A 72,089-nucleotide genomic window follows, 5' to 3' on the forward strand; every position below is an offset into this window, starting at 1 on the left:
TTGTCTCCATGTACTCAACTCTAGATGTTTATGATGATGTCTGTTTACTCATTGGGATTTTATAATCTCACCACCCTCATTTCCACCCATTTCAGGTTTAGTATATACTGTAGATAGCTGATCTCATCGAGGACTACAGTGGGATCTGCATTTTCCAAACGGTAGGTTCACAGTCCTCTTTACTTTTGTTTATTCGGGGGCACTCTTGTTATTGTAAATTAAATTAAATATTTTGGCTTACTGTATTTAAGTATGTATAAATTTATTTAGCTTTTACGCTATAAAAATTATTCACGTATAACTCTATAAATATTGTTTTATAAGAAAATAGAATATTTTTCTTAATATTTCTTTTATTTTCTTATTATATTCAAATAACCATAATTTCATTTTAAATGAAGATTTTAGACTTTTAAACTCATTTTGAATATGAATTGTGTGTTTTGTACTTGTATATTACGTTTTAGCCAATTTCAAAAATTTGGGAAAAATGACCAAATTACCCCTGTGAGACGAAAAATTAATATTTTATTTGTTTAAAGTTGAAAACAGCTTAAAATCTTTTAGAACACGATATTTGACAATGGTTGCTCACAAGGGAACTGAGAAACTGATAGTAAAGCCTTACGGGGTTTCGGGTTGACATTTCGGGCAATAAGTGTCTACCGGGACACCGCGACGGTTGTCACGGGCTCGAAGGGAGTACCGAGTCGTGACATTGGATAAGTCTGAGAATTTTATCTAAGCTATGTATATGTGGGACAAGTGTATGGTGAAAATTTAGAAATAAATGGATGGCTAGAATTTAAGGAATTAATAAAACAAAAAAATAAATAAAATAGTATTATATTATTTTAGCCTTTAAAAATGTCAAAATTCCAGAATTCTCATCTTCTTCAGCTGTCCAAACCAAGAGAGAAAAAGGGGGAAAAGAAATAAGAACCCTAGCTGAAAAAATTTGGGGAAAATCAAGAGAAATCAAGAAATCAAGCATTAAAAAGGTAAATTTCATTGATTTTCCTTGTGATTTTCACTACCCATGCATTTTTTTTCTCATTTCCATGCAAAATTAGAAAGTGGGCATGGACACCCATGCTGGCCAAACCTCCATGGATGAGTTTTGAACTTGAGTTTTGGTTGATTTTAATTGAATTAAGTGATTTTAGTTAGGTTATATTGAAATATAGTAAAAATAAGCTAGAGAAATAATTTTCTCCCATTGAAACCCATTATGCCGAATTTTCTAGGGGAATATTGGCTGCTGATCTTGATGTTTATTTGAGGAATTATGATGAATAATGATGAATTATGAGCCTAGAAAAATAATTGGAATTTTCAGAGCAAAAATACGAATTTTTACCCACTAGTGGTATTTTCGTAATTTGCTATCGTGATTGATAATTTGCACCACACTGAGGAACATTAAGTCAATTTGGGTGCAATTGAGGTATAGAAATTAAAAAAATTAATTTGGAGTTTAAACGGACGCGTATATCGATTTATCGGGTAAAAGACCGAAATAGGCTAACATCTCGTTTAGGCAAAATTTAGACATTTTGCACTTCATATCATGCATTAGTAGTATAAATTAGTTTATTTTGGTTTAGTACCAAAGTAGTAAACCTCTTAATTGTACAATTTGTCAAGATGGCGAATCCTTTGGCAAGGGAAAAGAAATCGCACTCGAGGAGTAATAGTTGGAGTACCCGAATTTAGTTTTCAGAAACTGTGAGTAAACTTATTATCGTCTTAATTATCTAGAGTAGTTTTATACAATTGTGTGATTTTATGGAAAATGGGTTTAAATGGTAAATTGCTATGTTTTAAGAGAAATTGTGATTTTATAAAATGATTTTATAAATTTTCTGAAAAATTGAATACTGGTTTTGAAAATAGAGTAATTGGAGACTGCCTGCTTGTGTTGTAAATTTATGATTTTAAATTGAATGACGTATGACAATAAATTAGCATGAATGGCTAAACTGATTTGGTGTTAGAATTATTTGTACTGTGTATTTAGCCTTGAGAGGCTAGGTTGCGATAAATTGTCATGTCATGCAGAAAAAGATTTTATAAATGAGGTGGTAGATAAAAGATTAGCTACTACAGTGGTGGGGGGTTCTGTGGGCCAGCCTATTAGAAGGGCACGATAAACTCCTTTATATTCTCACCTCGGTCGTAGAGGCGCGTAGGGTATCTCCCGAGGTGGGCTTTTTGAGTGCACTTCACGTGGATCACCGCGTGAGAGTGAGACTTAGCCAACTCCAAGGAACGGCTATGTTTCAAAATAAAAATATGATTTATGCGAAATATGAATTTTTAACAACCTTGGTGGACTCGGTTGGATACCCCTAGTCCAAGTGTCATCGAGTACAAAATTTGGCATGAGCCAAGTTTTGAGTAATTCCTGAGCCATATTGATTATTTGGTTCAAATGAATATTCGTGATGTAAAAAATTTGCTGAAGTTAATTATTTTTAATTGTCTCCATTTACTCGCCTTTAGATAGTTTAGATGGTGTCTGTTTACTCACTGGAATTTTATAATCTCACCACCCTCAATTCCCCACATTTCAGGTTCGGGATAGCCGGTAGATAGCCGATTGCATCAAGGACTTCAGTTAGCCTTGCATTGTCAAAATTATAGGTTCACAGACTCGCATCTTATTGGTTAGTTTGGGGCCCACATGTCATTGTAAAAGTAATTTTATACTTTAGTTATCTGATTTAAAATTTGTATGAACATATTAAGCTTTTACACCATGTTTTTGGCGAGTTTCGGTATTATCGAAGAAAAATGATGAAAATGCCCCTATGATCCAAAAAATAATATTTTATTGTTTTTGATTTGGAAACGACTTATGATTTTTTGAAATGAAAGATTTAATAACTATCGCTCACCGGGGAGATGCGGAAGCTGATGCTAAGCCTTGCGAGGTTACGATCGACATTCAGGGTAATGAGTGCCTATCGAGACGTCGCGACGGTTGTCACGGGCCCGATGGGAGTTTCGGGTCGTGACATTTAGAGTTCACTTCATGCTAAACCACCACGTGAGGGGGAACTCGGTCAACGCCAAGGAACAGCTAGGTTTTCAAAATAAAAATATGACTTTCTCATAGCCTTGGCGGACTCAGTTGGGATAGCCCTCGACCAAGGTATCCCAAATAATTGAGTATGATAATAATTTTTGGCATGAGCTAAACTGTTAAGAAATTCAGAAGCCATACTGATTTCTTGATTTAAATAAATTGATTTTATTTGGTTGAAATAAGTTGAAAGATGATAAATTACAGTTTGATGAAATGTTTTAAAAGTCTCATTTTACTCGCCTTTAGATATTTTAAATGATATTTGTTTACTCACTGGGATTTTATAATCTCACCACCTTTCTTTCCACCCATTTCAGGCTCAGAATAGATTATAGATAATTGATATCGGCAAGTACTACAGTTGGACTTGCCACATCCAAAAATTGTACGTTCATTTTTTTTGATACTTTTAGTCATTCGTGGGCCCACGTGTCACTGTAAATTAAATTTTATACTTTGGTTATCTGTATTACAACCTGCATGAATTTATTTTGCTTTTACGCTATAAAAATTATTTACACAGTGTTCTAAAAATATTATTTTATTAGAAAATTGAATATTTTACTCTATATTTTTATTTTATTTAAATAATCATAATTTTATTTTAAATCAATGCTTTAGACATCCAAAATTATTTTTGATTATGAAATATGTGTTTTCCACTAATATACTGCATTTTTAACTGATTTTGAGATTTTTGGGAAAAATGACCAAATTACCTCTGTGAGACGAAAATTATTATTTTATTTGTTTTAAGTTGGAAACAGCTTAAAATCTTTTAGAACACGATATTCAACAACGGTTACTCACAAAGGAAATGAGAAGTTGATATTAAAGCCTTGCGAGGTTTCGGTTGACATTCTGGGTAATGAGTGTTGATCGGGACGTCGCGACGGTTGTCACCGGCTCGAGGGGAGTACCGGGTCCCGACAATTAGAGTGGTATTAGAGCTTTTGGTTTTAAAGATCAAAGCCTTTAGTTTTAAAGATCAGAGTACAAAGCTTTTTGTTTTAAAGTTGTTTTAAAAACTACAGTGTCAGTGTGGCCCAAGTTAAGTCAGGTTAGGTAGAATAGAATACGTGCATTTGCATATAGAATTTGGAGTTGTTTAGACTCGTTTTGTTTCTTCTTGTAGTTCTTATGGGAGTTATAGGAACTTTTGTTCCCAATAATCCAATTCCTTGTTAATGTCATGCAAAGGTCATAAGTAGGGTCGTTGTCCGAGTTTAAGATGCCACCCGTGACACGAGCTAGTGTTGGAGAGATCTTAAAACGAATGCTCCTAATGAAAGATTAATGAAATGATTTATCCCTCCGATTAAGGATGGAGAAATTTGGAGTTGGACTAATAGGCCGTGATAATTTATTCATTTGGTGGAGTTATAATTGAACTCATGGTGGTTAATTGGAAAAAGATTTGGGGACTATGGATTGTATTGAGGTTGATATAAAAGAGCACGTGTGATAATGGTAATAAGGGGCGTACTTTGATTAGAATGAATAGTGATGGTTGTAATTCACTTGGAGTGTATAAATTAAGCATTTATGTAAAGCCCGACCTTATAAAATACTATTCATGACATACATGTGATGATAGCATGATTGCATGCTAGGAGAGTCCCGAAAAATTTACAAAAGTCGGTATTGTACCAAGAGGTACAACAAAATTTATTTAATCCTCGAACTAGATCAAATAGGAATTTTAAGGTGAGATTAAGAGTTTAACAGTTCATGGATGACTTAAAATGGTAATTTGGAGTTTGAGGATCAATTTGGAGTCAAATCGGAATTTTCACTAACTAGGGGCAAAATGGTCATTTACCACTTGGGGACAAAATGGGAATTTTAGAAAAGAATTTTTTGGCCCTATTTGACTTATTGGAGTATAATTTGACTTATTGGAGTATGATTTGAGGTTTAGAAGTGAAAAATTTTAATTTCGATATAATTTAGAGTATAGGGGTAAAATGGTAATTTTGCCACCTCAGGGGCAAAATTGTAATTTTCCAGCACATGGTCCTCCTTTGTCTTCATCTTTGACCCTTGACTAAACATGTGGTGGAGATAAAATGTTTAAATTTTTAAAATTTTAAAAACGGGCCAATGACATGATGCCATGTGTCATGCCTTTATTAATTTATTATTTTCCTTTTTAAAAGGCACAAAATCAGCCCATCTTCCACCCCATGGCCGGCCAAACCAGCAAGAAGAGAGAGAAAATAAAAACAAAACCCTAGAGAGAGAAAATCAAAGAAAAAGTGTGAATTTTCAAGGAAATTAAGTGAAAAAGGTGAGATTTTTTCTATTAAGCTTGAGTTTTCTTATTCCCAAGCATTTCTCTTTATTTTCCATGATTAAATTACATGTTTTCATGATGAATTCAATTCTGAAAAAATGGGTTAGGAGAGAGAAAGTTGTTGGATTTATTTGATTTGATTTTAATTTATGTTAGTGCTTTTAGTTAGTTTAGCATATTTAGAAACAAAACAACAAGAAAAGAATTTATTTTCTCCCCCAACCATTAATGGCTGAATTTACCATGTAGTGAGTGAGGATGAGTTTGATTTTATTCTAGGAGAATTGGTTAAGGAATAATGAATTATGAGCCTAGAAAAATAATGGGAATTTTCGGAGCAAAAATACGAATTTTTACCCATTAGGGGTATTTTCGTAATTTGCTATTGAGACTGATAATTTGCACCACACTGAGGGTCATTAAGTTAATTTGGGTGCAATTGAGGTATAGAAACTGAAAAGAATTAAATTGGAGTTTAAACGGACTCGTTAGGAATTTAATCGGGTGATAAGACGAATTAGGCCAATACCGGGTTTAGATAGGTACCAGTGCATTTTTGCATTCCATATCATGCATTGGTAGTCTAAATTAGTTTAATATTTGATTTAGTACCAACTTGGTGAAACTCTCGATTTTGTACTGTGTCAAGGTGGTGAGTCCTCCGATAAAGGCAAGGAAATTGCATCCGAGGACCAGTAGACAGAGTGCTTCGAAAGTCTGCATTCTAGACATTGTGAGTAAACTTACTGTCATTTTAATTATCTAGGGTGATTTTTAGATGCTTTCATGAATTCTATGGAAAAAGGAATTTAAAAAGATAAATTTTCATGTTTTATGAATAAATGAGTTTCAATGAAATTAAATTATAAATTGTTTTGAAATTAATAGTGATTTTGAAAAATAAAGTACACGGAGACTGTTAATTGTGGTAATTTGATTGTTTAAATTAACTGGCTGATGATAAATCGAGCATGATTGGCTAGTTGGCAATTGTATTGAAATGCGAATTATTTGGTTACCTTGAAAAACTACGAATTACAAAATTGCCAAATCATGTTATTGAGTTTTATTATATGGTGGATTATATATTAATTAATCACTGCAGTAGGGGGTTTCTGTGGACCAGCCTTTTAGAGGGGCACGGTAAACCCCATTATATTCTTACCTCGAACCGAGAGGCGCGTAGGGTATCTCCTGGGGTAAAGTTTAGGGTTCACTTCACGCTAAATCACCACGTGAGGGGGAACTCAGCCAACGCCAAGAAACGGTTATGTTTTCAAAATAAAAACATGATTTATGTGAAATGTGAATTTTAATAGCCTTGGCGGTCTCGGTAGGATGCCTCGGCCAAGGTGTCCCCGAGAATGGATTTATGGCACAAGTCTAGATTTTTATGAGATTCATAAGCCTTTTTACGTATTTTGAACGAGATGTGTTCTAATTGTATAACCCAGTTTATGATGATTTACTTTATTGTCTCCATGTACTCAACTCTAGATGTTTATGATGATGTCTGTTTACTCATTGGGATTGCAAAATCTCACCCAACTCCTTTCCACCCATTTCAGGTTCAGTATAGACTGTAGATAGCTGATGTCATCGAGGACTACCATTAGATCTGCATTTTCCAAACCGTAGGTTCACAGTCCTCTTTACTTTTGTTTATTCGGGGGCCCTCTTGTTATTGTAAATTAAATTAAATATTTTGGCTTACTGTATTTCAGTATGTATAAATTTGTTTAGCTTTTACGCTATAAAAAATTATTCACGTATAACTCTATAAATATTGTTTTATAAGAAAATAGAATATTTTCCTTAATATTTCTTTTATTTTCTTATTATATTCAAATAACCGTAATTTCATTTTAAATGAAGATTTTAGACTTTTAAACTCATTTTGAATATGAATTATGTGTTTTGTACTTGTATATTACGTTTTAGCCAGTTTCAAAATTTTTGAGAAAAAAATGAGCAAAATACCTCTGTGTGGCGAAAATTTTATTTTGATTGTTTTTGATCTAAAATAGTATATATTCTCTAAAAGCTCGATATTTAACAATGATTGCTCACAGGAAAGGAAAGAAACTGATATGTAAGCCTTGCGGGGTTCCGGTTGGCATTCCGGATAATGAGTGTCAATCGGGACGTCGCGGCAATTGTCATGGGCCTGAGGGAGGTTCCGGGTCGTGACAATTTAGGTAAGAGTAAACCCATACTTATGTGCATGAAGATAAGAACACTATGTTAATTGAGCTTGTTATGCCCATATAAAAGTGGTGTTGAGATTTTGAAATATTTTATATGTGAATATGTATTGAATAGGTATTGCAGCTTAAAGGGAACTAGTGTTGATTTCAATTAAGCGATTGTGAGATTTCAAGAATTGATTGGACCTATTATAGTTCATGGATATAAGCACGTGAATTAACTTGAGAGTGAGTATTAATGATTTCTATAATTGATGTGTGGTCATGAAGTAAGAAGTTAGTAAACAAATTTGCTCTAAGGATGAGCTTGAACTTTGCTATGCATAGCAAAAGGGGAGCCAAGGGATTAAAAGACTAGATGTGGAATTGGCAGCTTGAGGTTAAATGACTTAGAAATGTCGAATCTAGTCTAAGTGCCGTATGAAGTTCTATAATTGAGACTGATATACGAATTACTTGAAAGATCAATTTAAAAGTTGATTCGGTTCAAAATGTGGTCTATGATACGAATGATCAGTCTTGAAGGTGATCTCCCCAGAGTAAGGAATTTAGAAAATGTTAATGTTTGGATATACTTTAAGAAAGAGAACTTCTGTATCCTAAGTTTAGGACAACTTTGATCTTATGATCACAAAGGCAAGGTGTGATAACTAAGTAAATTATTCACTTAATAAATGTGATTGGTTTTTGATGAATAAAGTCAAGATCTTAATATTTAATGGTGTACAATTTGATAATTATGTATTTAAGAGTTATTTAGAGACAATTCCTTCATCAAATTTGCACTAAATGCTATGATAAAGGCATATCAATGTTAATATGGAAAAGATGAAATTTGAAATTTTAGTTGCAGCTACAAAATTTGAAAGGAGATAAGTGACGCTTATAATGGATTTTTGATTCTATGAGGATTGTGAATATAAGTGTAAAAAAAGATGAAGGTATGAGATATCGATGAGGAATATCAATGTTAAGTGATGAAGTATGAATAACGGATTACAAGTGTTATAGGATGAGATGAATTTGAAAATATTGACTTTATCTATTATATGTGATGAGCACAAGAAGATATTTATGGTCATGGAAATTGTGACGTAAGCTTGGAGGGAAACCAAACGGTTGAGAATGATTAGTGTAGTAACCTTAAATATAGATGAATAACATTGATTAAGTAAACTCCAACAGCCACTGTGTTGTGGTGCTAAGAACACTTCATGTCTAAGATGCATGAATAAAATGAGACAGATGTGAAGTTGAACTTATGAGTTGACCTAAAGTCATTGAACTTGATTCTAAGTTTTGTTAACTGGAGTTTTAAGGTTTTGGAAGATATCGATATGAATGAGTTAAAGCTGAAATAGTTAAAGGCGTTCCCTTCGGGGGAGAGAAAAAGGTCTGGGGTTCGAAACTTGGTGAGAAGGTCTTGCAGGGCCTGTCGTGTCGCCCGTAGGCGCGACGAAAACGAGTAAGTCAAGTGATGGGGACCCAGACATAACAATACCTTGGAGTGGGCCCGAAGAGGATGTCACATAAATGGCTAAGTTACGGGTTAAGTGATCACATGTTGTGAGACATAAGTTTAAGATAGATATCCCCAAGGAAATACCCAAAAAAAGTTCTGCCATGGATCTAGTAAAAGCAAGCACTAAGTTTTGTGATTATAAAAAGTAAGCTATAAGCTGAGAGTAATATTAGTATTAATATTGAAAAGTACTTGAGGAGAATCTAGTTTTAAGTCTTGCAATTTCAAATACAATTTGTAAATTGGTTAAGAAAGAATGATGTTATAATTGTATGAAAGAGTGAAACTTTATTAAAGGAAGCGTATGGAAAAGCATAAGAGAATATATTAGTTTGACTTACTATAAGAGGTCAAAAGTTAGATGGCCATGAGTGGCTTGTAAGTAAACCAAGTATGTATAGGTAAGTGTGTAAGGGAGCTATGATCGATAGATAAGGGTAGAACTTTAATGATGAGATAGTGTTCGCTACGTTAGACCTTGAACTATAAAATATGGATATGTATCCACCTTATGAATACTCTGATGTGATAAATTTGAAAGACTTTTCGCAATGAGATAACATTAAAGCTTAAGGAGCAAATGGCTATACAGTCAAGTTAGACTCATGACTGACATGTCATATAAGTATGAGGAGGGGATACAAGCATAAGTATACTTGGAAATACTGGTTTGAAGCAATGATTATCCTACTGTTTTATGGAACCGATGAGGTTTTGGTCTCGACATAATTGTAGACGCAAAACATAAATTGTGAAATGTACTTCTCCACAAGTCTCAATTTATTTTTAAGTAATTATCAAGTCAAAGTATTTGATAATGGTAGGCAAAGGTTGAATTGTGTTTCAAATGTTTAGAAAATGAGGATGATACGGTTTGATTAAATGACGCTATTATGTATAAGGGAATAAAAATATGAAAATTCAAGTACTCGAGCTTGAGCTTGAACTTAAAGATCCGTTTGGTAATCATAAAATAAATTATTCAGGGAAAATATTTTCTATGTAAAATATTTTATAGGAAAATTTAATATTTTCTATTGTTTAGATAAATTGTCGAAAACATTTTCCATTGTTTGTATAATTTTTTGAACAATATTTACCCCAAACGTGTAAGTGTTTTATTATTTTGAAAGGAATAAAAGGATGTCATTATAAAACCTTATTATTTTGAAGAAAATAAAATGTGGATATTCAAACCATATTTGAGGCTAGGGATGACAGTGCTAAGGACTTAAGGCTTTAAGGCATAAGTCTTTTTTTTAGCGTGGTGGAAATTGTCTTACACCCCTCAAAGGCGTAAGACAATTTCTAAAGTCAACGAGTCTTTTACCCATTGATCCGTAAAACTTTTTCCCTTAGAACTTCATTGTCAGTCATCTAAACACCATTATATCCTGAAAATGTTTTCTAAAAAAGCTTTTACTTCAAAATAAATGCCCCTAAAATTTTCAAAATATCATCTGAGCTTGGACCCATGAACATTTTTACTCCTAACTTCAAGCCGACCTTAAGCTAAGGCAAGTAAATAAGCTTGGCTAAGATAGTGGGTTAGATTACTTGGATGATGGCCTAAATAAAGTGAGCTCTTTTCCTAGGCCTATTATTTATCTTTTACAAGGTAAAAGCTTCTTCGTAGTAGAAATTTTTTTTAATATTTTTACGAGAACAAAAAATAAGGCTACTTGCTCAACCAAATCGTACCATAACGAATATAATGATTGGCGGATCCAAAATTTTGTATGAAGGGTGGTTAACGAGTAATCACATAAGGTCATAGATCAGGTCAATGATTCAATTTAGAGGAAAAAAATTAATCACTTTTGAAATAAAATTAAATTATAATATAAAATTCATTAACAATTTAAATATAAGTTTTCAAATTCACCAACATAAATAGACATAATGTCACGACCCGGTACTCCTCTCGAGCCCGTGACAACCGCCGCGGTGTCCCGATAGACACTTTTTGCCCGAAATGTCAACTCGAAACCCCACAAGGCTTTACTATCAGTTTCTCATTTCCTTTGTGAGCAACCATTGTCAAATATCATGTTCTAAAAGATTTAAACTGTTTCCAACTAAAACTAAATAAAATATTAATTTTTGTCTCACAGGGGTATTTTGGTCATTTTTCTCAAAATTTTTGAAACTGGCTAAAACGTAATATACAAGTACAAAACACATAATTCATATTCAAAATGAGTTTAAAAGTCTAAAATCTTCATTTAAAACAAAATTACGGTTATTTGAATATAATAAGAAAATAAAAGAAATATTAAGTAAAATATTCTATTTTCTTATAAAACAATATTTATAGAGTTATACGTGAATAATTTTTATAGCGTAAAAGCTAAATAAATTTATACATACTGAAATACAATAAGCCAAAATATTTAATTTAATTTACAATAACAAGAGGGCCCCCGAATAAACAAAAGTAAAGAGGACTGTGAACCTACGGTTTGGAAAATGCAGATCCAACGGTAGTCCTCGATGAGATCAGCTATCTACAGTCTATACTGAACCTAAAATAGGTGGAAAAGAGGGTGATGAGATTATAAAATCCCAATGAGTAAACAGACATCATCATAAATATCTAGAGTTGAGTACATGGAGACAATAAAGTAAATCATCGTAAACTGAGTCTCAGCATTAGAATACATTTCATTTAAAATACGTAAAGAGGCTTATGAATCTCATAAAAATTAGGCTTGGGCCATAAATCCATTCTCAGGGACACCTTGGTCGAGGCATCCTACCGAGACCGCCAAGGCTATTAAAATTCACATTTCACATAAATCATGTTTTTGTTTTGAAAACATAGCCATTCCTTGGCGTTGGCTGAGTTCCCCCTCACGTGGTGGTTTGGCATAAAGTGATCCCTAAGCTTTACCTCAAGAAATACCCTACGCGCCTCTCCATTCGATGTAAGAATATAATGGGGTTTACCATGCCCCTCTAAAAGGCTGGTCCACAGAAACCCTCTACTGTAGTGATTAATTAATATATATAATCCACCATACAATAAAACTAAATAGCATGATATGGTAATTTTGTAATTCACAGTCTTTCAAGGTAACCAACAATTCACATTTCAATACAATTACCAACTAGCCAATCATGCCCAATTTATCATAAGCCAATCAATTTAAACAGTCAAATTGCCACAATTAACAGTCTCTGTGTACTCTATTTTTCAAAATCACTATTAATTTCAAAACAATTTATAATTTAATTTCATTAAAACACATTTATTCATAAAACATGAAAATTTACCTTTTTAAATTCCTTTTCCATAAAATTCATGAAATCATCTAAAAACCACCCTAGATAATTAAAATGATAGTAAGTTTACTCACAATGTCTAGAATGCAGACTTTCGAAGCACTCTGTCTACTAGTCCTCGAATGCAATTTCCTTGCCTTTATTAGAGGACTCACCACCTTAACACAGTACAAAATCGAGAAATTCACTAAATTGGTACTAAATTGAAATTAAACTAATTTAGACTATTAATGCATAATATGGAATGCAAAAATGCACTGGTAACTATCTAAGCTCGGTATTGGCTTAATTCGTCTTATCACCCGATTAAATTACTAACGCGTCCAATTTAATCCCAAATTAATTTTTTTCAGTTTCTATACCTCAATTGCACCCAAATTGACTTAATGTCCCTTAGTGTGGTGAAAATTATCAGTCTCGATAGCAAATTACGAAAATATCCCTAGTGGGTAAAAATTCGTATTTTTGCTCTGAAAATTCTCATTATTTTTCTAGGCTCATAATTCATCATTTCTTAACCAATTCTCTTAGAATGAAAATCAAATTCATCCTCACTCAACACATGGTAAATTCGCCCATTAATGGTTGTGGGAGAAAATAAATTCTTTTCTTGTTGTTTTGTTTCTAAATATGTTAAACTAACTAAAAACACTAACATAACTTAAAATCAAATAAATCCAACAACTTTCTCTCTCCTAACCCATTTTGATCAGCCATCAATTAATCATGAAAACATGTAATTTAAGCATGAAAAATATGGAGAAATGCTCAAGGGAAATAGATTTCAAGCTTAAGTTGAAAAATCTTACCTTTTTCACTTGTTTTCCTTGATTTTTCGCACTTTTTCTCTTGAAATTCCTCACCTAGGGTTTGTTCTTCCTCTCTTTCTCTCTCTTCCTTGCTTGGCCGAATATTTGGAGAGTAATGGGCTGATTTATGCTGTCACGACCCGGAACCTTTTTCAGGCCCATGACAATCGCCGCGACGTCCCGATTGACACTCATTATCCGGAATGCCAACCGGAACCCCGCAAGGCTTACATATCAGTTTCTTTCCTTTCCTGTGAGCAATCATTATTAAATATCGAGTTTTTAGAGAATATTTACCATTTTAGATCAAAAACAATCAAAATAAAATTTTCGCCACACAAGGGTATTTTGGTCATTTTTTTCTCAAAAATTTCAAAACTGGCTAAAACGTAATATACAAGTACAAAATACATAATTCATATTCAAAATGAGTTTAAAAGTCAAAAATCTTCATTTAAAACGAAATTACGGTTATTTGAATATTATAAGAAAATAAAAGAAATATTAAGGGAAATATTCTATTTTCTTATAAAACAATATTTATAGAGTTATACGTGAATAATTTTTATAGCGTAAAAGCTAAATAAATTTATACATACTGAAATACAATAAGCCAAAATATTTAATTTAATTTACAATAACAAGAAGGCCCCCGAATAAACAAAAGTAAAGAGGACTGTGAACCTACGGTTTGGAAAATGCAGATCCAATGGTAGTCCTCGATGAGATCAGCTATCTACAGTCTATACTGAACCTGAAATGGGTGGAAAGGAGTTGGGTGAGATTTTGCAATCCCAATGAGTAAACAGACATTATCATAAATATCTAAAGGCGAGTAAAATGGAGGCAAGTTTAAACAACAAATTTCAACCCATTTCATAATGTTTTCAATTTGTTTCTTAAACCATAAAATATTTGTAATTTACCAAAACAGTTGTTAAGGCTTATGTCTTTTATTAAAACAAGGCTCAAGCCAAAACTAATCCTCGAGGATACCTTGGCTGAGGCATCTAACCGAGTCCGCCAAGGGTGTTAAAATATTCACACGTGAAACACATTTTTATTTTTAAAAACCAGCCGTTCCTTGGCGTTGGCCGAGTTACACATTCACGTGGGGGTTCGACGTGAAGTGAGCTCTAATACTACCCCAGGAGTTACCCTCCTCGCCTCTACAACCGGAGTAACTATATAACTGGGTTTACCGTGCCCCTCTAATAGGCAGTCCACGGAAACCCGTCACTGCAGTGACTAACCCACCAATTTTAATAAAATTTTGACAGTATAACGTGGCTTTTATTTATTTATCCAGCCTGCATAGTAAAACAACTTACATAAATTTCCCAATGCATTCACAAAATATAGCCACATATACTCATTTCTCATAAGCCATTCCTAGGAAAATATATATTTTTCAAGTCAATTTGTAGCCTCCAATTACTCAATTTCATAATCAATACAATATTTTTTTTATTTGTCACATTTATTCCTAAAACATCAAAAATCCCGTTTTAATCTCGTTCTCATTTCATAAAATACATAAAGGGCATTTAAAATAAACTCTAGATAATTTACAATAATAATAAGTTTACTCACCGTTTGTACAAACTAAAAGCTTTCTAAGCGCCCCGATCACTACTTGTCGGGTACGACTTCTTTGCCTTTTCCGGAAGGCTCTCCTCCTAGACACAGTACAAAAATTTACACAATTCATCACATTGATGCTAAATCACTATATAATTAACTTAAATCCTATACTAATGCATGGTATGAAATGCAATAGCCTAAAACGGCTTAAATGCGGTATTAACCTATTTTTGGCACTTTGCCCGATAAATTGCTAACGCACTCCATTTTAGCTCTAAATCATCCCATTCTCTCTCCAACATTTCTAACCATTAAATATCAGCCAATAACCTTCTAAAAACAACAAAATCAGCTCACTCCCTTCCTTGGAAAATTCGGCCAAAAATGGGACATTAAGTCGGTTAATTTTCTACTTTGTTTTTCTATCACGTTTAATCGTTTTTCATCATTTTCTCTTCATTTTCCTTAGAATAAAATCAATTCATCATCATTGTACAGCATTGAGCATCCAGCCAAGAGTGGTTATTGTGAAAATTTACTGATTTCTTGCCCAATTTAATTTCTAAACACATTTAACTAACTAAAACTATCAATTTAACTAAAAATCAAAACCTAAAAATTTTAATTTCTCTCTCCTAGAATTTCGTCCAGCCCTTGATATCACTTTTTGATCTCTCTCCTCAAGCATGCTAAATGGAAATAAAGGCATAGGAAAGGTAGAAATCAAGCTAAAATCGAAAAATCTTACCGTTAGACGCGTAAACGGTCGAAAACCGCGAATTTCCCTTTGAATTTTCTTGTTTCTCTTTGGTTTTTCTTTTTTTCTTCCTTTTTTCTCTATTTCCTCTCTTGTTCTTCCTTATGGCCGGCCAGCACTCAAAATTTGGGTTTAAATGGCTGACTTTTCATTAAAATAATATTATTTCATTAAAAAATGCCATGTGTCACTTTCCCATTGGCCCATTTTTAAAATTTCATCCATTTGTTTCTAAATTTTCACCATACACTTGTCCCACATATCCATAGCTTAGATAAAATTCTCAGACTTATCCAAAGTCTCGGTGGAGTAATTTTTTGAAATTTACACTTTTGCCCCCGCAAAAGTCAAAAATTACATTTTTGCCCCAAAAATTGAAAAATTACCCATAGACATATTTTTCATCCCTTATACTCATACCATTCTCGAATTTGTCAAATTTGATCTAAATTCTCTCAAAATCTCAAATTTTGTCTGTGGGTGGCAAAATTACGATTTTGCCCCTACACTCCAAAAATCACCAGAATTAAACTTTTTCACTTCCTATCATTAAATTATACTCCAAATAGTTAATCTTGATCAAAAATTTCACTCCATGATCAAATTATTATCTTAGGTGGCAAAATGACGATTTTGCCCTTGAACATCAAAATTTCCAATTTTACCCCAAATGAACCCTCGAACTCCGAACAATCATTTTTTTAATTCCTGGACTATAAAATATTAAATTTCATCCTACAATTCCTATTTGAACTAGTTCGAGGTTAAATCAATTTAAGTGTACCGTTAGGTACAATATCGAGTTTCGTCTTTTCTTATGTGCTTTCCTAGCATAATAACATGCTACTCAGTGCATGTATGTCATGACATGTATTTATAGGGTCGAGTTTTACATATGCTGATTTTTTAGTTAAATAATAAAATATCCTAAGTTTGACACATGGCATTTTCTTATTGGTTTATTTTTAAAATTTAAAAAATTTAAACATTTTATCTCCACCACATGATTAGTCAAGGGTCAAAAATGAAGATAAGGGAAGACCATGTGCTGGAAAAAATGTCCTGATGGTGGAAAATTACAATTTTGCCCCTAGGGTGGCAAAATTACCATTTTACCCTTTTACTCCAAATCATACCGAAATTAAAATTTTTCACTTCTAAACCTCAAATCATACTCGAATAAGTCAAATTATACTCTAATAAGACAAATGGGGTTAAAAAATCTTTTCTAAAATTTCCATTTTGTCCCTAGGTGGCAAATGATCATTTTGCCCTTGGATAGTGAAAATTTCGATTTGACTCCAAATTGATCCTCAAACTCCGAATTACCATTTTGAGTCATCCTTGGACTGTGACGCTCTTAATCTCACCTTAAAATTCCTATTTGATCTAGTTAGAGGATTAAATCAACTTTATTGTACCTCTAGGTACAATACCGACTTTTGTAAATTTTTCAGGACTCTCCTAGCATGCAATCATGCTATCATCCCATGTATGTCATGAATAGTATTTTATAAGGTCGGGCTTTCACCATTGGAATGCTCTTCCACAATACTTTCACCATTGGAATGTTCTTGTTCCTTAGCACTCGATCCTTTCGATCTAGAATACGTACAGGCTGCACCTCGAACTTCAAATCCTCATGCAACTTAATGGGAGGTGTCTCTAAAATGTGAGAGGGATTGGGAACATACTTTTTCAACATCGAGACGTGGAAGACATTATGAATCCGTTCTAACTCTGAGGGTAATTCAAGTTTGTAAGCCACTGGCCCAATCCTTTCAATGATACGAAAGGGTCCAATGTATCTTGGATTGAGCTTTCCCCTCTTCGCGAATCGAATCACACCTTTCATCATCCAATAAATACCACAAATTATCACAATAGTATAATCAAATAAGATTTAATACTTGAAATTTTCAAATTATTACCTTTCTAAGGAGAAACCTTAAGAAATACTTTATCGTCGACTTCAAACTCCAAATCTTTCCTTCGTTTATCCGAATAATTCTTCTACCTATCTTGAGCTGTCTTTAACCGCTCTCGGATAACCTTGACCTTATCATTTGTCAGATCAATCAATTCCACATTCACCAATTTTCTCTCACCTACTTCATCCCAACAGAGCGGAGTTCGGCACTTCCTTCCATACAAAGCCTCGTATGGTGCCATCCCAATACTAGACTTAAAATTGTTATTATACGTGAACTCCACCAATGGCAAGTGTCTGTCCCAACTCCCAATAAAGGCAATGACACAAGCTCGTAACATATCCTCCAAGGTCTGAATAGTTCTCTTAGATTGACCATCTGTCTGTGGATGAAAGGCAGTACTAAATCTCAATTTAGTTCCAAGAGCTTCCTGAAATTTCAGCCAAAATCGAGAAGTAAATAGAGGGTCTCCATCTGACACAATAGAAACTGGAACTCCATGTAATCTCACAACCTCATCTATATAAAGTCTTGCCAGCCTCTCAATAGAATACGTGCTATGGATAGCCAAGAAATGGGTGGACTTAGTCAATTTGTCCACAATCACCCAAATAGCATCCTTCCCACTTTGTGTCTGCGACAAACCCCATACAAAGTCCATAGTCACGTGTTCCCACTTCCATTCAGGAATCGGTAAAGGCTGAAGAGTACCTGATGATTTTTGATGCTCCGCCTTGATCTGTTGGCATGTGAGACATTTCGCTACAAACTCTGCTATGTCTCGTTTCATACCCGACCACCAATAACTTTCTTTAATAGTCCGATACATCTTGGTCCTTTCGGGATGTAAAGCGTAGGCGAAAGAATGAGCTTCCTCCAAAATAGCTCGTCTCAATTGATCATCCTTAGGGACACAAATTTGGTCTCTAAGCATCAAAGTACCATCATTCGTTGAGTTTAAATTCACTAGTTTCTCCATCTTGCAGCTTTTGAACTTCCCGTTTCAACCAATCATCAAATTTATGCAATTCTCTGATCTGATTCAACAATGAAGGTCTCACGACGAAACTAGCAAGTGGGGTTCCATCCTCACCATTATTCAACTGGATCCCTAGAGATTTCATCTCAAGTAATATCGAAAAATAAGAACTCTGAAGTACTGCTAATGAAGATGAGGATTTACGACTTAAAGTATCCGCTACAACATTTGCCTTCTCGGATGATAATTAATCACCAAGTCGTAATCCTTAATCAACTCCAACCATCGTCTCTGTCTCAAATTAAGCTCTTTTTGGGTGAGCAAATATTTCAAGCTTTTATGATCAGTAAAAATCCGGCAATGCTTACCATATAAATAATGTCTCCAAATCTTCAATGCGAAGACCACTGCTGCTAACTCCAAGTCATGAGTAGGGTAATTCATCTCGTGCTTCTTCAACTGCCGGGAAGCATAAGTTATTACCTTCTCATCTTGCATCAACACACAACCACAAATTCTTTTCCATTTACAAGAAGTGTTAAGACGAGAGCAGAGGTTAACCGGTTCTTTAGCTCCTGAAATCGATTCTCACAAACATCGTCCCACTCATACTTAACTCCTTTATGAGTCAAACGAGTCAGAGGAGTTGCTATCAAAGAAAATCCCTGAATAAATCTCTGGTAATAACCGGCTAAGCCAAGGAAACTATGAATCTCAGTTGCCGTTCTCGGTTGCTCCCATTGCAAGATTGCCTCAATCTTCTTAGGATCAGCATAAATTCCAGCTCCGGACACCACATGTCCCAAGAAAACCACTTCCTTCAAACAGAATTCACATTTAGAGAACTTGACATAGAGTTGCCTCTCGCGCAAAGTTTGCAACACAATGCGCAAATGGACAGCATGTTCATCATCATTCTTCGAATAAACCAGGATGTCATCTATGAATACTATCACAAACATATCCAAGTATGGATGGAACACCCTGTTCATAAGATCCATAAAAACTGCCAGGGCATTAGTCAAACCAAACGGCATCACTAGAAACTCATAATGCCCATAACGCGTCCTGAAGGCAGTCTTGGGTACATCCCGTTCCTTAATCCTCAACTGATAGTACCCAAATCTCAAATCAATCTTAGAGAATACCATAACACCTCGTAATTGATCAAAAATATCATCTATCCGGGGTAAAGGGTATTTATTCTTGATGGTCACTTAGTTCAGCTGACGATAATCGATACACAATTGAAGAATGCCATCCTTCTTCTTTACAAATAGGACTAGTGCTCCCCAAGGAGAAATGCTAGGGTGAATGAAACCTTTATCCACCAAATCTTGCAACTGGACTTTCAGTTCTTTCAACTCTATCTGAGCAATTCTATATGGAGGGATAGAAATAGGTGTGGTACCCGGAAGTAAATCAATAGGAAACTCAAACTCTCGATCAGGAGGTAGTCCCAGTAAATCATCAAGAAATACATCAGGAAACTCACTTACTATTGGGACATCCTCTAACTTAGGTTCCCCCTTTGAAGTATCAATCACGTATGTCAAATAAGCCGTATACCCTTTTTACACTAATTTCGAAGCTTTGATGGTCGAGATTACACAAGACGGTAATACTCGACGTTCCCCTACAAATACAATCTCTGCTCCCTCCGAATTTCGAAGGATAACTTTTTTTCGAAAACAATCCACATTTGCCCGATGTGCAGTTAACCAGTCCATACCCAATATTAAATCAAAATCCAAGATCTCTAGAGGAATTAAGTCACCCCTAAATTCTTCCTCACCTACCCTTACCCCACAGTCTCTATAACAAGTATTTCTAATCAACTGTTCTCCTAGAGGGGTATGCACTACAATTTCTCCCTCTAATGGTGACAGGTTTCTATCAGTAATTGATGCAAATGTCGTACTCACATAAGATCTATCTGAGCCAGAATCTATCAAAACATAAGTATCTTTATCAAATAAAGACATAATACCTGTCACTGTTCCAGGTCAGAACCATGCCTTATCTTCCGTCACAGCAAAAACTCTTGTTGAAGTTCGAGTCTGTGGTCTCAAAGGTGGATGCGCCGGGGTGTTACTCTCCACACCGGCCTGTATGGATACTCCCTGTCTCGGTGGTAACCCAGAAGAATCTCTTCTCTACATATCAGTACGAGCTGGTGGATATGATGCAGCTACAGTGGCTCGTCCTAACCGTGGGTAATTACTCCTAATATGACCTGTCTGTCCACATTGAAAACATCTTATTGGCCCTCTACATAGCCCACTATGATAATTCCCATAATTTCTGCATCTGTCAAACCTCCGGAACTCTTCCCAGAACCAGTCATAGCAGGTCTGCTAAACCTTGAAGGTCTCTGCTGTGATGGTAGAAATGGAGGTCGAGGAGATGTCACGGAAACAGAAGTAATGCTCCCTGAATTCGCTGAGTCCTTCCCTCTTTTTACTGGCTGACTAGAAGACATACCAGGATTCCTCTTTTTTGCAAACTTAGTCCGAATCTTTCTATTCTCAGTTGCGAACTTCTCAGCCCGTAAAGCCATCTGTACCACATTCTTATGTGGCTCCCTACCAGTCACTGTCATCCGCTCTCTAATCTCATTACGGAGCCCTTCCTTGAAATAACTGGCCTTATCCTACTCCGATTTCACCAGATCTAGCACATATAACATTACCTAGTTAAAACGAGTCTCGTACTCCTATACAGTTAGATTCTCCTATCTCAAACTCAAAAATTCTCTTTTCTTTTCCTTCTAATGAAAGTAAGTGAAATACTGACCATCGAATTCCTTGAGAAAATCGGACCATGTTTGAGGAGTAGTGGAATGGGACTTCACCGAATTCCACCAGGTACGAGCCCTCTTCTCTAATAATCTTGTAACCACCATTAACTTCATGTCATCATCTAATCCCATATCAGAGAGAGTCTCTGAAACTTGATTAATCCAGTCCTTTGCCACAATGGCATCCAACTCACCCATGAAAGACACACAACTGAGCTGTCTAGCCTCCTTTAGCTTCTTAGAAATGGATACATCCTGTATTGGTGGTGGAACTAAAGGAGTAGTTGGAGGCACTATAGGTGGAACTTGACCAGTCTGAGCTTGACTAGCCATTGTAGTAAAGAAAGCTGTCAATGCCTGTGTTGCCTCGATAGGCATGGCGGGAATACCAGTAGGTGGCTGAGGAGGTGGAGGATGTGGAGGACCATCGGCCTGCTCAACAGTAGGTGCTGTCCGAATGGTAGACACAACCGATTCTTCCCCTACTGCATCTAGCTGATGACGTTGGGAACGACCTCTTCCCCTCCCAACCGATCTAGTGAGAGGTGGGCGTCCGCGTCGAGGAGGCATTATAATCTATAAAAGAATACGAGCAAGTTTAGGTAACCTTAGGCTCTATATGCAGATGCATGCATTCTATTCAACCTACCCTAACTTAATCCGATGCCACACTGATACTGTAAATTTTTAAAACCACTTTAAAACTAAAAACTTTAATCTTTAAAATCAAAAGCTCTGATACCAATCGAATTGTCACGACCCGATACTCCCCTTGAGCCCGTGACAACCCGCGGTGTCTCGGTAGACACTTATTGCCCGAAATGTCAACTCGAAACCCCGCAAGACTTTACTATCAGTTTCTCATTTCCCTTGTGAGCAACCATTGTCAAATATCATGTTCTAAATGATTTTAAACTGTTTTCAACTAAAAATAAATAAAATATTAATTTTTGTCTCACATGGGTATTTTGGTCATTTTTTCTCAAAATTTTTGAACCTGGCTAAAACGTAATATACAAGTACAAAACACATAATTCATATTCAAAATGAGTTTAAAAGTCTAAAATCTTCATTTGAAACAAATTACAATTATTTGAATATAATAAGAAAATAAAAGAAATATTAAGTAAAATATTATATTTTCTTATAAAAAATATTTATAGAGTTATACGTGAATAATTTTTATAGCGTAAAAGCTAAATAAATTTATACATACTGAAATACAGTAAGCCAAAATATTTAATTTAATTTACAATAACAAGAGGGCCCCCGAATAAACAAAAGTAAAGAGGACTGTGAACTTACGGTTTAGAAAATGCAAATCCAACGGTAGTCCTCGATGAGATCAGCTATCTACAGTCTATACTGAACCTGAAATGGGTGAAAAGGAGGGTGGTGAGATTATAAAATCCCAATGAGTAAACAGACATTATCATAAATATCTAGAGTTGAGTACATGGAGACAATAAAGTAAATCATCGTAAACTGAGTATCAGCATTAGAATACATTTCATTTAAAATACGTAAAGAGGCTTATGAATCTCATTAAAATTAGGCTTGCGCCATAAATCCATTCTCAGGGACACCCTGGCCGAGGCATCCTACTAAGACCGCCAAGGCTATTAAAATTCACATTTCACATAAATCATGTTTTTGTTTTGAAAACATAGCCATTCCTTGGCGTTGGCTGAGTTCCCCTTCACGTGGTGGTTTGGCGTGAAGTGAACCCTAAGCTTTACCCCAGGAGATACCCTACGTGCCTCTTCGTTCGAGGTAAGAATATAATGGGGTTTACCATTTCCCTCTAAAAGGCTGGTCCACAGAAACCCCCTACTGCAGTGATTAATTAATATATATAATCCACCATACAATAAATCTCAATAACATGATATGGGAATTTTGTAATTCACAGTCTTTCAAGGCAACCAAACAATTCACATTTCAATACAATTGCCAATGTCACGACCTGATACTCCCCTCGAGCCCGTGACAACCGTCGCGGTGTCTCGGTAGACACTCATTGCTTGAAATGTCAACCCGAAACCTCGCAAGGCTTTACTATCAGTTTCTCTGTTCCTTTGTGAGCAACCATTGTCAAATATCGTGCTCTAAAAGAATTTAAACTGTTTCCAACTTAAAACAAATAAAATATTAATTTTCGTCTCATAGGGGTATTTTTGTCATTTTTCTCAAAAATTTCAAAATTGACTAAAATGTAATACACAAGTACAAAACACATAATTCATATTCAAAATGAGTTTAAAAGTCTAAAATCTTCATTTAAAACAAAATTATGGTTATTTGAATAGAATAAGAAAATAAAAGAAATATTAAGTAAAATATTCTATTTTCGTATAAAACAATATTTATAGAGTTATACGTAAATAATTTTTGTAGCGTAAAAGCTAAATAAATTTATACATATTGTAATACAGTAAGCCAAAATATTTAATTTAATTTACAATAACAAGAGGGCCCCCGAATAAAAAAAAGTAAAGAGGACTGTGAACCTACGGTTTGGAAAATGCAGATCCAACGGTAGTCCTCGATGAGATAAGCTATCTACAGTCTATACTGAACCTGAAATAGGTGGAAAGGAGGGTGGTGAGATTATAAAATCCCAATGAGTAAACAAACATCATCATAAATATCTAGAGTTGAGTACATGGAGACAATAAAGTAAATCATCGTAAACTAAGTCTCAGCATTAGAATACATTTCATTTAAAATACGTAGAAAGGCTTATGGATTTCATAAAAACTAGGCTTGTGTCATAAATCCATTCTCGGGGACACCTTGGTTGAGGCATCCTACCAAGACCGCCTAGGCTATTAAAATTCACATTTCACATAAATCATATTTTTGTTTTGAAAACATAGTCGTTCCTTGGCATTGGCTGAGTTCCCCCTCACTTGGTAGTTTGGCGTGAAGTGAACCCTAAGCTTTACCCTAGGAGATACCCTACGCGCCTCTCCGTTCGAGGTAATAATATAATGGGGTTTACCGTGCCCCTCTAAAAGGCTGGTCCACAGAAACCCCCTACTGCAGTGATTAATTAATATATATAATCCACCATACAATAAAACTCAATAACATGATATGACAATTTTGTAATTCACAGTATTTCAAGGCAACCAAACAATTCGCATTTCAATACAATTGCCAACTAGCCAATCATGCCCGATTTATCATACGCCAATCAATTTAAACAATCAAATTGCCACAATTAACAGTCTTCGTGTGCTCTATTTTTCAAAATCACTATTAATTTCAAAACAATTTATAATTTAAATTCATTGAAACACATTTATTCATAAAACATGAAAATTTACCTTTTTAAATTCCTTTTTCCATAAAATTCATGAAATCATCTAAAAACCACCCTAGATAATTAAAATGATAGTAAGTTTACTCACAATGTCTAGAATGCAGACTTTCGAAGCACTCTGTGTACTGGTCCTCGGATGTAATTTCCTTGCCTTTATCGGAGGACTCACCACCTTGACACAGTACAAAATCGAGAAATTCACTAAATTGGTACTAAATTAAAATTAAACTAATTTAGACTATTAATGCATAATATGGAATGCAAAAATGCACTGGTAACTATCTAAACTCGGTATTGGCCTAATTCGTCTTATCACCCGATTAAATTACTAACGCATCCAATTTAATCCCAAATTAATTTTTTTCAGTTTCTATACCTCAATTGCACCCAAATTGACTTAATGTCCCTCAGTGTGGTGCAAATTATCAGTCTCGATAGCAAATTATGAAAATACCCCTAGTGGGCAAAAATTCATATTTTTGCTCCGAAAATTCTCATTATTTTTCTAGGCTCATAATTCATCATTTCTTAACCAATTCTCCTAGAATGAAAATCAAATTCATCCTCACTCAACACATGGTAAATTCGCCCATTAATGGTTGTGGGAGAAAATAAATTCTTTTCTTGTTGTTTTGTTTCTAAATATGCTAAACTAACTAAAAACACTAACGTAACTTAAAATCAAATAAATCCAACAACTTTCTCTCTCCTAATCCATTTTGATCAGCCATCAATTCATCATGAAAAAATATAATTTAAGCATGGAAAATATGGAGAAATGCTCAAGGGAAATAGATTTCAAGCTTAAGTTGAAAAATCCTACCTTTTTCACTTGTTTTCCTTGATTTTCCACACTTTTTCTCTTGAAATTCCTCACCTAGGGTTTGTTCTTCCTCTCTTTCTCTCTCTTCCTTGCTTGGCCGAATATTTGGAGAGTAATGGGCTGATTTATGCTATTTTTTAGTTAAATAATAAAATATCCTAAGCTTTACACATGGCATTTTCTTATTGGTCTATTTTTAAAATTTTAAAAATTTAAACATTTTATCTCCACCACATGAATAGTCAAGGGTAAAAAATGAAGATAAGGGAAGACCATGTGCTGGAAAAAATGTCCTGATGGTGGAAAATTACAATTTTGCCCCTAGGGTGGCAAAATTACCATTTTACCCTTTTACTCTAACTTATACCGAAATTAAAATTTTTCACTTCTAAACCTCAAATCATACTCCAATAAGTCAAATTATACTCCAATAAGTCAAATAGGGTCAAAAAAATCTTTTCTAAAGTTCTCATTTTGTCCTCAAGTGGCAAATGACCATTTTGCCCCTGGATAGTGAAAATTTTGATTTGACTCCAAATTGATCCTTAAACTCCGAATTACCATTTTGAGTCATCCTTGGACTGTGACGCTCTTAATCTCATCTTAAAATTCCTATTTGATCTAGTTCGAGGATTAAATCAACTTTATTGTACCTTTAAGTACAATACCAACTTTTGTAAATTTTTTGGGACTCTCCTAGCATGCAATCATGCTATCATCACATGTATGTCATGAATAGTATTTTGTAAGGTCGGGCTTTACACATAAAGTAAAAAGAAATTAACATTAGATTTTCACATTAGGCATTGTAAGTTGTGTTCAACATGCTTTCATGCTTTCAAATTCATTGATTACTATATCTATACCAATGAAAAATACATTACACTAATTGAACTACAATATCCTTTATAAATTCAAATATTAATAATATAACCAAATGTAAAAATTAAAATTGAATTGGGATTTGGGAATTAAAGAAACATTAACTATGAATTATGACATATTCATCTTAAATGTTAAGGATTTCAAATTGAGCAAATTGTGAGAAATAATCAACATGATAAGCCCATTTCAAAAATAACCTTTAATATAAAGTTAACTAGTTTTACCCAACTTTTGTGATGATAGGACAAAAATACCCTTAAAACCATTTTAGACAAATTAAATGCTCTTAATTTTTCTCTCCCACCATCCATCTACTGTGTTCCCCATTTTTCACTCTTGTCATCCAACTCCCTTTAATTTTATGACCATCACCATTTCTCTTTGTCTATCTCTCGCCATCTTGCCATATTGTTGTCAATCTATAAACCAAAGAGCATGACATGGCAAGTAACAACATGTTCTTGGATTTATTAGTTTACATTTACAAAACCTTTTTTCAGTCTATCTTTCACCATCTCGTCATATCATCGTCAATCCACAAACTAAAAGGCATAGCATGGAGAGTAAAAATATGTTCTTGCATTTATTGATATTGAGTTTTTCAGTGATTCAAGTCTGGTAGAACATGCCATGGCATGTAACATTAGTAAAAGAAATGAAGCTTTGGCATGTAATATCCGATGTTGAAACTTTCGCTTTGGCATATAACATCTAATGCTAACGCTTTGACCTTAATGTGTAACATCTGCTATTGAAGCTTTGGTGTGTAACATCTTTTGTTGAAGTGTGTAACATTTGCTTAGGCTTGCAGTGTCGTTTTGTTTTTTTTTTTGTTCTTTTTAGCTGCTGTAGATACATCTACAAGTTAATAGTTTTTGATATTATATATATATATATATATGTAAAGTCCGACCTTATAAAATACTTGTCATGACATACATGTGATGGATAGCATGTTTGCATGCTAGAAGAGTCCCGAAGAATTTACAAAAGGCGGTATTGTACCTAGAGGTACAACAAAGTTGATTTAAGCCTCGAATTAGATCAAATAGAGATTTTAGGGTGAAATTGAAAATTTTAAAGTCTCAGAATGACTTAGAATGGTGATTCAGAGTTCGAGGACCAATTTGGAGTCAAATTGGAAATTTCACTATCTAGGGGCAAAATGGTAATTTTGCCACTCGAGGACAAAATGGGAATTTTTTTTGAAAGATTTTGATCATATTTGACTTATTGGAGATTTGAGGTTGAGAAGTGAAAAATTTGTAATCCCAGTAGTTTTCGGAGCATAGGGGTAAAATGGTAATTTTGCCACTTCAAGGGCAAAACATTAATTTTCCACCGCCAAGACACATGTCCAGCACATGAATTTTACCCAATATTATCATGGATAATTGAAGGAATTTATATGGTGGAGAGAGAAAGCTTAGTAGTTAAGAAATAAAAATGGACGAATGAAATGGTGACACATGGCATATTTATAACCATTAAATATTTGGCTTATAAATTAACACAAATCAGCCCATTTTCTCTTCATATGGCTGGCCAAACCAAGAGAAAAGGAAGAACAAAGGGAGAAAAGAAAAACAAAAACCCTAGGTGGGAAAATTCAAAGGAAAATTGGTGGATTTCAAGGAATCAAGCAATCAAAGGTAAAATTTCTTGATTTTGACTTGTGATCTACCTTTCCCATGCATTTCTCCTTATTTTTCATGGTTAGATTTCATGTTTTCATGGTGAATTCATGGCTGGTCAAAATGGGTATGGAAAGAGAAAGATGTTAGATTGATTTGATTTTAAGTTATGTTAGTGTTTTTAGTTAGTTTAGCATATTTAGAAACAAAACAACAAGAAAAGAATTCATTTTCCCCATCAACCATCAATGGCCGAATTTCCTAGGGAGGATATTGTGGCTGAAATTGATGATATTTCATGATATTTTGGTGATATTTGATGTTTGGTGAGGCTAGAAATTAAACGGGAATTTTTGGTGTGAAAATATGAATTTTTACCTAATGTATAGACATGTGTGATTATTAACCCGGGACTGATAAATTGAATCTCATTTGCAGTCACTGAGGAAAGTTAGGTATAATTGGAGTGTAGAAAGTGAAAGAAATTGATTTAGAGTTAAATTGGAGGTTTTAGCTAGTTACACAGAGAATAGTGCGAATTAGGTCGAATACCGTATTTAAACGGCTATTCGGACATTTTGCATCACATATCGTGCATTCATATAGATTTATAGAGCCTGAAATAGTTTATGATAAATTGACACAATTTATTGAAATTCGTGTCACGTATGATGTATATGTGGTGAGCCCTCTAACAAGGGTAAAGAGATTGTGCTCAGAGATCGAGAATAGGAGTATATTGAACTCCTAGTATTATGAGTATCCTTACCATCATTTTAATTATCTAAAGTATGTTTTTAATCGATTTTGGTGAAATTTTATGAAAATGAGTTTAAATGGTAAATCTTTGGGTTTTACAAACAAAATGTGTTTACATGAAAAGATTTTATAAATTATCTTGAAATTGAATAATGATTTTGAAAAATAGAGTAATTGGAGACTACTTGTTATGTTGTAAAATTTATGATTTGAATTGAATGGCTTATGACAATATTTGCATGAATGGTTGAATTGATATTTGTGTTGAAATATATGAAATGTGTATTTAGCCTTGAAAGGTTGTGAATTACAATAATTGCCATATCATGTTATTGAATTTTATTGATTGGTGGGATAATTATTAGCTTACTGCAGTAGGTGGGTTTCCGTGGACTAGCCTATTAGAGGGGCACGGTAAACCCTGTTATATTTTACCTCGGTTGGAGAGGTGAGTTGGGTAACTCTCGAGGTATAACTTTTAGAGTTCACTTCACGTCAAACCACCACGTGAGGGGGAACTCGGCCAACGCCAAGGAATGACTATGTTTTCAAAATAAAACATGACTTTCTAATAGCCTTGGTGGACTTAGTTGGGATAGCCCTCGGCCAAGATATCCCAGATAATTGAGTATGATAATAATTTTTTGGCATAAGCCAAGCTTTTAAGAAATTCATAAGCCATACTGATTACTTGATTTAAATAAATTGATTTCATTTGATTGAAATAAGTTGAAAGATGATAAATTACAGTTTGATGAAATGTTTCAATAGTCTTCTTTTATTCAACTTTAGATATTCTGAATGATGTTTGTTTACTCACTGGGATTTCATAATCTCACCACCCTCCTTTTCACCCATTTTAGGCTCAGAATAGATTGTAGATAACTGATTTCGGTGAGGACTACAGTTGGACTTGCCACATCTAAAAACTGTACGTTCTTTTCTTTTAATACTTTTAGTCATTTGTGGGCCCACATGTCACTGTAAATTAAATTTTATACTTTGGTTATTTGTATTACAACTTGCATGAATTTATTTTGCTTTTACGCTATAAAAATTATTTACACAGTGTTCTAAAAATATTGTTTTATTAGAAAATTGAATATTTTATTCTATATTTTTATTTTATTTTAATAGTCATAATTTCTTTTTAAATGAATGTTTTAAACATCCAAATTTATTTTTGATTTCGAATTATGTGTTTTGTGCTTACATATTACATTTCAGCCGGTTTCGAAATTTTTAGGGAAAAATGACCAAAATACCCCAGTGAGACGAAAATTATTATTTTGTTTGTTTTAAGTTGGAAATAGTTTAAAATCTTTTAGAACGTGGTATTTGGTAACAGTTACTCACAGGGGAAATGAGAAGCTGATATTAAAGCCTTGCGGGGTTCCGGTTGACATTCTGGGTAATGAGTGTCGATAGGGACGTCGCGACGGTTGTCATAGGCTTGAGGGGAGTACCGAGTCGTGACAATATATATCTTAAAAAATCTGAATGAAGGTGAGAGAAACGTTTTTCCTCCAAAATTGTTAATCCTTTAGTCTATTCATCTTCTTTTTTATATATATAAAAATTTTCAAAGTTCTTATTTTTCTGTAAAATTTTCTTGAAAAATTAACAATTGTTTTACGTTCACAAAACCCAGAAGTTGATGGGTTGAGGTTATAAGTGAAATTAAATCTATAAATTAGAACACTGCCCAATGTTGTTACACGCCATGTCTACTTGTAACAACTTTAATGCACTTGTCATGTAACAAATCTATTGAACATGGTATGGTGTGTAACAACATGTTTTTGTTCATGTCTACATGTAACAACATTTTTTTTTAAATAGCATGTAGCAAAATTTTATTGAATATGGTGTGTAACAGCAACATTTTTTAAATATGGCGTGTAACATTTTCATTTGTATATCACTACAACATAACTCTTGCGTTAAAGAGTGTTACAACTTTTTTTTAACTGTAACAATATTTTTTTTGAACATGGTGTGTAATAACAACATTTTTAAAAACAGCGTGTAACTTGGTCTTTATCTTTATATTTTATTAGAATATAAACTCTTGCAATTAAACACCTTCACAATAAACATAAAGTTTAAAATAAAAAAGAAAATTTGACATGGAAAAGAAAATGTATTGAAAAGTTATTTAACATCAACATTACTACTGGGATGAAATGGATTTAGACAAAAAGATATTATTCAAAATCCTCAAATTTAGATAATTAGCTTTTGGTGTTATTTTATTTGTTACATTTCTTGTAATCATAAAAAAAATGTGTAATAACTTTTTTTTTCAACATGCCATGTAACAACATTTTTTCAACATTTGCGCTTGAATATGATGACGTTTCATTAAGGCCAATTTTGTCCAAAATTTTTTTCTCTAGGCTGAAAATAGTTAAAATTAAAAAAAAAATTAATTTCAAAAACACTTTATCTTTAATAGTTTAAAAAAATCACCTCTTTCAAATTTGTATAAGTTAAAAGGATTTAGTATATTTATTTAGTTTGGAGAAAAAAAATTGATTCATAAAAAAAGAGAATAGGAGAAAGGGTGACAAAAAGAGATGAAAGGTTTAAAAAAACCCAAGTAAAAAAAGAGAAAAAAAAAGGAAATGAAAAAAATGTTAATGTCACGACCCGAAACTCCCATCGAGCCCGTGATAACCGTCGCGACGTCTCGATAGGCACTTATTACCTCGAATGCCGATCGAAACCCCGCAAGGCTTAGCATCAGCTTCTGCATCTCCCTAGTGAGCGATAGTTATTAAATCTCACATTTCAAAAAAAATCATAAGTCATTTCCAAATCAAAACAATAAAATATTACTTTCTGGCTCATAGGGGCATTTTCGTCATTTTTCTTCAAAAATACCGAAACTCGCCAAAAACATGGTGTAAAAGCTAAATATATTCATACATATTTTAAATTAAATAACTAAATAATAAAATTACTTTTACAGTGACACGTGGGCCCTCAATTGACTAAGAAAATGTAGGGTTACGAACCCTTACTTTCTAAGATGCAACTCCGAGATTAATTCTCGTCTTAATCAACTATCAACAAATTATCCTAACCCTAAAAAATGGATAGGAAGAAGGGGTGAGATTATAAAATCTCAGTGAGTAGACAGACATCATCAAAATAATCTAAAGCCGAGTAATAGAAGACAATTAAAATAATTCATCCCAACCCATATAAATAATTGGATTTCATCCAATTACTCAACATGGCTTATGCACTTTTCAAAAACTTGGCCCTTGCCAAAAATCCATTCTCGGGGATACCCCGCGAGGGCATCTTACCGAGACCGCCAAGGCTGTTTATTGTCACACACACAAACACATTTCACCTCTGACAACACAGCCGTTCCTCGATGTTGGCTGAGTCCCAGTTTCACGTGGTGGCCAGCGTGAAGTGTACTCAAATCCTACCTCGGGAGTTATCCTACGCGCCTCTCCAATCGAGGTAAGCTCAATAATTGGGAACCGTACCCCTCTAATTAGGTTGGCCCACGGAACCCCCGTCACTGCAGTGCCCACTTTATAATCCACCAACCAATAAAATCACAATAGTATAACATGGCTCACTTAACACATTCAAGGCAAATCAAAGCAGTTCACATATTCTTGAAATCATAAAAATAACTAGTCATACCCACATTTATTGTAAAACCTGACCCTATAAATACATGTCATGACATACATGCATTGAGTAGCATGTTATTACGCTAGAAAAGCACCTAAGAATAGACGAAACCCGATATTGTACCTAACGGTACACTTAAATTGATTTAACCTCGAACTAGTTCAAATAGGAATTGTAGGATGAAATTTAATATTTTATAGTCCAAGAATGACTAAAAATGATTGTTCAGAGTTCGAGGGTTCATTTGGGGTAAAATTAGAAATTTTGATATTCAAGGGCAAAATCGTCATTTTGCCACCTAAGATAATAATATGATCATGGAGTGAAATTTTTTACCAAGATTACCTATTTGGAGTATAATTTAATGATAGGAAGTGAAAAAGTTTAATTCTGGTGATTTTTGGAGTGTAGGGGCAAAATCGTAATGTTGCCACCCACAGACAAAATTTGAGATTTTGAGAGAATTTAGATCAAATTTGACAAATTGGAGAATGGTATGAGTATAAGGGATGAAAAATATGTCTATGGGCAATTTTTCAATTTTTGGGGCAAAAATGTAATTTTTGACTTTTACGGGGGCAAAAGTGTAAATTTCAAAAATTACTCCACTGAGACTTTGGATGAGTCTGAGAATTTTATCTAAGCTATGAATAAATGAGACAAGTGTATGGTGAAAATTTGGAAACAAATGGATGAAATTTTAAAAATGGGCCAATGGGAAAGTGACATGTGGCATTTTTTAAATGATATAATATTATTTTAATGAAAAGTCAGCCCATTTAAACCCAAATTTTAAGTGCTGGCCGGCCATAAGGAAGAACAAGAGAGGAAATAGAGAGGAAAGGAAGAAAAAAAGAAAAACCAAAGAGAAACAAGAAAATTCAAAGGGAAATTCACGATTTTCGACCGTTTACTCGTCTAACGGTAAGATTTTTCGATTTTAGCTTGATTTTTACCTTTCCTATGCCTTTATTTCCATTTAGCATGCTTGAGGAGAGAGATCAAAAAGTGATATCAAGGGCTGGACGAAATTCTAGGGGAGAGAAATTGAAATTTTTAGGTTTTGATTTTTAGTTAAATTGATAGTTTTAGTTAGTTAAATGTGTTTAGAAATTAAATTGGGCAAGAAATCATTAAATTTTCACAATACCCACTCTTGGCTGGATGCTCAATGCTGTACAATGATGATGAATTGATTTTATTCTAAGGAAAATGAAGAGAAAATGATGAAAAATGATTAAACGTGATAGAAAAACAAAGTAGAAAATTAACCGACTTAATGTCCCATTTTTGGCTGAATTTTCCAAGGAAGGGAGTGAGCTGATTTTGTTGTTTTTAGAAGGTTATTGGCTGATATTTAATGGTTAGAAATGTTGGAGAGAGAATGGGATGATTTAGAGCTAAAATGGAGCGCGTTAGCAATTTATCGAGCAAAGTGCCAAAAATAGGTTAATACCGCGTTTAAGCCGTTTTAGGCTATTGCATTTCAACCATGCATTAGTATAGGATTTAAGTTAATTATATAGTGATTTAGCATCAATGTGATGAATTGTGTAAATTTTTGTAATGTGTCTAGGAGGAGAGCCTTCCGGAAAAGGCAAAGAAGTCGTACCCGACGAGTAGTGATCGGGACGCTTAGAAAGCTTTTAGTTTGTACAAACGGTGAGTAAACTTATTATTATTGTAAATTATCTAGAGTTTATTTTAAATGCCCTTTATGTATTTTATGAAATGAGAACGAGATTAAAACGGGATTTTTGATGTTTTAGGAATAAATGTGACAAATAAAAATATATTGTATTGATTATGAAATTGAGTAATTGGAGGCTACAAATTGACTTGAAAAATATATATTTTCCTAGGAATGGCTTATGAGAAATGAGTATATGTGGCTATATTTTGTGAATGCATTGGGAAATTTATGTAAGTTGTTTTTACTATGCAGGCTGGATAAATAAATAAAAGCCACGTTATACTGTCGAAATTTTATTAAAATTGGTGGGTTAGTCACTCTAGTGACGGGTTTTCGTGGACTGCCTATTAGAGGGGCACGGTAAACCCAGTTATATAGTTACTCCGGTTGTAGAGGCGAGGAGGGTAACTCCCGGGATACTATTAGAGCTCACTTCACGTCGAACCCCCACGTGAATGTGTAACTCGGCCAACGCCAAGGAACGGCTGGTTTTTAAAAATAAAAATGTGTTTCACGTGTGAATATTTTAACACCCTTGGCGAACTCGGTTAGATGCCTCGGCCAAGGTATCCCCGAGGATTAGTTTTGGCTTGAGCCTTGTTTTAATAAAAGACATAAGCCTTAACAATTGTTTTGGTAAATTACAAATATTTTATGGTTTAAGAAATAAATTGAAAACATTATGAAATGGGTTGAAATTTGTTGTTTAAACTTGCCTCAATTTTACTCGCCTTTAGATATTTATGATAATGTCTGTTTACTCATTGGGATTGTAAAATCTCACCCAACTCCTTTCCACCCATTTCAGGTTCAGTATAGACTATAGATAGCTGATCTCATAGAGGACTACCATTGGATCTGCATTTTCCAAACCGTAGGTTCACAGTCCTCTTTACTTTTGTTTATTCGGGGGCCCTCTTGTTATTGTAAATTAAATTAAATATTTTGGCTTACTGTATTTAAGTATGTATAAAATTTACCTAGTTTTTACGCTATAAAAATTATTCACGTATAACTCTATAAATATTGTTTTATAAGAAAATAGAATATTTTACTTAATATTTCTTTTATTTTCTTATTATATTCAAATAACCATAATTTCATTTTAAATGAAGATTTTAGACTTTTAAACTCATTTTGAATATGAATTATGTGTTTTGTACTTGTATATTACGTTTTAGCCAATTTCAAAAATTTTGAGAAAAATGACCAAAATACCCCTGTGAGACGAAAAATTAATATTGTATTTGTTTAAAGTTGGAAACAGCTTAAAATCTTTTAGAACACGATATTTGACAATGGTTGCTCACAAGGGAGCAGAGAAACTGATAGTAAAGCCTTGCGGGGTTTCGGGTTGACATTTCGGGCAATGAGTGTCTACCGGGACACCGCGACGGTTGTCACGGGCTCGAGGGGAGTACCAGGTCGTGACAATTCAATTGGTATCAGAGCTTTTGGTTTTAAAGATAAGAGTTTTTGGTTTTAAAGTGGTTTTAAAAAAATTACAATATCAGTGTGGCCCCGGATTAAGTTAAGTTAGGTTGAATAGAATGCATGCATTTTCATATAGAGCCTAAGGTTCCCTAAGCTTGCTCGTTTTCTCTTATAGATTATTATGCCTCCTCGACGAGGACGCCCACCTCTCACTAGATCGGTTGGGAGGGGAAAAGGTCGTTCCCAACGTCGTCAGCTAGATGCAGTAGGGGAAGAATCGACTGCTTCTACCATTCGGGCAGCACCTACTGCTGACAGGCCGATAGTCCTCCACATCCTCCACCTCTTCCGCCACCTACAGGTATTCCCACCATGCCCACTGAGGCAGTACAGGCATTGGCAGCTTTCTTTACCGTAATGGCTGGTGGAGCTCCGACTGGTCAAGTTCCACCTATAGTACCACCAGTTACTCCTTTAGTTCCACCACCGGTATAAGATGTATCCATTTCCAAGAAGCTAAAGGAGGCTGGACAGCTCGGTTGTGTATCTTTCACGGGTGAGTTGGATGCCACTGTGGCAAAGGACTGGATTAATCAGGTTTCAGAGACTCTCTCTGATATGAGATTAGACGACGACATGAAGTTGATGGTGGCTACGAGATTATTAGAGAAGAGGGCTCGTACTTGGTGGAATTCAGTGAAGTCCCGTTCCACTACTCCTCAGACGTGACTCGATTTTCTCAGGGAATTTGATGGTCAGTATTTTACTTATTTTCATCAAAAAGAAAAGAAGAGAGAATTTTTGAGTTTGAAACAGGAGAATCTAACTGTAGAGGAGTACGAGACTCGGTTTAACGAGTTAATGTTATATGTGCCGGATCTGGTGAAATCTGAGCAAGATCAGGCCAGTTATTTCGAGGAAGGGCTCCGTAATGAGATTAGAGAGCGGATGACAGTGACTGGTAGGGAGCCGCATAAGGAGGTGGTACAGATGGCTTTACGAGCTGAGAAGCTCGCGATTGAGAATAGGAGGATTCGGACTGAGTTTACAAAAAAGAGGAATCCTTGTATGTCTTCTAGTCAGCCAGTAAAAAGAGGCAAAGACTCGGCGATTTCAGAGAGTACTACTTCTGTTTCCGTGACATCTCCTCGACCTCCATTTCCACCATCACAATAGAGACCTTCGAGGTTTAGCAGATCTGCTATGACTGGTTCTGGGAAGAGTTTCGGAGGTTCTGACAGATGCAAAAATTGTGGGAATTATCATAGTGGGCTATGTAGAGAGCCAACAAGATGTTTCCAATGTGGACAGACGGGTCATATTAGGAGTAATTGCCCACGGTTAGGACGAGCCACGGTAGTTGCATCATCTTCACCAGCTCGCACTGATATACAGAGGAGAGATTCTTCTGGGTTGCCACCGAGACATGGAGTGGCCATACGGTCCGGTGTGGAGAGTAATACCCCGGCACATCCACCTTCGAGACCACAGACTTGTATCTCGACAAGAGTTTTCGCTGTGATGGAAGATGAGGCACAAGTCCGACCTGGAGCAGTAACAGGTACTATGTCTTTATTTGATAAAGATGCTTATGTTTTGATAGATTCTGGCTCAGATAGGTCTTATGTGAGCACCACATTTGCATCAATTGCTGATAGAAACTTGTCACCATTAGAGGAAGAAATTGTAATTCACACCCCTTTAGGAGAAAAGCTAGTTAGAAACAGTTGTTATAGAGATTGTGGGGTAACGGTAGGCGAGGAAGAATTTAGGGGTGTCTTAATTCCTCTAGAGATCCTGGATTTTGATCTAATATTGGGTATGGACTGGTTATGAAATACCCCATACTTTGATATAGTGATAAGTAAAGTTGATCGAATGCAAATTGAGGTCAATTAAAATGTTTAAAAGTGATAAAAAACAAAAGGAGTAGTTTAGGATAAAAAATTTCATAAGTGAGAAAATAACAATAAAATAATAATAATTTTATCAGAGGAGAATTTGTGAGATAAAAGGCGATTCAGAAGTCAAGTGAGGCATAATAAGGTATTTTAGGTACCAAGGAGACAAGATAAAATTTTTAAAATATTAATATTTAGCCGGATGTCGAAATCAGTCAAGAAGAAATATCATATGGTTGATTCAAGTGGGGGAGAAGATGACAAGCCCGACTCTATAAAAATATTTATCATGACATACACGTGATGGATAGCATGTTTGCATGCTAGGAGAGTCCCGAAAAAAATTTACAAAAGTCGGTATTGTACCTAGAGGTACAATAAAGTTGATTTAAACCTCGAACTAGATCAAATAGAGAATTTATGATGAAATTAAGAATTTTAAACTCACAGAATGGTTTAATATGGTAATTCGGAGCTTGACGATCAATTTGGAGTCAAACTGGAATTTTCGCTATCCAGGGGCAAAATGATCATTTGCCACCTGAGGACAAAATGAGAATTTTAGAAAAGATTTTTTTGGCCCCATTTGACTTATTGGAGTATAATTTGACTTATTGGAGTAAGATTTGAAGTTTGGGAGTGAAAAATTTTAATTTCAGTATAATTTGGAGTAAAAAGATAAAATGGTAATTTTACCATATGGAATCAAAAATTTAATTTTTGAAAGGATTTTGATCAAATTTAATTATTTGGAGTGTGAAATGAGTATGAGGAGTGCAAATTATGCATTATGGCAAATTTTCAATTTTTGGGGTAAAAATGTAATTTTTGAAAAGTTCAGGGGCAAAAGTGTAATTTTGAAAAATTTGCTCCACCAAAACTTTGGAAAAATCTGAAAATTTCACTTAAGACTTGGATAAGTCAAAGGGAATGCATGGTGGAAAAAGTAGGACAAGTGGATGGCTAAAAAAAAAAATGGATTAATAAAATATTTAAAATATGAATAAAATAATATTATTTTATTAAACAATAAAAAGGCATAAAAAAATCAGCCCATAACCCATTCTTCTTCTTCAACATTCGGCCAAGAAAGAAACAAGAGAGAGAAAGGAGAAAATAAAACCCTAGCCAAGAAATTTAAAGGGAAAATAGGTGGAAATTCAAAAATCAAGTGAAAAAAGGTAACATTTCTTAAATTTGTCTTGTGCTTTACCTTTCCCATGCATTTCCCATCATTTTCCATGGTTGAATCATGTGATTTGAGGATGATTTCAATTCTGGTCATATGGGTTTAGAGAGAGAAAGTTGTTAGATAAATTTGATTTTGAGCTATGTTAGTGTTTAGTGTTAGTGTAGCATGTTTATGAGTAAAACAACAAGAAAAATATTTATCTTCTCCATGAATTTCCCTAGGCCGAATCTAGCCAATGGTATGTGAGGATGAGGTTGACTTTATTTTAAGAGAATTGGGTGGAAAAATGATGAATTATGAGGTTGAAAATTAAATGGGAATTTTCGATGTAATAAATTGAAATTTTTATCCACTAGGGGTAAAAGCGTAATTTATAGTCCGGACTGATAAATTGGACCAAATTCACAGTCATTGAGGTATTGTGGATATAATTGGATAATTGAAATTGAAATGGATAGAATTGGAGTCGAATTGGGGATTTTAAGAATTTACACCGTGTATAGGCGAGTTAGGTCGGATACCGCAATTAAGCAATTGTCTAGACATTTCAAATCCTATCTAGTGCATACGCATGGATAAGAGCCTGAAATAATTTATGATAAATTGACACAATTTATTGAATTTTGTGTCATGGATTATGGATAGGTGGTGAGTCAATTGTTTCGGGTAAGGGACTGCACCCAAAGGCGGAAGATAGGAGTATTTCCACTCCTAATACTGTGAGTAAACTTATTATCGTCTTAATTATCTAGAGTAGTTTTATACAACTGTGTGAGTTTATGGAAAATGGGTTTAAATGGTAAATTGCTATGTTTTAAGAGAAATTGTAAGTTTATAAAATGATTTTATAAATTTTCTAGAAAATCGAATATTGGTTTTGAAAATAGAGTAATTGGAGACTGCTAGTTTGTGTTGCAAATTTATGGTTTTGAATTGAATAGCTTATGACAATAAATGAGCATGAATGGCTAAATTGATTTTGGTGTTAGAATTATTTATACTGTGTATTCAGCCTTGAGAGGCTAGGTTGCGATAAATTGCCATGTCATGCTAGAATGAATTTTATTGATTGGTGGATTATATATTAATTATTTACTGTAGAGGGGGTTCCGTGGACCAGCCTATTAGAGGGGCACGGTAAACTCCATTATATTATTACCTCGAACGGAGAGGTGCGTAGGGTATCTCCTGGGGTATAGCTTAGGGTTCACTTCACGCCAAACCACCACGTGAAGGGGAACTCAGCCAACGCCAAGGAACGGCTGTATTTTCTCAAACTAAAAATATATTTTAAGTGTATACGAAATTTTAACAACCTTGGCGGACTCGGTTGGATGCCCTGCGCAAGGTATCACCGAGTATGAGTTTTGGCACGAGCCAAAGTTTTAAGAAATTCATAAGCCAAGTTGATTACTAGATTTATATGGATTGATTTTATTTGGTTGAAATGAACTGAAAGGTAATGAAATTATAGTATGATGACTTGTTTTAATTGTCTCCATTTACTCGGCTTTAGATACTTTAGATGGTATCTGTTTACTCACTGGGATTATAAAATCTCACTCCTTCTTCCTAAATATTTTTCAGGCTCAGGACAGTTTGTAGATAGTCGAGTAAGACGAGAACTAAGCTCGGAACTGCATTATAGAAAGTAAGAGTTCACAGTCTTACATCCTCTTGGTCAATTGGAGCCCACGTGTCATTACAGATCAAAACTTATATTTTGGTTATCTGTATTTCTATTCATACAATTTTTAGTTTACTTTCATGTGCGAAAAAATTATTTACGAATATTTCTATAAAAATTTATTTTATGAGAAAATAGAATATTTTATTTATTATTTTTTAATAGTATTAGTTGTCAACAATTTGCTTTCAAATGAACGTTTTAGATACTTAATTGTTTTTAAATCATTAAATATATATTTTCTACTTACCTACTACATTTTTAGCAAGTTTTGAGATTTTTGACGAAAAATTATGAAAATACCCCTGTGAGCCAGAAAATAATATTTTATTGTTCTTATTTAAAAATGACTTATGATTTTTTTGAAATGTGAGATTTAATAACTGTTGCTCACCGGGGAGATGCGAAAGTTGATGCTAAGCCTTGCGGGGTTTCAATCGACATTCAGGGTGAAGAATGTCTGTCGAGGCCTCGCAGCGGTTGTCACGGGCCCGATGGGGAGTTCCGGGTCGTGACAGGTTAACTGCACATCGAGCGAACGTGGATTGTTTCCGAAAGGAAGTTGTTCTTCAAAATTCGGAGGGAGCAGAGATTGTGTTTGTAGGGAAACGCCGAGTATTACCGTCATGTGTAATCTCGGCCATCAAAGCTTCGAAATTAGTGCAGAAAGGGTATTCGACTTATTTGGCATACGTAATTGATACTTCAAAGGGGGAACCTAAGTTAGAGGATGTCCCGATAGTAAGTGAGTTTCCTGATGTATTTCCTGATGATTTACCGAGACTGCCTCCTGATCGAGAGCTTGAGTTCCCTATTGATTTACTTCCGGGTACCGCACCTATTTCTATCCCTCCATATAGAATGGCTCCGGTAGAGTTAAAGGAGTTGAAAGTACAATTGTAAGAGTTGGTGGACAAGGGTTTTATACGCCCTAGTATATCTCCGTGGGGAGCACCGATTTTATTTGTGAAAAAGAAAGACGGTACACTTCGGTTATGTATCGATTACCGACAGCTTAACAGAATGACCATTAAGAACAAGTATCCGTTACCGAGGATTGATGATCTTTTCGATCAATTACAGGGAGCTACAGTGTTTTCCAAGGTTGATCTAAGGTCTGGGTATCATCAGTTGAGGATTAAAGAACAAGATGTACCCAAGACAACGCTCAGGACTCGGTACGGTCATTATGAGTTCTTGGTCATGCCTTTCGGGTTAACTATAGCACCGACAGCTTTTATGGATCTCATGAATAGGGTGTTCCACCCTTACTTGGACAAGTTTGTTATTGTGTTCATTGATGACATACTGGTTTACTCGAGAGATAATGATGAGCACGCTGCCCACTTGCGTATAGTATTACAAACTTTGAGGGAAAGACAGTTGTATGCAAAGTTTTCGAAGTGTGAGTTTTGGTTACAGGAAGTGGTATTCTTTGGACACGTAGTATCGAGAACTGGAATATGTGTTGATCCTAAGAAAGTAGAGGCAATTTTACAATGGGAGCAACCTAAGACAGTGACGGAGATTCGTAGTTTCCTCGGATTAGCCGGTTATTATCGGAGGTTTGTTCAGGGGTTTTCCTTAATAGCAGCTCCTTTGACCCGTCTAACTCGTAAGGGAGTTAAGTTTGTGTGGGATGATGTTTGTGAGAATCGATTTCAGGAGCTAAAGAACCGGTTAACCTCTGCTCCCGTTTTAACACTTCCTATTAATGGTAAGGGATTTGTAGTATATAGTGATGCCTCAAAGTTGGGGTTGGGGTGCGTATTGATGCAAGATGAAAAAGTTGTGGCTTATGCTTCTAGACAGCTAAAGAGGCATGAAGCAAATTACCCTACCCATGATTTAGAGTTAGCAGCAGTGGTGTTTGCTTTAAAAATTTGGAGGCATTACTTGTATGGTGAGCATTGTCGGATATTTACGGATCATAAGAGTTTAAAATATTTGCTCACCCAAAAGGAGCTTAATTTGAGGCAAAGGCGATGGTTGGAGTTGATAAAAGATTATGACTTGGTGATAGACTATCATCCGGGAAAGGCGAACATTGTAGCTGATGCCTTAAGTCGTAAGTCTTCATCGTCTTTAGCAGCACTTCAGAGTTGTTATTTTCCAGCATTAATAGAGATGAAATCTCTTGGGGTCCAGTTGAGAAATGGTGAGGATGGATCCTTATTGGCAAACTTCATTGTGCGACCTTCATTACTTAATCAGATCAAGGACATTCAAAGGTCTGATGATGAGTTAAGAAAAGAAATTCAAAAACTGACCGATGGGGAAGTCAGTGAGTGCAGATTTGGAGAGGATAACGTCTTGATGTTTAGAGATCGAGTTTGTGTTCCTAAGGGAAACCAGTTGTGACAAGCGATCATGGAAGAAGCCCATTCATCTGCCTATGCATTACATCCCGGAAGCACCAAGATGTATAGGACTATCAGGGAGAATTATTGGTGGCCGGGTATGAAGCGAGACGTAGCAGAATTCGTAGCAAAGTGTCTCGTATGTCAGCAAGTTAAGGCAGAGCATCAGAGGCCAGCAGGTACACTTCAGTCTTTACCTGTTCCTGAGTGGAAATGGGAGCATGTAACTATGGATTTTGTTTTGGGATTGCCACGGACACAGAGGGGAAAGGATGCGATCTGGGTGATCGTAGATCGGTTGACTAAGTCTGCTCACTTTTTAGCTGTCCATAGTACATACTCTATTGAGAAGCTGGCTCAGCTCTATATAGATGAGATTGTGAGGCTACATGGAGTTCCCGTTTCTATAGTGTCAGACCGAGATCCTCGATTCACTTCTCGATTTTGGCCAAAATTTCAAGAAGCTCTCAGAACCAAATTGAAATTTAGCACTGCTTTTCACCCACAGACGGATGGTCAGTCAGAGAGGACTATCTAGACCTTGGAGGATATGTTACGGGCTTGTGTCATTGACTTTATTGGGAGTTGGGACAGACATTTGCCATTGGTGGAATTTGCTTACAACAATAGCTTTCAGTCTAGCATTGGTATGGCACCATATGAAGCTTTATATGGAAGGAAATGTCGTACTCCACTTTGTTGGGATGAAGTGGGTGAAAGAAAGTTAGTGAGTGTGGAATTGATCGAGCTAACTAATGACAAGATCAAGGTTATACGAAAGAGGCTAAAGGTAGCCCAAGATAGGCAGAAGAGCTATGCAAATAAACGGAGAAAAGACTTGGAGTTTGAGATCGATGATAAAGTTTTTCTTAAGGTTTCTCCTTGGAAAGGTAATAATTTGAATACTTTGAAGTATTAAATCTTATTGATTATACTATCATGATAAATTATGGTGTTTTATTGGATAATGAAAGGTGTGATTCGATTTGCGAAGAGGGGAAAACTCAACCCGAGATATATTGGACCATTCCGAATCATTGAAATGATTGGACCAGTGGCTTATCGGTTAGAATTACCTTCGGAGTTAGATCGGATCCACAACGTTTTCCATGTCTCCATGCTTAAGAAATATGTACCAGATCCCTCACATCCTCGAAGCACCTCCGATCGAGTTGCATGACGATTTGAAGTTCGAGGTACAACCTGTGAGTATCTTGGATCGAAAGGATCGAGTACTGAGAAACAAGAGTATTTCAATGGTCAAAATGTTGTGGAAAAGTGCTCGAATGGAGGAAATGACATGGGAAGTAGAGCATCAGATGAGGAACCAATACCCGCATCTATTTGTCGAATCTGGTAAGTGAAATTTTGAGGTCAAAATTTTATTTTAAGGGGGGTAGAATTGTAAAACCTGACCCTATAAATACATGTCATGATATACATGCATTGAGTAGCATGTTATTACACTAGAAAATCACCTAAGAATAGACGAAACCCGATATTGTACCTAACGGTACACTTAAATTGATTTAACCTCGAACTAGTTCAAATAGGAATTGTAGGATGAAATTTAATATTTTATAGTCCAGGAATGACTAAAAATGATTGTTCGAAGTTCGAGGGTTCATTTGGGGTAAAATTAGAAATTTTGATATTCAAGGGCAAAATCGTCATTTTGCCACCTAAGATAATAATTTGATCATGGAGTGAAATTTTTGACCAAGATTACCTATTTGGAGTATAATTTAATGATAGGAAGTGAAAAAGTATAATTCTGGTGATTTTTGGAGTGTAGGGGCAAAATCGTAATGTTGCCACCCATGGACAAAATTTGAGATTTTGAGAGAATTTAGATCAAATTTGACAAATTGGAGAATGGTATGAGTATAAGGGATGAAAAATATGTCTATGGGCAATTTTTCAATTTTTGGGGTAAAAATATAATTTTTAACTTTTACGGGGGCAAAAATGTAAATTTTAAAAATTACTCCACCGAGACTTTGGATGAGTCTGAGAATTGTATCTAAGTTATGAATATATGAGACAAGTGTATGGTGAAAATTTGGAAACAAATGGATGAAATTTTAAAAATGGGCCAATGGGAAAGTGACATGTGGCATTTTTTAATGATATAATATTATTTTAATGAAAAGTCAGCCCATTTAAACCAAAATTTTAAGTGCTGGCCGGCCATAAGGAAGAACAAGAGAGGAAATAGAGAGGAAAGGAAGAAAAAAAGAAAAACCAAAGAGAAACAAGAAAATTCAAAGGGAAATTCGCGGTTTTCGACTGTTTACGCGTCTAACGGTAAGATTTTTCGATTTTAGCTTGATTTATACCTTTCCTATGCCTTTATTTCCATTTAGCATGCTTGAGGAGAGAGATCAAAAAGTGATATCAAGGGCTGGACGAAATTCTAGGGGAGAGAAATTGAAATTTTTAGGTTTTGATTTTTAGTTAAATTGATAGTTTTAGTTAGTTAAATGTGTTTAGAAATTAAATTGGGCAAGAAATCATTAAATTTTCAATACCCACTCTTGGCTGGATGCTCAATGCTGTACAATGATGATGAATTGATTTTATTCTAAGGAAAATGAAGAGAAAATGATGAAAAACGATTAAACGTGATAGAAAAACAAAGTAGAAAATTAACCGACTTAATGTCCCATTTTTGGCCGAATTTTCCAAGGAAGGGAGTGAGATGATTTTGTTGTTTTTAGAAGGTTATTGGCTGATATTTAATGGTTAGAAATGTTGGAGAGAGAATGGGATGATTTAGAGCTAAAATGGAGCGCGTTAGCAATTTATCGAGCAAAGTGCCAAAAATAGGTTAATACCGCGTTTAAGCCGTTTTAGGCTATTGCATTTCATACCATGCATTAGTATAGGATTTAAGTTAATTATATAGTGATTTAGCATCAATGTGATGAATTGTGTAAATTTTTGTAATGTGTCTAGGAGGAGAGCCTTCCGGAAAAGGCAAAGAAGTCGTACCCGACGAGTAGTGATCGGGGCGCTTAGAAAGCTTTTAGTTTGTACAAACGGTGAGTAAACTTATTATTATTGTAAATTATCTAGAGTTTATTTTAAATGCCCTTTATGTATTTTATGAAATGAGAACGAGATTAAAACGGGATTTTTGATGTTTTAGGAATAAATGTGACAAATAAAAATATATTGTATTGATTATGAAATTGAGTAATTGGAGGCTACAAATTGACTTGAAAAATATATATTTTCCTAGGAATGGCTTATGAGAAATGAGTATATGTGGCTATATTGTGTGAATGCATTGGAAAATTTATGTAAGTTGTTTTTACTATGCAGGCTGGATAAATAAATAAAAGCCACGTTATATTGTCGAAATTTTATTAAAATTGGTGGGTTAGTCACTGCAGTGACGGGTTTCCGTGGACTGCCTATTAGAGGGGCACGGTAAACCCAGTTATATAGTTACTCCGGTTGAAGAGACGAGGAGGGTAACTCCCGAGATAGTATTAGAGCTCACTTCACGTCGAACCCCCACGTGAATGTGTAACTCGACCAACGCCAAGGAACGACTGGTTTTTAAAAATAAAAATGTGTTTCACGTGTGAATATTTTAACACCCTTGGCGGACTCGGTTAAATGCCTCGGCCAAGGTATCCCCGAGGATTAGTTTTGGCTTGAGCCTTGTTTTAATAAAAGACATAAGCCTTAACAATTGTTTTGGTAAATTACAAATATTTTATGGTTTAAGAAATAAATTGAAAACATTATGAAATGGGTTGAAATTTGTTGTTTAAACTTGCCTCAATTTTACTCGCCTTTAGATATTTATGATAATGTCTGTTTACTCATTGGGATTGCAAAATCTCACCCAACTCCTTTCCACCCATTTCAGGTTCAGTATAGACTGTAGATAGCTGATCTCATCAAGGACTACCATTGGATCTGCATTTTCCAAACCGTAGGTTCACAGTCCTCTTTACTTTTGTTTATTCGGGGGCCCTCTTGTTATTGTAAATTAAATTAAATATTTTGGCTTACTGTATTTAAGTATGTATAAATTTATTTAGCTTTTACGCTATAAAAATTATTCACGTATAACTCTATAAATATTGTTTTATAAGAAAATAGAATATTTTACTTAATATTTCTTTTATTTTCTTATTATATTCAAATAACCATAATTTCATTTTAAATGAAGATTTTAGACTTTTAAACTCATTTTGAATATGAATTATGTGTTTTGTACTTGTATATTACGTTTTAGCCAGTTTCAAAAATTTTGAGAAAAATAACCAAAATACCCCTATGAGACAAAAAATTAATATTTTATTTGTTTAAAGTTGGAAACAGCTTAAAATCGTTTAGAACACGATATTTGACAATGGTTGCTCACAAGGGAACAGAGAAACTGATAGTAAAGCCTTGCGGGGTTTCGAGTTGACATTCCGGGCAATGAGTGTCTACCGGGACACCGCGGCGGTTGTCACGGGCTCGAGGGGAGTATCGGGTCATGACATTTATCATAAGCCATTTAATGTAAAATCATAGATAAACAACACAATCATAGTATAGGTCTCCAATTACTCTTTTTTTGAAATCATTATTAAATTTGCAAAAATTTTATAAAATTATTTTATAAAATCTCATTTTCCCATAAAACACAATAATTTTCATATTAAACCATTTTTCCATAAAATCACACAATTAAATAAATCTACTCTAGATAATTAAGACGATAGTAAGTTTACTTACTGTTCTAGGAGTCGATATACTTCTATTTTCAGTCCGCGGGTACAGTCCTTTACCCATATCTAATGGCTCACCACTTAGCCATAATCCATGGCACATATTTCAATTAAATTGTGTCTAACAGTCATAAGCTATTTCAGGCTCGATATATATGCATGATATGAAATGAAAAATGCACAGGTAGCCATCTAGACCCGGTATTGACCTAAGTCGATTTTTCATCCAATAAATTGGCCAATGCGTCCAATTTCACTCCAACTTTCTCCATTTCTTTTCCAATCCCTCAATTCACCAAGCACAACTAATTAACACACAATTAGGCAAATTTATCTTCACTTTTCTTCTTGGAACTTTCGGCCATTGAAGGTTCATGGGGAAAATGGATTCTTTTCTTGTTGTTTTGTTTCTAAACATGTTTAACTAACTCTAAACACCAACATAACTCAAAATCAATCAATTCCAACATCTTTCTCTCTCCATACCCATTTTGACCAGCCATAATTTCATCATGAAAACATGTAATTTAACCATGGAAATTAAGGAAAAATGCATGGGTAAGGTAAATCACTAGCAAAATCAAAGAAATTTTACCTTTGCTTGATCAAATCCTTGAATTCCAACACTTTCTTTTTGATTTTTCCCACCTAGGGTTTGTTCATCCTTGGTTTCTCTTTTCTTCTAGTTTGGCTGATCACTATGGGAGAAATTGGCTGATTTTTTGCCTTTTTATAAAGAAATAACAAAATAATAAAAACATGACACATGGCATTTCTTTATTGGCTCAAATTTTAAATATTTGAATTTTAATTCTTTAATTCTCCACCACACATTTCTCATGTTTATCCATTTCCATGATGAATAAAATTCCTTGGTCTTGACAAGTGTCGGGGGTGAAAATTTATCGATTTACCCTCAAGGTGGCAAAATTACCATTTCACCCTTATACTCCAAATTATACCGAAATTAAAATTTTTCACTTTTAAACTTCAAATCATACTCCAATACTTAAATCATACTCCAATAAGTCAAATGGACCAAAAAAAATCTTTTCTAAAAATTCTCATTTTGTCCCCAAGTGGCAAATGATCATTTTACCCCTGGATAGTGAAAATTCTAGTTTGACTCCAAATTGATCTTCGAACTCCGAATTACCATTTTGAGTCATCCATGAACTGTGAAACTCTTAATTTCACCTTAAAATTCCTATTTGAACTAGCTCGAGGCTTAATCGACTCAATGGTACCATTAGGGGCAATATCGTCTTTTAACGATTTCTCAAACTTTCTAAATCTGCAAACATTCTATTGAGCATGTAAATGACGTCGTAATTATTTTATAGAACAGGGTTTGACAGTTAAGGATTTCAAAATTCATGTGAGTTAAAGAGAAAGGGATTTCAAATTTGTATAAGCTCTTTTTTTTTTATATAAGTACACAATTTTATTACTAATTATCAAAGATAAAAAGACCATTAAAATTTGAACTCATAAAAGATTGAACTCGAGCCATAAAAATTCAATTTAGATTTCTTACCACTACTCCAAATGAATTCATTTAATTTATTTAAGGAAGGTAAAGTTATATATATTAAAATTTATACACATAAAAATAAAAAAATTATTGAATATAATGATTAAGAAAATGTTTTAAGACATTTTCACCAAAAAAAAAACCATCATAACAAATTGAAAAATAATTCTAATAACTTTTCAGTTTTCATGAAAACTTTTTGTATTGATTAGTTTCTAGAGTCATGATGCGTTACACATGAATTTTTTTTTAATTTTTAATAATAATATACAAATACAAATATTTCTAAACTACAAAATTGAAGTGTAAATTATTTGAATTTTATAATATTAATTTCTAAAGTATTCATTACTGTTATAATTAAGAAAGAAATTCAATGAAAAATCGTTAACCGTAATTAGAATTATTATTTACAAATTGGATAAATCTTATTAATATTTATAATAAAATCATTTTAATAAAAATATAAATTAGATAAATCTTACTAATATTTATGATAAAAAATTATTTACAATAACAAATCAATAATATAATAAGTTAAAATGTTCATTAATATCAATAAAAAATTCCAAATATCTATATTTTTTATATATATTATAATTATAAATTATTGATGTTACAAAAAAAGCGTTAACAAGAGCCTCCGAAATTTTAGGATGAGATCGTATTTTCCCTCTAGAGAACTCCAATGGCCAATAACCCCCATAATTTTTAAAATTTAAAGCAAGCATAAAAGAATATTTGAATTTGAATGGTACTATTAAAGTAAATTTTAATTTTTCCCCCACTAAATGAGAGGAAAAAATCTTTTTTTTTTATTTTTTAGAAATAGAGAATATCAAGAATGAATGTAAAAATCAATTACTTTTTATAAAACTTTAAATTAATAGGTGATATAGAAGAACTCAACCAAAGGACTTAAATTGTTAGAATTTCATTCTTATCTTTTCTTCTTGTATTTAGGTGGCTTTCTAAAGAAAGCAAAGGAATTTATAAGATAATATATTTTAGAAAATACGTAGGTTCCACTGGATATATAAATTAATAATCTTCTTATACATTAAAATTATATATACACATGACTCAATTAAGAGGCCTTTATAAAATAGAGTAAAACCTATAAATTAATATCCTTGGGACTATGAAAATTTATTAATTAATCAAAATATTATTTAATCAATAAATTATTAATTTATTAATTTATAAATTAACTAATAAAAAATTAATTTATCAAGGTATTTTTATTCTTTTCCAAAACATTGCACTTAATAGATGTATTGTGTATTGTGATTATACAAATATTACCTAATTACCAATTACGAATTATCATTATTCTATGTATCTATTTAACCAAAACAAATTCATGAATGTAATTAGTCTTATTAAAAAAAAGTCATGAATCTATTAATTTTTACAATAAATTAAAATTACAATCGATGTATACTTAATTAATATACTCATGAACATTAAGTCCAGTAAAAACATATACAAAAAGAACATCCATTATCACAAACTAAAAAACCAAACACAATGGCTTATCGTATCCAAAGTGTAAAAAATCTACAATAACAGATGAAATGCATAAAGCATTGTGTGAATACAACATTGAAAATCCAAATTACACCCAAAAGTAATTACAATAATGGGTTTCAAAAAAGTTTAACCTACAATTCAACCAAGCAACAATATCAAATACGATCAATAGGTCATTAGAGTATTTATCAGCCAATATCAATTTTCTCTTGCAATATATGTAACGACCCTTCTTTAGTCGCTACCGATGTCCGAGACCTCCGGAATATCTCGTCAAGTCCCGAACAAGCCTCAATGAAATTTCTCAATAACTCATTGTACACTTTTACTAAACCATATTAATGTTTGAACCATATATGTTCATAACGTGAATTCAACAACAAGCATAGCCATTAAAATTTCACTTTAAGTCATGATATCACAATTAAATACATTGAGTTTCAAAAATCCCAAATTTTCGTTTATATCAAAACTAATATTTGTTTACATAGTAAAACCAAGTACTACAACTCAACCTCTAACTGTAAAGCCCAACCTTATAAAATACTTGTCATGACATACATGTAATGGATAGCATGTTTGCATGATAGGAGAGTCCCGAAAAATTTACAAAAGTAGGTATTGTACCTAGAGATACAACAAAGTTGATTTAAGCCTCGAACTAGATCAAATAGGAATTTTAAGGTGAAATTAAGAGTGTCATAATCCAAGGATGACTCAAAATGGTAATTCGGAGTTTGAGGATCAATTTGGAATCAAATCGAAATTTTCACTGTCTAGAGGCAAAATAATCATTTGCCACCTAGGGATAAAATGAGAATTTTTAGAAAAGCTTTTTTGGCCCCATTTGACTTATTAGAGTATGATTTGAGTATTGGAGTATGATTTGAGGTTAAGAAGTGAAAAAAATTATAATCCCGGTATTTTTCGGAGCATAGGGGTAAAATGGTAATTTTACCACCTTGGAGGCAAAACAGTAATTTTCCACACCAAGACATTTGTCCAGCACATGGTCTTCCCTTATCCTCATTTTTGACCTTTGACTAATCATGTGGTGGAGATTAAAGGTTTAAACTTTTTAAAATTTTAAAAATGGACCAATAAGAAAATGACATGTGTCAAGCTTAGGATATTTTATTATTTAACTTAAAAATCAGCATAAATCAACCATTATTTCTCCACATATTCGGCCAAGAAAGGAAGAGAAGAAAAGAAAGAAAGAAAAACCCTAGGGAGGAAAAACTAAGGAAAATTTGTTGAATTTTCAAGAAATTGGTGACTAAAGGTAAGATTTTTAATCTTAAGCTTGAAATTCATTTTGCCCATGCATTCTTTTCCATTTTCCATGAATTAAATTCAAGTTTTCATGAGGGGGAATATGCTGGCCAGATTTAGAGAGAGAAAGTTGGTGATGGATTTAGTTGAATTTCAAGGTAACTTAGTGTTTTTAGGTGTTTAGTAACATTTAGTATGAAAATTAAACAAGAAATCCACATGCCCATTATAGAACCTATCTTGGCTGAATTTTATGGGTGAGATTTGATGATGAATTTGATTTTTTTTCATGCCCTTTAGATTGTAGTTGGTGCTTAGGAATATCGAAAATCGAAAATGGGTACTGAAAAATTTTACTCCCGTTAGTTAGCAATTTGCACAATAATGAGGGGTATTTCGGTAATTGCACTTAGAATAGATTTTTAGTGAAGTGTGTGGAATTTTGGGGAGTATTGAAAGTGCAATAAATTAATTGGAATCGAATTGGACGTTTAGACCGATTAAATAGTGTATAGTGCGCGATAGGCCGAACACCTCCCATTTCATTGTATGCATTCATATAAAACATAGAATAGTGTTGTGACAATTTAGCATAAGTATATTAAATTTCCTGTTGCACATTATGTATAGGTGGTGAGCCCTCGGATAAGGGCAAAGGTATTGCACCCGAGGATCAAGACTAGGAGTGTTGTAAATTCCCGTCAAAGTGAGTAACCACTATTCATCTTATCTATCTAGACTATTTTTACAATCATTTTTATGATTTTAAGAATATTGAACCTAAATGAATTTTATGTTTTATGACTAATAATCAATTTAAGGAATAAGGTTTATAACTTATTTTACAATTCAATAATGTTTTTCTCGAATAAGGTTATATATCTGTTTTGTAGCAAAAACTTTTATCTACTTGGTTGATTTACCACTTGAAATGATTACAATGCATAAGAAATTCTCTGTTTTTCATGTAAGGCACAAACTCCCATTTGAAATAAATTGGTTTTATAATCCTGCACTTTAATATTCAACTGATCTGCTATTTGCTTGTTTCCCATCTATCCTCTGCTCACGGAGTTGATGATCACTGAGTCTATGAGACTCACACCCCTCTTTTTCCTCTTTTTGCAGATAGGGATTGGTTTAGCGTGTAATCGTCGGTGTGTACGGTCCATCGTAAATAGGTAAAGGCATCTTATAGCATTTTATCTCGAGTCGCTCTGCTATTAGTGTCACGACCCGGCACTCCCTTTGAGCCCGTGACAATCGCTGCAAAGTCTCAGTAATAATTCATTACCCGATATGTTAACCGAAACTTCGCAAGGCTCTTGCATCAATTTTTCACTTCCCCTGTGAGCAATAGTTACTAAATATCGAGTTTTAAGAAAATATAAACTATTTTAGATAAAAAACAATCAAAATAAAATTTTCGCCACACAGGGGTATTTTGGTCATTTTTACCTGAAAAATTTGAAACCTGATAAAAATACAATGTATGGTAGAAAGATATCCATTTTTGATTAAAAATAATTTTTTGTAATCTAAATCATCCGTTTGGAGTGAAAAGTTGGCTAATTAGACTAAATAAAAATATTCGATAATATATTCCGTTTTCTTATAAAACAATTTTTATAGAACTATGCATAAATAATTTTTATAGCGTAAGAACAAAATAAATTCATACACATAGTGATACAGTAAACCAGGTATTCAAAATTATCCTATAGTGGCATATGGACCCCGAGATAACTAAAAGTGTGCAAGAATGTAGACCACGATTTCCAAGGAAGTAAGTCCAAAAGAAATCCTTGATGAAATCGACTGCCTACAGACTATCCTGAACCTGAAATGGTTAAAAAGAAAGGGTGAGTTTTCATAAACTCAGTGAGTAAACAAAGTCCATCATTAACATCTAAAGCTGAGTAAATGGAGACAGTTAACTTTTCATCATACCTTAATCCACAACATTTTGTACTTGTTTCAAATCATATAAAACAACACATTTCATTATAATACACATCATCACTTATGATTTTCTTAAAAAACTTGGCTCGTGCCAAAAATCATACTCGGTGATAACTTGGCCGAGGCATTCAACTGAGTCCGCCAAGGTTATTAAGTTAACAACTACTCATAAAAACGTAGTTTAGCCATCCCTTGGCGTTGGCAAAGTTCATCCTCAAGTGGTAGTTCGGCGTGAAGTGAACTCTATAGTACCTTAGGAGATATCCTTCGCGCCTCTCATACTAAGGTAAATATAACGAGGTTTACCGTGCCCCTCTAATAGGCTGGTCCACGAAAACCCGCCTACTGCAGTGGCTAATTAAATAACCCACCAATCAATAAAATTTTGATAGCATACGTGGCTAACATAATATTACCCAGCCTGTCAAAGGAAAACAAATAGTTTATATATTTCACAACCCAAAAACCCAGCCACATATGTCATCACGTATCAGTTCATAAATCATCAATTTCAAACATAGGTACATAAGCTTAAATATAAATAGGCAACATCAAAGGTTGGTCTCCACATACTCACATTTTTAAAACAATTGTACAGAAAGAAAATTCCGTCGTCAAAATCAATTGACATTTTTCTCAAATCAAATCAATGTATTCGACAAGCTCCCATGAAATCAAATGTTAATCAAACTCATACGTAAATCACAAATCACCTCGCACTTGAGGAGTTAGAATTCATTTCACTGTAAAGATAAGGGGAGCTACAGAAAAACCTTTTAAATTTCGTTTTCACCATGCAAGGAAATATGAGTTTGTAAACCCAGAGATGCCACTCTCGAGTAAGGAATGAAAGTAAACCCGTGGTCTCGCTACCACGTAATAACATCCAGGAGCATCGCTTCCACCGGATTCCCATGTGCCATGGCAGTTTCACGATGTTGGCCGACATCAGAGAATCAAGTGGTCGCAATTGCATAATCATCTGGTGGCCTAGCCACACATACATATATCACAGGTCGTGGCCCCAACCATGCCTAACCGCCCGACGGCGACCCAATGGTTTTCTAGCTAGAGCTCACTAGTGCATGAGGGTCACACTTAACTAATGTGACATCTGGCCTACTCTTGACGCTCTCGGTTTGTAAAACCATTTTGCAATTGTGTTATGTCCTCAAAAGCTCGTCTCAAAATTATTTTCCAAAGCATTCGTCACAAGGTATGATAAAATCTATCATTTTCTCAAAATATATTTATACATGAATTTCAGAATAATAATTTGCATGGTGAATAAGCAATATAACCATGAATGCACACTGCACATATATATAAGGCACATTTTGATGTAAAACAGTGTGAAGGGCTTGCTCCCGATTTTTAATACACTTTACATATAATTTATACATATATATATATATATATTCAAAACAATTTCTAAACATAATTTGCAATCACAATTTCCTAAGATTGCTACCAGCGCATGTTATCCACAATTTTCACGTTTAAAATAAATCATATGTATAGATATATATTTATGGAAAGTTTAAAATTGGCACCCCTTACTCACCACACAATAGCGGGATGTTACGTCGCTATTAATTCAAAGACGTATTGAGCTACTCTTTTTTAACGATCGTTCGTTATTTCTTTCAGCCTTTCACCACATTGCACCACTTATTTATTTCTCCAAAATATTGAAACCCACTTAATTAATATATCTATATATATTATTTTATTCTAGCATCATTATTATATATATATATTATTTTCTTTTCTTTTCCTTTCTTTCTCTTTTCTTTTCTTTTTTTTTCTTTCTCTTTCTCCTCTCTCCCGCTAGTCAGCAGCACTTTGCTTGTCTTTCTTTCTCCTTTCTTACATGCACAAGCTGGCCACAACTTCCTCCTCTCTCTCCCTCTCACCGCTGGCAATAATTTCTTGCTTCTTTCAACCAAAAATTTTTAGTAGCCAAAGCTGCTCATATCAACATCAAAATTAGCAGCCAAGCTGCTATATTTTTCCTCAAAAATCAGCAGCCAAGCTACTCTATTTTTCCTCAAAAATCAACAGCCAAGCTGCTCTATTTTTCCTCAAAAATCAATAGCCAAGATGCTCTATTTTTCCTCAAAAATTAACAGCTAAGCTACTCTATTTTCCCTCTAAAAATCAGCAGCTAAGCTACTCCTTTTGTCACGACCCGGTACTCCCCTCGAGCCCGTGTCAACCGTAGCGGTGTCCCGGTAGACACTTATTGCCCGGGATATCAACCCGAAACCCCGCAAGGCTTTACTATCAGTTTCTCTGTTCCCTTGTGAGCAACCATTGTCAAATATCGTGTTTTAAAAGATTTTAAGCTGTTTCCAACTTTAAACAAATAAAATATTAATTTTTCGTCTCACAGGGGTATTTTGGTCATTTTTCTCAAAAATGAGTTGAGTACATCATAAGCATCTAGATTATAAAATCCCAATGAGTAAACAGACATCATCATAAACATCTAGAGTTGAGTACATGGAGACAATAAAGTAAATCATTATAAACTGGGTTATACAATTGGAACACATCTCGTTCAAAATACGTAAAAAGGTTTATGAATCTCACAAAAATCTAGGCTAGTGCCATAAACCTATTCCCGGGGACACCTTGGCCGAGGCATACTACCGAGACCGCCAAGGCTATTAAAATTCACATTTCACATAAATCATATTTTTGTTTTGAAAACATAGCTGTTCCTTGGCGTTGGCTGAGTTCCCCTTCACGTGGTGGTTTGGCGTGAAGTGAACCCTAAGCTTTACCCCAAGAGATACCCTACGCGCCTCTCCGTTCCAAGTAAGAATATAATGGGGTTTACCGTGCCCCTCTAAAAGGCTGGTCCACAGAAACCCCTTGCTGCAGTGATTAATTAATATATAATCCACCATATAATAAAACTCAATAACATGATATGGCAATTTTGTAATTCGCAGTTTTTTAAGGCAACCAAACAATTCGCATTTTAATACAATTGCCAACTAGCCAATCATGCTCGATTTATCATAAGCCAGTCAATTTAAACAATCAAATTGTCACAATTAACAATCTCCGTGTACTCTATTTTTCAAAATTATTATTAATTCCAAAACAATTTATAAATTAATTTCATTGAAACTCATTTATTCATAAAACATGAAAATTTACCTTTTTAAATTCCTTTTTCCATAGAATTCATGAAAGCATCTAAAAACCACCCTAGATAATTAAAATGATAGCAAGTTTACTCACAATGTCTAGAATGCAGACTTTCGAAGCACTCTGTCTACTGGTCCTCGGATGCAATTTCCTTGCCTTTATCGGAGGACTCACCACCTTGACACAGTACAAAATCGAGAATTTCACCAAGTTGGTACTAAATCAAAATTAAACTAATTTCGACTACCAATGCATGATATGGAATGCAAAAATGCACTGGTAACTATCTAAACTCAGTATTGGCCTAATTCGTCTTATCACTCGATTAAATTCCTAACGCGTCCGTTTAAACTCCAATTTAATTCTTTTTAGTTTCTATACCTCAATTGCACCCAAATTAACTTAATGTCCCTCAGTGTGGTGCAAATTATCAGTCTCCATAGTAAATTACGAAAATACCCCTAGTGGGTAAAAATTTGTATTTTTGCTCCGAAAATTCCCATTATTTTTCTAGGCTTATAATTCATTATTCCTTAACCAATTCTCCTAGAATAAAATCAAACGCATCCTCACTCACTACATGGTAAATTCAGCCATTAATGGTTGGGGGAGAAAATAAATTCTTTTCTTGTTGTTTTGTTTCTAAATATGCTAAACTAACTAAAAACACTAACATAAATTAAAATCAAATAAATCCAACAACTTTCTCTCTCCTAACCCATTTTTTCAGAATTGAATTCATCATGAAAACATGTAATTTAATCATGAAAAATAAAAAGAAATGCTTGGGAATAAGAAAACTCAAGCTTAATAGAAAAATCTCACCTTTTTCACTTAATTTCCTTGAAAATTCACACTTTTTCTTTGATTTTCTCTCTCTAGGGTTTTGTTTTTATTTTCTCTCTCTTCTTGCTGGTTTGGCCGGCCATGGGGTGGAAGATGAGCTGATTTTTGTGCCTTTTAAAAAGGAAAATAATAAATTAATAAAGGCATGACACGTGGCATCATGTCATTGGTCCGTTTTTAAAATTTTAAAAATTTAAACATTTTATCTCCACCACATGATTAGTCAAGGGTCAAAGATGAAGATAAAGGAAGACCATGTGCTGGAAAAATATCCTGGTGGTGGAAAATTATAATTTTGCCCTTGAGGTGACAAAATTACGATTTTACCCTTTTACTCCAAATTATATCGAAATTAAAATTTTTCACTTCTAAACCTCAAATCATACTCCAATAAGTCAAATTATACTCCAATAAGTCAAATGGGGTCAAAAAAATCTTTTCTAAAATTCCCATTTTATCCTCAGGTGGTAAATGACCATTTTGCCCCTGGTTAGTGAAAATTTCGATTTGACTCCAAATTGATCTTCAAACTCCAAATTACCATCTTAAGTCATCCATGAACTGTGAAACTCTTAATCTCACCTTAAAATTCCTATTTGATCTAGTTTGAGGATTAAATAAACTTTGTTGTACTTCTAGGTACAATACCGACTTTTGTAAATTTTTCGGGACTCTCCTAGCATGCAATCATGCTATCATCACATGTATGTCATGAATAGTATTTTATAAGGTCGGGCTTTACAGCACTACCCCCCTTAAAATAAAATTTTGACCTCAAAACTTCACTTACCTGATTCGAAGAAAAGATGTGGATATTGGTTTCTCATCTAGCTCTCGACTTCCCACGTCATCTCCTCCATTCGAGCATTCTTCCACAATACTTTCACCATTGGAATGCTCTTGTTCCTTAGCACTCAATCCTTTCGATCTAGAATACATACAGGCTGCACCTCGAACTTCAAATCCTCATGCAACTCAATGGGAGGTGTCTCTAAAATGTGAGAGGGATCGGGAACATACTTTTTCAACATTGAGACGTGGAAGACATTATGAATCCGATCTAACTCTGGGGGTAATTCAAGTCTGTAAGCCACTGGCCCAATCCTTTCAATGATACGAAAGGGTCCAATGTATCTTGGATTGAGCTTTCCTCTCTTCGCGAATCGAATCACACCTTTCATCATCCAATAAATACCACAAATTATCACAATAGTATAATCAAATAAGATTTAATACTTGGAAATTTCAAATTATTACCTTTCCAAGGAGAAACCTTAAGAAAAACTTTGTCGTCGACTTCAAACTCCAAATCTTTCCTTCGTTTATCCGAATAATTCTTCTGCCTATCTTGAGCTGTCTTTAATCGATCTCGGATAACTTTGACCTTATCGTTTGTCAAATCAATCAATTCCACATTCACCAATTTCCTCTCACCTACTTCATCCCAATAGAGTGGAGTTCGGCATTTCCTTCCATACAAAGCCTCGTATGGTGCCATCCCAATACTAGACTGAAAACTATTATTATAAGCAAACTCCACCAATGGCAAGTGTTTGTCCCAACTCCCGATAAAGTCAATGACACAAGCCCGTAACATATCCTCCAAGGTCTGAATAGTTCTTTCAGATTGACCATCTGTCTGTGGATGAAAGGCAGTACTAAATCTCAATTTAGTTCCAAGAGCTTTCTAAAATTTCGGCCAAAATCGAGAAGTAAATCGAGGGTCTCGATCTGACACAATAGAAACTGGGACTCCGTGTAATCTCACAATCTCATCTATATAAAGTCTTGCCAGCCTCTCAATAGAATACGTGCTATGGGTAGCCAAGAAATGGGCGGACTTAGTCAATCTATCCACAATCACCTAAATAGCATCCTTCCCACTTTGTGTCCACGGTAAACCCAATACAAAGTCCATAGTCACGTGTTCCCACTTCCATTCAGGAGTCGGTAAAGGCTGAAGAGTACCTGACGATTTTTGATGCTCCGCCTTGATCTGTTGGCATGTGAGACATTTCGCTACAAACTTTGCTATGTCTCGTTTCATACTCGGCCACCAATAACTTTCTTTAATAGTCCGATACATCTTGGTGCTTTCAGGATGTAAAGCGTAGGCAGAAGAATGAGCTTCCTCCAAAATAGCTCGTCTCAACTGATCATCCTTAGGGACACAAATTCAGTCTCTAAGCATCAAAGTACCATCATCGTTGAGTCTAAACTCACTAGCTTCTCCATCTTGCAGCTTTTGAACTTCCTGTTTCAACCAATCATCAGATTTCTACAATTCTCTGATCTAATTCAACAATGAAGGTCTCACGACGAAACTAGCAAGTAGGGTTCCATCCTCACCATTATTCAACTGGATCCCTAGAGATTTCATCTCAAGTAACATCGAAAAATAAGAACTCTAAAATGTTGCTAACGACGATGAGGATTTACGACTTAAGGCATCCACTACAACATTTGCTTTTCCCGGATGATAATCAATCACTAAGTCATAATCTTAATCAACTCCAACCATCGTCTTTGTCTCAAGTTAAGCTCTTTCTGGGTGAGCAAATACTTCAAACTCTTATGATCAGTAAAAATTCGACAACGCTCACCATATAAATAATGTCTTCAAATCTTCAATGCAAAGACTACTGCTGCTAACTCCAAGTCGTGAGTAGGGTAATTCGTCTCGTGCTTCTTCAACTGCCGGGAAGCATAAGCTATTACCTTCTCGTCCTGCATCAACACACACCTTAATCCCAACTTAGATGCATCGCTATATACCACAAATACCTTTCCACTAACAAGAAGTGTTAAAACAGGAGCGGAGGTTAACCGGTTCTTTAGCTCCTGAAATCGATTCTCACAAACATCATCCCACTCAAACTTAACTCTTTTACGAGTCAAACGAGTCAGAGGAGCTGCTATGACAGAAAATCCCTTAACAAATCTCTGATAACAATCGGCTAAGCCAAGAAAACTACGAATCTCTGTAACCGTTATTGGTTGCTCCCATTGTAAGATTGCCTCTATCTTCTTAGGATCGACATAAATTCCAGCTCCGGATACCACATGTCCCAAGAAAACCACTTCCTTCAACCAGAATTCACATTTAGAGAACTTGGCATAGAGTTGTCTCTCACGCAAAGTTTGCAACATAATGCGCAAATGGGCAGCATGTTCATCATCATTCTTCGAATAAACCAGGATATCATCGATGAATACTATCACAAACTTATCCAAGTATGGATGGAACACCCTGTTCATAAGAACCATAAAAACTTCCGGGGCATTAGTCAAACCAAACGACATCACCAGAAACTCATAATGCCCATAACGCGTCCTAAAGGCAGTCTTGGGTATATCCTGCTCCTTAATCCTCAATTGATAGTACCCAGATCTCAAATCAATCTTAGAGAATACCATAGCACCTCGTAATTGATCAAAAAGATCATCTATCCGGGGTAAAGGGTATTTATTCTTGATGGTCACTCGGTTCAACTGACGGTAATCGATACACAATCGAAAAGTGCCATCCTTCTTCTTTACAAATAGGACTGGTGCTCCCCAAGGAGAAATGCTAGGGTGAATGAAACCTTTATCCACCAAATCTTGCAACTGGACTTTCAGTTCCTTCAACTCTATTGGAGCCATTCTATATAGAGGAATAGAAATAGGTGCGGTACCCGAAAGTAAATCAATAGGGAACTCAAGCTCTCGATCAGGAGGTAGTCCCGATAAATCATCAGGAAATACATCAGGAAACTCACTTACTATTGGGACATCCTCTGACTTAGGTTTCCCCTTTGAAGTATCGATCACGTATGCCAAATAAGCAGGATACCCTTTTTGCACTAATTTCGAAGCTTTGATGGCTGAGATTGCACAAGATGGTAATACTCGACGTTCCCCTACAAACACAATCTCTGCTCCCTCTGAATTCTGAAAAACAACTTCTTTTCGGAAACAAACCACATTCGCTCGATGTGCAGTTAACCAGTCCATACCCAATATTAAATCAAAATCCAAGATCTCTAGAGGAATTAAGTCACCCCTAAATTCTTCCTCACCTACCCTTACCCCACAGTCTCTATAACAAGTATTTCTAATCAACTGTTCTCCTAGAGGGGTATGCACTACAATTTCTCCCTCTAATGGTGACAGGTTTCTATCAGCAATTGATGCAAATGTCATATTCACATAAGATCTATCTGAGCCAGAATCTATCAAAACATAAGCATCTTTATCAAATAAAGACATAGTACCTGTCACTGCTCCAGATCGGACCCGTGCCTCATCTTTTGTCACAGCAAAAACTCTTGTCGTGGTACGAGTCTGTGGTCTCGAAGGTGGACGTGACAGGGTATTACTCTCCACACCGAACCGTATGGCTACTCCCTGTCTCGGTGGTAACCCAGAAGAATCTCTCCTCTGCATATCAGTGCGAGCTGGTGGAGATGATGCAGCTACAGTGGCTCGTCCTAACTGTGGGCAATTACTCCTAATGTGACCCGTCTGTCTACATTGGAAACATCTTGTTGGTCCTCTACATAGCCCACTATGATAATTCCCACAATTTCTGCATTTGTCAGAACCTCCGGAACTCTTCCCAGAACCAGTCAAAGCAGATCTGCTAGACCTCGAAGGTCTCTGCTGTGATGGTGGAAATGGAGGTTGAGGAGATGTCACGGAAACAGAAGTAGTGCTCCCTGAAGTCGTTGAGTCCTTGCCTCTTTTTACTGGCTGACTAGAAGACATACCAAGATTCCTCATTTTTGCAAACTCAGTCCGAATCTTCCTATTCTCATTCGCGAGCTTCTCAGCCCGTAAAGCCATCTGTACCACCTCCTTATGTGGCTCCCTACCAGTCACTGTCATTCGCTCTCTAATCTCATTACGGAGCCCTTCCTCGAAATAGCTGGCCTGATCCTGCTCAGATTTCACTAGATCCGGTACATATAACATCAACTCGTTAAAACGAGTCTCGTACTCCTCTACAGTTAGATTTCCCTGTTTCAAACTTAGAAATTCTCTCTTCTTTTCTTTTTGATGGAAATAAGTGAAATACTGACCATCGAATTCTTTGAGAAAATCGGACCATGTCTGAGGAGTAGGGGAACGGGACTTTACCGAATTCCACCAAGTACGAGCCCTCTTCTCTAATAATCTCGTATCCACCATCAGCTTCATGTCGTCGTCTAATCCCATATCAGAGAGAGCCTCTGAAACTTGATTAATCCAGTCCTTGGACACAGTGGCATCCAACTCACCCGTGAAAGATACACAACCCAATTGCCTAGCCTCCTTCAGCTTATTGGAAATGGATACATCTTGTACTAGTGGTGGAACTAAAGGAGTAGCTTGAGGCACTACAGGTGGAACTTGACCAGTCTGAGCTTGACCAGCCATTGCGGCAAAGAAAGCTGCCAATGCTTTTGCTGCCTCAGTAGGCATGGCGGGAATACCCGTAGGTGGCTGAGGAGATGGAGGATGTGGAGGACTATCGGCCTGCTCAGCAGCAGGTGCTACCCAAATGGTAGATGCAGCTGATTCCTCCTCTACTGTATCTGGCTGATGACGTTGGGAACGACCTCTTCCCCTCCCAACCGATCTAGTGAGAGGTGGGCGTCCGCGTCGAGGAGGCATTGTAATCTATAAAAAAAATTCGAGCAAGTTTAGGTAACCTTAGGCTCTATATGCAGATGCATGCATTCTATTCAACCTAACCTAACTTAACTTAATCCGAGGTCACACTGATATTGTAAATTTTTAAAACAACTTTAAAACTAAAAACTTTGATCTTTAAAACCAAAAGCTCTGATACCAATCGAATTGTCACGACCCGGTACTCCCTTCGAGCCCGTGACAACTATCGCGGTGTCCCGATAGACACTTATTGCCCTGGATGTCAACCCGAAACCCCGCAAGGCTTTACTATCAGTTTCTCTGTTCCCTTGTGAGCAACCATTGTCAAATATCGTGTTCTAAAAGATTTTAAGCTGTTTCCAACTTTAAACAAATAAAATATCAATTTTTTGTCTCACAAGGGTATTTTGGTCATTTTTTTCAAAAATTTTGAAACTGGCTAAAACGTAATATACAAGTACAAAACACATAATTCATATTCAAAATGAGTTTAAAAGTCTAAAATCTTCATTTAAAACGAAATTATGGTTATTTGAATATAATAAGAAAATAAAAGAAACATTAAGTAAAATATTCTATTTTCTTATAAAACAATATTTATAGAGTTATACGTGAATAATTTTTATAGCGTAAAAGCTAAATAAATTTATACATACTTAAATACAGTAAGCCAAAATATTTAATTTAATTTACAATAACAAGAGTGCCCTCGAATAAACAAAAGTAAAGAGGACTGTGAACTTACGGTTTGAAAAATGCAGATCCCACTGTAGTCCTCGATGAGATCAGCTATCTACAGTGTATACTGAACCTGAAATGGGTGGAAAGGAGGGTGGTGAGATTATAAAATCTCAATGAGTAAACAGACATCATCATAAACATCTAGAGTTGAGTACATGAGACAATAAGGTAAATCATCATAAACTGGGTTATACAATTAGAACACATCTCGCTCAAAATACGTAAAAAGGCTTATGAATCTCACAAAAATCTAGGCTAGTGCCATAAATCTATTCTCGGGGACACCTTGGCCGAGGCATCCTACCGAGACCGCCAAGGCTATTAAAATTCACATTTCACATAAATCATTTTTTGTTTTGAAAACATAGCTGTTCCTTGGCGTTGGCTGAGTTCCCCTTCACGTGATGGTTTGGCGTGAAGTGAACCCCAAGCTTTACCCCAGGAGATACCCTACGCGCCTCTCCGTTCAAGGTAAGAATATAATGGGGTTTACCGTACCCTTCTAAAAGGCTGGTCCACAGAAATCCCCTACTGCAGTGATTAATTAATATATAATCCACCATATAATAAAACTCAATAACATGATATGGCAATTCTGTAATTCGCAGTTTTTCAAGGCAACCAAACAATTCACATTTTAATACAATTGCCAACTAGCCAATCATGCTCGATTTATCATAAGCCAGTCAATTTAAACAATCAAATTGTCACAATTAACAATCTCCGTGTACTCTATTTTTCAAAATCATTATTAATTCCAAAACAATTTATAAATTAATTTCATTGAAACTCATTTATTCATAAAACATGAAAATTTACCTTTTTAAATTCCTTTTTCCATAGAATTCATGAAAGCATCTAAAAACCACCCTAGATAATTAAAATGACAGTAAGTTTACTCACAATGTCTAGAATGCAGACTTTCGAAGCACTCTGTCTACTGGTCCTCGGATGTAATTTCCTTGCCTTTATCGGAGGACTCACCACCTTGACACAGTACAAAATCGAGAATTTCACCAAGTTGGTACTAAATCAAAATTAAACTAATTTCGACTACCAATGCATGATATGGAATGCAAAAATGCACTGGTAACTATCTAAACTCAGCATTGGCCTAATTCGTCTTATCACCCGATTAAATTCCTAACGCGTCCGTTTAAACTCCAATTTAATTCTTTTCAATTTCTATACCTCAATTGCACCCAAATTAACTTAATGTCCCTCAGTGTGGTGCAAATTATCAGTCTCGATAGTAAATTATGAAAATACCCCTAGTGGGTAAAAATTCATATTTTTGCTTCGAAAATTCCCATTATTTTTCTAGGCTCATAGTTCATTATTCCTTAACCAATTCTCCTAGAATAAAATCAAACTCATCCTCACTCACTACATGGTAAATTCAGCCATTAATGGTTGGGGGAGAAAATAAATTCTTTTCTTGTTGTTTTGTTTCTAAATATGCTAAACTAACTAAAAACACTAACATAAATTAAAATCAAATAAATCCAACAGCTTTCTCTCTCCTAACCCATTTTTTCAGAATTGAATTCATCATGAAAACATGTAATTTAATCATGGAAAATAAAGAGAAACGCTTGGGAATAAGAAAACTCAAGCTTAATAGAAAAATCTTACCTTTTTCACTTAATTTCCTTGAAAATTCACACTTTTTCTTTGATTTTCTCTCTCTAGGGTTTTGTTTTTATTTTCTCTCTCTTCTTGCTGGTTTGGCCGGCCATGGGGTGGAAGATGAGCTGATTTTTGTGCCTTTTAAAAAGGAAAATAATAAATTAATAAAGGCATGACACGTGGCATCATGTCATTGGTCCGTTTTTTAAATTTTAAAAATTTAAACATTTTATCTCCACCACATGATTAGTCAAGGGTTGTCACGACCCGGTACTCCCCTCAAGCCCATGACAATCGCCGCAACGTCCCGATTGACACTCATTATCCAGAATGCCAACCGAAACCCCGCAAGGCTTACATATCAGTTTCTTTTCTTTCCTGTGAGCAATCATTGTTAAATATCGAGTTTTTAGAGAATATATACTATTTTAGATCAAAACAATCAAAATAAAATTTTCGCCACACAGGGGTATTTTGGTCATTTTTTTCTCAAAAATTTCAAAACTGGCTAAAACGTAATATACAAGTACAAAACACATAATTCATATTCAAAATGAGTTTAAAAGTCTAAAATCTTCATTTAAAACGAAATTACGGTTATTTGAATATAATAAGAAAATAAAAGAAATATTAAGGAAAATATTCTATTTTCTTATAAAACAATATTTATAGAGTTATACGTGAATAATTTTTATAGCGTAAAAGCTAAATAAATTTATACATACTGAAATACAGTAAGTTAAAATATTTAATTTAATTTACAATAACAAGAGGGCCCCCGAATAAACAAAAGTAAAGAGGACTGTGAACCTACGGTTTCAAAAATGCAGATCCAATGGTAGTCCTCGATGAGATCAGTTATCTACAATCTATACTGAACCTGAAATGGGTGGAAAGGAGGGTGGTGAGATTATAAAATCCCAATGAGTAAACATGCATTATCATAAATATCTAAAGGCGAGTAAAATGGAGGCACGTTTAAACAACAAATTTCAACCCATTTCATAATGTTTCCAATTTATTTCTTAAACCATAAACTATTTGTAATTTACCAAAACAGTTGTTAAGGCTTATGTCTTTTATTAAAATAAGGCTCAAGCCAAAACTAATCTTCGGGGATACCTTGGCTGAGGCATCTAACCGAGTCCACCAAGGGTGTTAAAATATTCACACGTGAAACACATTTTTATTTTTAAAACAAGCCATCCCTTGGCGTTGGCCGAGTTACACATTCACGTGGGGGTTCGACGTGAAGTGAGCTCTAATACTATCCCGGGAGTTACCCTCCTCGCCTCTACAACTAGAGTAACTATATAACTGGGTTTACCGTGCCCCTCTAATAGGCAGTCCACGAAAACCCGTCACTGCAGTGACTAACCCACCAATTTTAATAAAATTTCGACAGTATAACGTGGCTTTTATTTATTTATCCAGCCTGCATAGTAAAATAACTTACATAAATTTCCCAATGTATTCACAAAATATAGCCACATATACTCATTTCTCATAAGCCATTCCTAGGAAAATATATATTTTTCAAGTCAATTTGTAGCCTCCAATTACTCAATTTCATAATCAATACAATATATTTTTATTTGTCACATTTATTCCTAAAACATCAAAAATCCCGTTTTAATCTCGTTCTCATTTCATAAAATACATAAAGGGCATTTAAAATAAACTCTAGATAATTTACAATAATAATAAGTTTACTCACAGTTTGTACAAACTAAAAGCTTTCTAAGCGCCCCGATCACTACTCGTCGGGTACGACTTCTTTGCCTTTTCCGGAAGGCTCTCCTCCTAGACACATTACAAAAATTTACACAATTCATCACATTGATGCTAAATCACTATATAATTAACTTAAATCCTATACTAATGCATGGTATGAAATGCAATAGCCTAAAATGGCTTAAACGCGGTATTAACCTATTTTTGGCACTTTGCCCGATAAATTGCTAACGCGCTCCATTTTAGCTCTAAATCATCCCATTCTCTCTCCAACATTTCTAACCATTAAATATCAGCCAATAACCTTCTAAAAACAACAAAATCAGCTCACTCCCTTCCTTGGAAAATTCAGCCAAAATGGGACATTAACTCGGTTAATTTTCTACTTTGTTTTTTTATCACGTTTAATCGTTTTTCATCATTTTCTCTTCATTTCCCTTAGAATAAAATCAATTCATCATCATTGTACAGCATTGAGCATCCAGCCAAGAGTGGGTATTGTGAAAATTTAATGATTTCTTGCCCAATTTAATTTCTAAACACATTTAACTAACTAAAACTATCAATTTAACTAAAAATCAAAACCTAAAAATTTCAATTTCTCTCCCCTAGAATTTCGTCCAGCCCTTGATATCACTTTTTGATCTCTCTCCTCAAGCATGCTAAATGGAAATAAAGGCATAGGAAAGGTAGAAATCAAGCTAAAATCGAAAAATCTTACCGTTAGACGCGTAAACGGTCGAAAACCGTGAATTTCTCTTTGAATTTTCTTGTTTCTCTTTGGTTTTTCTTTTTTTCTTCCTTTCCTCTCTATTTCCTCTCTTTTTCTTCCTTATGGCCAGCCACCACTCAAAATTTGGGTTTAAATGGCTGACTTTTCATTAAAATAATATTATTTCATTAAAAAAAATACCACGTGTCACTTTCCCATTGGCCCATTTTTAAAATTTCATCCATTTGTTTTCAAATTTTCACCATACACTTGTCTCATATATTCATAGCTTAGATAAAATTCTCAGACTCATCCAAAGTCTCGGTGGAGTAATTTTTACAATTTACACTTTTGCCCCCGTAAAAGTCAAAAATTACATTTTTGCCCCAAAAATTGAAAAATTGCCCATAGACATATTTTTCACCCCTTATACTCATACCATTCTCCAATTTGTCAAATTTGATCTAAATTCTCTCAAAATCTCAAATTTTGTCCGTGGGTGGCAACATTACGATTTTGCCCCTACACTCCAAAAATCACCAGAATTAAACTTTTTCACTTCCTATAATTAAATTATACTCCAAATAGTTAATCTTGGTCAAAAATTTCACTCCATGATCAAATTTTTATCTTAGGTGGCAAAATGACGATTTTGCCCTTGAATATCAAAATTTCTAATTTTACCCCAAATGAACCCTCGAACTCCGAACAATCATTTTTAGTCATTCTTGGACTATAAAATATTAAATTTCATCCTACAATTCCTATTTGAACTAGTTCGAGGTTAAATCAATTTAAGTGTACCGTTAGGTACAATATCAGGTTTCGTCTATTCTTAAGTGCTTTTCTAGCGTAATAACATGCTACTCAATGCATGTATGTCATGACATGTATTTATAGGGTCGGGTTTTACAATTCTACCCCCCTTAAAATAAAATTTTGACCTCAAAATTTCACTTACCAGATTCGACAAATAGATGTGGGTATTGGTTCCTCATCTGATGCTCTACTTCCCATGTCATTTCCTCCATTCGAGCACTTTTCCACAACACTTTGACCATTGAAATACTCTTGTTTCTCAGTACTCGATCCTTTCGATCCAAGATACTCACAGGTTGTACCTCGAACTTCAAATCGTCATGCAACTCGATCGGAGGTGCTTCGAGGACGTGAGAGGGATCTGGTACATATTTCTTAAGCATGGAGACATGGAAAACGTTGTGGATCCGATCTAACTTTGGAGGTAATTCTAACCGATAAGCCACTGGTCCAATCCTTTCAATTATTCGGAATGGTCCAATATATCTCGGGTTGAGCTTTCCCCTCTTCGCAAATCGAATCACACCTTTCATTATCCAATAAAACACCATAATTTATCATGATAGTATAATCAATAAGATTTAATACTTCAAAGTATTCAAATTATTACCTTTCCAAGGAGAAACCTTAAGAAAAACTTTATCATCGATCTCAAACTCCAAGTCTTTTCTCCGTTTATCTGCATAGCTCTTCTGCCTATCTTGGGCTACCTTTAGCCTCTCTCGTATAACCTTGATCTTGTCATTAGTTAGCTTGATCAATTCCACACTCACTAACTTCCTTTCACCTACTTCATCCCAACAGAGTGGAGTACGACATTTTCTTCCATATAAAGCTTCGTACGGTGCCATACCAATGCTAGACTGAAAGCTATTGTTGTAAGCAAATTCCACCAATGGCAAATGTTTGTCCCAACTCCCAATAAAGTCAATGACACAAGCCCGTAACATATCCTCCAAGGTCTGGATAGTCCTTTCTGACTGACCATCCGTCTGTGGGTGAAAAGCAGTGCTAAATTTCAATTTGGTTCCAAGAGCTTCTTGAAATTTCGGCCAAAATCGAGAAGTGAATCGAGGATCTCGATCTGACACTATAGAAACAGGAACTCCATGTAGCCTCACAATCTCATCTATATAGAGCTGAGCCAGCTTCTCAATAGAGTATGTACTATGGACAGCTAAAAAGTGAGCGGACTTAGTCAACCGATCTACGATCACCCAAATCGCATCCTTTCCCCTCTGTGTCCACGGCAATCCCAAAACAAAATCCATAGTTACATGCTCCCATTTCCACTCGGGAACAGGTAAAGACTGAAGTGTACCTGCTGGCCTTTGATGCTTCGCCTTAACTTGCTGACATACGAGACACTTTGCTACGAATTTTGCTACGTCTCGCTTCATACCCGGCCACCAATAATTCTCCCTGATAGTCCTATACATCTTGGTGCTTCCGGGATGTAATGCATAAGCAGATGAATGAGCTTCTTCCATGATCGCCTGTGTCAACTGGTTTCCCTCAGGAACACAAACTCGATCTTTAAACATCAAGACGTTATCCTCTCCAAATCTGAACTCACTAACTCCTCCATCGGTCAGTTTTTGAATTTCTTTTCTTAACTCATCATCAGACCTCTGAATGTCCTTGATCTGATTAAGTAACGAAGGTCGCACAATGAAGTTTGCCAATAAGGATCCATCCTCACCATTTCTCAACTGGACCCCAAGAGATTTCATCTCTATTAATGCTGAAAAATAACAACTCTGAAGTGCTGCTAAAGACGATGAAGACTTACGACTTAAGGCATCAGCTACAACGTTCGCCTTTCCCGGATGATAGTCTATCACCAAGTCATAATCTTTTATCAACTCCAACCATCGCCTTTGCCTCAAATTAAGCTCCTTTTGGGTGAGCAAATATTTTAAACTCTTATGATCCGTAAATATCCGACAATGCTCACCATACAAGTAATGCCTCCAGATTTTTAAAGCAAACACCACTACTGCTAACTCTAAATCATGGGTAGGGTAATTTGCTTCATGCCTCTTTAGCTGTCTAGAAGCATAAGCCACAACTTTTTCATCCTGCATCAATACGCACCCCAACCCCAACTTTGAGGTATCACTATATACTATAAATCCCTTACCATTAACAGGAAGTGTTAAAATGGGAGCGGAGGTTAACCGGTTCTTTAGCTCCTGAAATCGATTCTCACAAACATCATCCCATACAAACTTAACTCCCTTACGAGTTAGACGGGTCAAAGGAGCTGCTATTAAGGAAAACCCCTGAACAAACCTCCGATAATAACCGGCTAATCCGAGGAAACTACGAATCTCCGTCACTGTCTTAGGTTGCTCCCATTGTAAAATTGCCACTACTTTCTTAGGATCAACATATATTCCAGTTCTCGATACTACGTGTCCCAAGAATACCACTTCCTGTAACCAAAACTCACACTTTGAAAACTTTGCATACAACTGTCTTTCCCGCAAAGTTTGTAATACTATACGCAAGTGGACAGCGTGCTCATCATTATCTCTCGAGTAAATCAGTATGTCATCAATGAACACAATAACAAACTTGTCCAGGTAAGGGTGGAACACCCTGTTCATGAGATCCATAAAAGCTGCCGGTGCGTTAGTTAACCCGAAAGGCATGACCAAGAACTCATAATGACCGTACCGAGTCCAGAACGCTGTCTTGGGAACATCCTGTTCTTTAATCCTCAACTGATGATACCCAGACCTTAGATCAACCTTGGAAAAAACTGTAGCTCCCTGTAATTGATCGAAAAGATCATCAATCCTCAGTAACGGATACTTGTTCTTAATGGTCATTCTGTTAAGCTGTCGGTAATCGATACATAACCGAAGTGTACCGTCTTTCTTTTTCACAAATAAAATCGGTGCTCCCCATGGAGATATACTAGGGCGTATAAAACCCTTGTCCACCAACTCTTGCAATTGTACTTTCAACTCCTTCAACTCTGCCGGAGCCATTCTATATGGAGGGATAGAAATAGGTGCGGTACCCGGAAGTAAATCAATAGGGAACTCAAGCTCTCGATCAGGAGGCAGTCCCGGTAAATCATCAGGAAATACATCAGGAAACTCACTTACTATCGGGACATCCTCTAACTTAGGTTCCCCTTT

At 35.0% G+C, this 72,089-nt stretch overlaps 1 long non-coding RNA gene across 1 annotated transcript; it reads left to right on the forward strand.

The window, feature by feature from the left end:
• Positions 1-5,281: 5,281 nt before the first annotated feature.
• On the forward strand, positions 5,282-46,537 carry LOC148764176 (uncharacterized). The gene is made up of 3 exons (XR_016024448.1): positions 5,282-5,381; positions 6,037-6,120; positions 46,501-46,537. It is a non-coding gene; the product is annotated as an uncharacterized LOC148764176 (long non-coding RNA).
• The last annotated feature ends 25,552 nt before the right edge of the window (positions 46,538-72,089 follow it).

Source organism: Theobroma cacao, chromosome 2, assembly GCF_053813885.1.
Source record: "Theobroma cacao isolate CCN51 chromosome 2, ASM5381388v1, whole genome shotgun sequence".
NCBI classification, from domain to species: Eukaryota; Viridiplantae; Streptophyta; class Magnoliopsida; order Malvales; family Malvaceae; genus Theobroma; species Theobroma cacao.